This window comes from Abramis brama (assembly GCF_963993115.1).
Source record: "Abramis brama genome assembly, chromosome: 25".
Taxonomy (NCBI): domain Eukaryota; kingdom Metazoa; phylum Chordata; class Actinopteri; order Cypriniformes; family Leuciscidae; genus Abramis; species Abramis brama.
Genome location: NC_139987.1, coordinates 8007864 through 8068811, shown reverse-complemented (window position 1 = coordinate 8068811; position 60948 = coordinate 8007864). Strand labels below are relative to the sequence as shown.

General features: G+C 39.2%; 1 protein-coding gene and 1 pseudogene across 3 annotated transcripts; both read right to left on the bottom strand.

The window, feature by feature from the left end:
• Positions 1-494: 494 nt before the first annotated feature.
• Positions 495-2789, bottom strand: LOC311076612 (zona pellucida sperm-binding protein 4-like; annotated as a pseudogene). The gene is made up of 9 exons: positions 2776-2789; positions 2416-2669; positions 1819-2034; positions 1564-1769; positions 1393-1490; positions 1160-1323; positions 887-1078; positions 670-817; positions 495-584 (listed from the first exon to the last, which is right to left on the bottom strand). The product of its transcript is annotated as a zona pellucida sperm-binding protein 4-like (transcript).
• Positions 2790-4623: 1834 nt separating this feature from the next.
• LOC311076137 (eosinophil peroxidase-like) lies at positions 4624-12046 on the bottom strand. 2 transcript variants are annotated; one of them, XM_084104063.1, is made up of 16 exons: positions 11949-12046; positions 11455-11514; positions 9730-9823; positions 9462-9637; positions 9227-9359; positions 9012-9141; positions 8662-8868; positions 8210-8567; positions 7911-8071; positions 7551-7809; positions 7288-7458; positions 6898-7135; positions 6452-6648; positions 6179-6216; positions 5723-5776; positions 4624-5567 (listed from the first exon to the last, which is right to left on the bottom strand). In XM_084104063.1, exons 2-16 carry the CDS (start codon positions 11510-11512, stop codon positions 5553-5555), a joined length of 2289 nt encoding a protein of 762 aa, XP_083960189.1. In that variant the 5' UTR covers positions 11513-11514; positions 11949-12046; the 3' UTR covers positions 4624-5552. The 2 variants fall into 2 exon arrangements, with proteins under 2 accessions (XP_083960189.1, XP_083960188.1); XM_084104062.1 differs by lacking the exon at positions 6179-6216.
• Between the last annotated feature and the right edge of the window lie 48902 nt (positions 12047-60948).

Sequence of the window (60948 nt, the reverse complement as noted above, 5' to 3'; positions counted from 1 at the left end):
AGTGCGTGATGGGGTGAACCAGGCTTATATGGGGTGTACTAAACAAGATGAGATACAGGTGAATGTGATAATGAGTGCTGATGAGTCCAGGCAGAGAATGATGGGAGATGTAGTCTGTGAGTGAACATGAGAGTCTGGTGTGGAGTGCCCTCTGGTGGCTCTCAAGGGCACTCCAGCTGGTGACCGTTACACTTGGCTTATTTAGTTCCAAGTCAAGCACCCCATTCGGAATAAACACTATAGCAAAAACGCATCTATGGTTTAGTAGTGTGGCCCAATAAATAAAACAGAACAGTCATGAAAGATCCAACTCCAGTTGAAAATCAATACCAAAGAGACACTGTTGGGTTTCATGCAATTTATTAAATCAAAATTCACATGACCAGTTTAACTTCTCCACTAGACACCACAGTTTGCCCACTAGAGATGGTCTTGATGGGAGTTAAAAACCATGGGCATTTAAATGCCAAATTCTCACAGTTCCTGAAGTCGGTTTACAGAAAGCACTCACTTTTCCTAGTGCAGCTTTGCTCACAGGAGCCAGAAGAGGGATGGCACACCGCTGTACTACAGTGGATGAAGATCTAACAGAGGGGGAAAGGGTTAAGCCATAGAATTCACTATAAAGAGCACTAATATTAAGGGTTGAGGTAAGGCTGCAGAGCATACGGTTTCCTGCAGAGGAGCCAGTGATGCTGGATCAACAAATGTGAACATCTTCACAATAAAGCGCTTGTAGTGGGTTGGGAACTGAAGACCAGACGATCTAGCCACTGGAACCAATGTGGTCAAGTAACGATCATCCTGGTAAGGGCATCTGAAAGGCAAAGAGGCAGTCAGAAACACCTTACAGCACACTAGATGGATAAAGAACAGCCTTACTCACCCATCAACCAGAAGGTCCCATTGGGGTAGACTAAGTGGACTGGGGGTTGATGTCACCCAGCAATGTCCCAGCATCAGGACAATGTTGGGTCGGTCCTCTCCAAAATGTGCACCTCAACATAAACAGGCTCCCGCAGGACTTTTGTAACTGGATAATCAGCATCACTGTAGTAGGAAGTATACGCCTCATCCCCTGAGGAAGAATACAGTGTTTAACCAGAAACTGCTGAAACTGGAGCTTTAGAAAGGCTTTAGGAACACTTGAGTCAAACACTTGAGCCTTCTACACAGCCTTTGGTGACACACTGACCATTTGCCAGTCTAAGCTCCACCCTGAGGGGTCCAGAAGCAGCTACTGGTGGAGGTGGAGGAACAGTGTTGACCTCCACAACCAGAGCTTCCACTGAAGTACCAGAGTACCTACACTGGAAGAGAAGCCTGGAAAACAAACAATGAGCTTGTAGCATTTGTCAATGATTAGCATTTGATGAAGCATACATCACTCACTCAAAATGGCTGTCCCTTGTGATGGAACCAAGTGGTCCGATACCCACTTCATACGAGGAGATCATTCTGTTTTCATACACCACATATCCACTGTCCTCCTGCAAATAGTAACACTGCTGGAATCCAGTCCATTCTAAGCCATGTAGAACAAAACCACAAGCAGCTACTCACCATCATGCTGGTGCCACACGCAGTGACAGGGAACTGGTATATAGCAAAGAAAGGTGTGGATCCCACAGGACTGCAAGCTGGATCACTTCCATCCAGGAGACGGACTGAATCCAGGCTCAAACGAGGCAGTGTAACATCTCTAGCCACCACTACCACAAACTGACCATCTCTTATACACTGGTACAAGGTACAAGAGCAGGTTATTGCTGAGATCAGTTTAACATGAACACCTTTACATTGACTCAACACTCTTACCTGCCTTCCCATAGTAACACTGTTGTCCGTTAAAGCAACAGTTGATAGCTGCACATTCAGCACCACTGATACCAGGTGGTCCACATTGGATCTGCTCATAATCAGCTACAGCACATTTGTCAAGCAGCTCTGTCTGTGCCACTGGCTGCTTAGGCTGAAACTGCTGAGGAAACTGTTGACTAGCTTGTTGTTGAAATGTAAGCTTAGCGTTAAGTTCTGCCAGGAAGACTCAATCAGCGCGTCATGAATTAACTCACTTCTAACCAATCATGTGTTAACACTCTCAGTATAAAAGAATGGTACTTACATCTGTCTGAGTTCACAGATACTGACAGCACCAATTACCTCCATCCTCCCCAACCACCTTCAAGATGGTCCTTTTCCTCCATCAGGATGGTCCCTTCCTTTACCTCCAGGGGGTCGGCTGCGCCCCTGCCTTCATCTTCAGGCGGGATTTGCAGATTCCGTTACCCTCGCATTGCTTGCTAAGGACGGGGCCTACGCCAAAGACTTTATAAAATTTATGCTTGCTGAGCTATTAATAAATTTACTCTTGTTACATCATTTTATCTCCCGAGTCTTTCTGGTAGAACTGACTGAGGAAACTGTTGACTAGCTTGCCATTGAACTGACTGAGGAAACGGTTGATTAGCTTGTTGAACTGACTGAGGAAACGGTTTACTAGATTGTTGGACTGACTGAGGAAACAGTTTACTAGATTGTTGGACTGACTGAGGAAACTGTTGAGTAGCTTGCTGTTGAACTGGCTTAGAAAACTGTTGACTAGCTTGTTGTTGAACTGACTGAGGAAACTGTTGACTAGCTTGCTGTTGAAATCGCTGGCCAGCTTGCTGGAACATCAGAGGTTGAGGATTTTGGGGCAGATTACTCCACTTTGGAACAGCATGACTGAAAGCACAGAACCAAACACACAGTGCCAGAGACTGAACAGCACACCAACTTCCAGCCATTGTTCAACAGCTATTCACACTGTTGAGATGCTGCCCTTTGGTGTTTTTGTACTCTACAGATTTTGGTTAATTGACAATAATCCCTGCCTCTTCATTAACAGTCATGATTCTCCAGACTTGCATGAGTGGGATTTTATGCAACTGGGTGTTTCCATTTGTTCTTAAGATTCAATTTTCCTTGTTTTTTCCATGCTTTTTGAACATGCATAGAATGCACATATTGAGCTGATTTCAAAATAGTTTACTAGTACTATTTCTGCCGTTCAGAATTCAGCCTTTGTTTTATGCTTCATCATGTGAATATAATAGTGGATGTTTTGGCTATTCTGGATTGCTTTTTCCAATTCTGGCCTGTGTATTCAGACTGACTCAATAGTTTGACATGCAGGATTATGTTGCAATGATATGGAAGCCTGTATCAGCAATAGCTGCCATATTCTTAACATTATCTTGCATTTCTACTATTATACTCTAATATGTGGTCATGTTTTTGAAAGCTGCATTTATTGATCAAAAATACAGTACAATTGTGAAATATTATTCCAAATTAGAATAGCTAGTTTCTATGTGAATATATTGTAAAGTGTAATTTATTCCTGTGATCAAAGCTGAATTTTTAGCATCATTACTCCAGTCTTCAGTGTCACATGATCCTTCAGAAATTATTCTAATATGCAGATTTGCTGCCCAAGCAACATGTCTGATTATTATCAATGCTTTGACACTGTCTGCTGGCATTGCGTTTGTGACTTACTTCACCAACTATGTTCACTATGGTCTGTAGATGCACACAAACATCTATCATTAGAGCGGCATCAGAGCGAAGCTCTCAGTAACCGACAGCCAGCTCAAGCTCTCCATTCCAGCTCCTCATGGGCCAATTGAGCTCATCAGTGTCACATAAGACATTTGCAACTGGATTATATCAATGCAATAAAGAAATTAAAAAGCCCTTCACACAACAAGTAGGGCTGCACAATGATGGTTAAACTGATAATCATGATTATTATCATTTGAGAAATTTCTTATACATTATCAGAATTATTGCACTCTCATGTGAGCACAAATCAAGAGAACTCATATACAGGGTTTATTTGCCAGAAATACTGCAAGTCATAATTGCGAGATGTAAACTCAGAACTCTAAGAAACTCGCAATTGTGAGAAATAAGTAAGAATTGTGAAATAAGTTGCAATTACTGTTATATTTTATTCCTTGGCAAAACAAACTGCGAGAAAAAAAAAGTTTTATGTAGCACCCTGCTACATAAAAAAAATAAAAAATAAAAAATAAAAAATTGGTTCAGTAGTGTGGCCCAATAAATAAAACCAAGAACAGTCATGAAAGATCCGACTCGTTGAAAATCAATACCAAAGAGGCACTGTTGGGTTTAATGCAATTTATTAAATCTAAATTCACATAACCAGGTTAACTTCTCCACTAGACACCACAGTATGCCCAGTAGAGATGGTCTTGTTGGGAGTCTCCCTTCCTGTGAAAGTGGTAGAAGCATGAGGAGCATTTAAATACCAAATTCTCACGGTTCCTGAAATCAGTTTACAGCAAGCACTCACTTTTCCTAGTACAGCCTTGCTCACAGGAGCCAGAAGAGGGATGGCACACCGCTGTACTACAGTGGATGAAGATCTAACAGAGGGGGAAAGGGTTTAGCCATATAATTCACTATAAAAAGTACTAATATTAAGGGTTGAGGTAAGGCTGCGGAGCATACGGTTTCCTGCAGAGGAGCCAGTGATGCTAGATCAACAAATGTGAACATCTTCACAATAAAGCACTTGTAGTGGGTTGGGAACTGAAGACCAGACGATCCAGCAACTTTTCGAAAAAAAAAAAGTATTTTTCTTTATTTGTTTATTATACTTTGCTAAAAGCATACACATAAATAACTGTCACAGAATGGACTACAGAATATTTTTGCTGCAATCTGACAACAAAACCAAAAACAACTTTTATCAACATACAGTGCATTAGCGGTTACGTCAATGTTTCTAAATTATGAATAGTTTTGCTTTAAACAAAAAGTATAACTAAACCCTTAATTTTGCATAGCTAACATAGTCATATTGTATTAATAAAAAGACAACAACAGAAACAACTACTTCAGAGATCACAGTAAGAAAGAAATCAGTGTTTTAAAAGACAATGGAAAAGTAGCAGATTTACAATCAGCATTTTATAGGCTTTTTACATTTTTGTTGGGGGGGGGGGTATTTTTATTTGCTGGATATGTGCATTTGTTGCACTGCATTTATAATAAATAAAAACAACAGCTACATACAAGGAAAATTGTAATGCATTATAAGTAATAGTCCTAAACAGGGAAGAGAATATGGCCTGAGAAATAGCTGGAACTTCTTATGACATTAGCACCCCGAGAAGCCTCCATCCACACACGGTCTCCTATCTGTAGGTTCAGTATCACCTTCCCTTCAGCTAATGATCGCGTATTAAGCTTGATTGTTTCAGCAGTTAGCTGTACAACATTATTTATCTTTAAGGTCACTGTGCCCAAAGTCTGAGTTCCTATGCATGAGAACTGGAATTCATATACACCAGGAATCTGGCAGATGAACAGCCCTGATTTTTGGTTATAATTGTTCTGTCCATTGTAAAGGACCCGACTGAACACAAGCACTTTAGCAGAGGCAGGAAGGGTGGTGCCAACAAAAGCAAAGAAGGCAGAATGTTGTCCTGTAGTGTTAATGGGGGGTCCTGGGGGTCCTTGAGGTCCAGGTGGGCCTGCTACACCTCGTGGACCTGGGAAAATTAAATATTAGAGAAACGATAAAAAATCTTGGCTATGTTGGTAAGTTCTGTTATCTGGCTTAAAAATGAGAAAAAAAATGAGTGAGGTTGGCAGCTTTGTTGAAGGAATATTTTGATTTAGATAGCTTGAGCTATGGCTTGCTTACCAGGTTCCCCCTGAGGTCCTCTGGGTCCCGGGGGTCCTTGGAAGGACTCTGTATCTGAGGGTTCATGCATAGATGTTATATGTTTGTACTATAAGCCAAACTGTTTGCATTAAAGTAAAATAAATCACAGTTTAAAATGCAAAAGATGCCCCTAAACCAAGCAAAATTCCTTGAAGCATGCAGGAGGTAGAAAGAGGGATTAAACAGCTTACAAAGGTTTGGTGCAGTTTGTGTGCAGTCAAAAACATGAAACATTGTTTGACAGTTGTGACATCCAAATGTATTAAGTTATGTCACTGCACCAGTCCAGTGTACAGCAAAGAAGAGATTACTCAAGCTGTGTCCAGTCTAGAGGTTTTGCAGTGAATGAATTGCCATTAAAGCTAATAAATCATGTGCACAGCATCATAACTCTCTTTTTTCTTGCAATTAGAAGAAAAAGAACACTTTTCTAACCTCATTTCCAATGTCTGATATGCTGATGCCACCGTTACCTGGAAGGCCAAATACCAAATCACAGGTGAACCAAACCATGGTGACCATGCAAACAGATTATAAAATTTCTTCAATACCTGGTTTGTGCCTATACTACCATAAATTAGGTACTCTACAAGCACATAGAAAAGGTAGTAAGAAGCTTAGGCAGAAATTTGCAGTCAGAGGAAGAAGATTTATGTATGACCACATAGCACATAAGCATTTAAGAGCTCTAATACTGTGGTGCCTTACCAGTTTCAATCCAAGGGTTGAGATCGAAAGCAGGGATATCCCCACAGTTAACGAAATTGGCTGAACTGGTGAAGCGGAAAGGATCTCTAGGAACTCTGCCGATTCCAGTGTTGTCACAGATGATGCGGGCCAGCGACACAGAGGCCAGTGATGCTTTTTGTTTGGTGGTAAACACTCCTTTGTTCTCCCACCATAACCTGAACACAACATGACACCTCATAAACACATTCTAGCCTCATTGACCAAATCAGGGATGTCCAATCCCGCTCTCGGAGGGCCAGTGTTCTACAGATTTAAGCTCCAACCTGCCACAGGGCATTTACCTGAAGATTTCCTGAAGACCTTGATTAGCAGGTTCAGGTGTGTTTAATTAGGGTTGGAGGAGGATAGTGACACTTCAAGAGAGGTATTGGACACCCCTGGACTAAATACACATAAATCTTTACCTGTCACCCTCGCGAATGTGCTGGAACTGTGTAGAGATAAGGCAGGCAAAAAGAGAACCAACACGACCACCAGGAACAAAAGGCTCAGCAACACCTCCCAGCCAAATGTCAATATTCTTAGGGGTGCCATAAAGCTCAATCAGCCTGCGAGCCAATTCAGTGTTGTTCATCACCACAGCCAATTCTTGCTCATTCTGAGGTTCAGACAGTCCACAGAACCGTCGCCATGCATTATAGCCTTATGAGGAACAACAGATGGTTACCGGTAAGTCTTCTCTCAAAAACACATGCAGTGGTAATGCACCATGAAGCTGAGTTGGCTTCACATGGTTCAGATTAAAGGGTTTCAAGACTTGGTGTGCATGTTGTATATGAGTCCAGAATATTTACCTGGTATAGCGTGGTCACGGCCTCTTTGCATATTGAGGGATGCCAAGTCCAAAGCAATGTGGGCTGTAAAGGCAAACAGTCTCTCTCTAAGAGCATTCACCATCATGTGGTCCTGTGTATTCAGTTTTGCTGGCCGACCAATCAGTCCACGCAGCAGAGGATCGATGCCCCCTACACAAAAAGCAAAGTAGAAATAAAGTAAGTTTGAAAGAAGACAGATTTAGGACTCTCTGGGTATGCTGTAACAAGCCTCACAAATTCACCTTCAAATATCACCCTCCATGGCGAGAAGAAGGCCTCATAGAGGGGCACACTTGGAAATTGAGGATGGTTCTGGTAATTTTCATCAAGACGAGATATGATGGGTTGGATGGCCAGGTGGGCAAAACGGAAAGCTGCAGTGGCAAAGACGTTTGCAATGGTAGGGTCCACATTTTCATTGTAACCTGGATATAGTCCAAGGTGTCTATTGTAAGCATCAGGACCCACAATTATCGGCAAGTAGTCCTTAATCACCAAGATCTAAAAGAGAAAGGAGAGGTTGAATATATGAATATATATGTTGTACTCCACATGTAACTGTTTGTGCTTGTGTTAATGCACTTTTCATTGAGTGTCTTTACCTGGTTGTAGGCACCCACAATTTTTCTTGCCTCTTGATAGAGGGTTTCACTACTCCAGGTAGGATTTTTCACATGGAGGGCACGAGCTAATCTATTGTGCTCTCTCAAGAAAAGTGCATGTAATGAGGTAAGAGCAATGTTCTCAACAACACGAACATCCCCTGCACACATCAAGAATTCATGAGCATTTGAGTTGTGCAAATACCATACATTTTAGATGATGGATTTACAAATGAAAACTATGCCCGATACTTGCATATGAAGGCATAAGATTTTCTAAGAATGAAAAAGTTACTGACCTGCAATGAAGCAAGGCACCTCTGTTAGGGTGGTGTCATTGAGGGTTTTCCCACGCGTGGCACACATGTTACTTTTTACACTAGTAAAGGGCAGGTGCTCTCGTCCATTATCCTTGAACTGATCGTTGACACGTAGAAGACCACCATCATTGGTCAGGTCTCGTAGTTCCTTTGCTAGCCCATCCTCATTCCCGTAAACCTGTCCAGCATCTAGGAAAGCTGTTAGAGTGTTGATCTGTTCCCGAACTTTGGGGAATCCACCAAACATATATGCGGTGTTCCCAGAACCACAGGCCGGTGATGAACGGAAGAAAGGGAGACAGGAGTCAGGACGCAGGCGTTGATCTCCTGGAGGAGCCTGTGTTTTGACAATAAATATTGCATGAAAGATAGTTTTTTATAAAACAACAATAGTGGGATAATATCTGACAGAAGAACAATCTTTGACTGACCGGAATTGGGAAGCAGGGTTCAGAGCGCTCACAGCTCTCGTCACAGTTGAGGCCACTGCTGAAGGACCTAATGCTTGGTGAGGTGGGCGTAAAAGTCAGATCGTGGTCAACCCATTGCCCAAAGATGGTAAGCATGAAGGTAAAGTCACGATCACTCTCTACGTCAGCATCTGCAGTGCTTAGAATACGATTGGAAACCAGTCTGACCTGTAATCATTGAGGTAGACAGATCATTTACTCACTCTCATGAGCAAGAGAGTGAGTCTCACGAACATTCAGACATTGTTAACTGATTGATGGCCTACTTGATTGTCAAGTAGACTTCAGTCAACTATTCATTATCATCATACCAGGGGCAGTGCTGCACCATTGTGCAATCTGTTGGGATCCCATCCTTTGGCCTGGGAGATGCCATCCTCATAGACAGCAGGCAACCATCGGGCAAAAGGGGTGTTGGACGCACCAAGAAGTGGGTTCCTCCTGGGAATGATACATTTAGTTGTTTAGCATAGCAAACACGGAGTCTTTGATTAAGACTACTCTGAATAAGAAGGGCAAGACAGACCTGTTGTTGCAGACATTGCTGGCAGTTCGATACTTGTTTATGTGGGGTGTGGTCCTACATGAAGGTGGCTGGACTTGAGCAGCACAGCCGGTCAGACGTGTAATCGTGTTAAGCTCATCTTGAGTGAGTAGATCTAGGGGAAAACATATAATGACAGTTTATAGTAAGGAACATCAGTCAGTGATGGATCATTTCTGAGCTTTGCAAGTTTAGCCAAGTTTTTTTGTCCTCATACCTGTAGCATTGATGGACCTCTTGTGTACATGATGGGCTTTTTCACTGATCAGTCTAAGCGTTTGCCCCATGTAGTCTGCGGCTCTCACAGCCTCTCGTGTCTTTCGAGCTGGCTGTTTCAGCAGACGTAGTATGTCGGAAGGCTTGATGACATCTCTGCGCACCCTTGCTAAGCTCCTGGAAGAGGGGAGATTTATAAAAAAATAAAATAGATCAATGACTGATGATGGCAGAGAAATTTTTAACAACATTCTTAAAATTTTACTCACTCATCACGAGAATACTTGTAAGCAGCATCTACGATTTGCTTTGCTTCCTCAATTGAATCCAGAATGAAACGTCTCCCGGGACTCTCTTCTTCTTCTAAAAAAGAAAAGGCTATTACATCAGGATCTGGCCCTAGAAAGGCTAATGTAAGAACTGATTTTCCTGCTAAAACAAAACGCACCCTGCAATAAAGCCATAAAATGCACCCTGGACAGCAGATAGCAAAGACAGAGCACAGAACCTTGTCCTGCCTAAACTTATCTCCTTGTCCCCTTGTTTGACTTCAACTCATCCCCCCTCTCCCTCTTCAAGGCACTGAAAGTTCATTAAGAATGTCTATATAACACATATGGTGTATCTTGTGAATATGTTGTTTTTCATTTCCATGTTTAGTATCATTTTAAGTGTCACAGTGCGATTGGTAAAATGGTCTTAATTTCATTGCAGTCATTGGTTTAATGAGAAAGATTGAGAACTTAGGAGAATCCTGTTTCTCCTCTCTGGCTGATATCTCTTTATGATATCTCCTGAAACCAGGTGCTACCCCCCTGGGGTACATGGATTGGCCCAAACAACTCTAAATAACATTTGTATAACCCCTTTTGTTCTGGTCTGGTACTTAAGGCGAGGTGACAGAGCAGACTTTGGGACTCTTTACCAGGCATCCCCCATACAGTGATGTCAGTGTTTTCCTGTTGGAAAGCACTCACATACCACTGTATGTCTCTGTCAGGAAAACATTGCTTACTTTTAGAATCATCTTTGAGTAAATGATGTCATGTATTTTTCTGAATTGGCTTTTTAATCATTTACTTCTGTAATTGGCATGATACATTTTTACCTGACAAATAAATGTTACATCTTGATTTATTCTGAAGTTTTAGAAATCATTCATTTTAGTAGATTAATGTGTAGTCTGGTATTTCCGCAAATCTTTGTCCAGGATAGATCAAACTGAAGGCACTATGAATGGAGCATGGGGCACATCTTAGGAAGACCTTCTGATTTCTGACTATCTCCTAACTTAGCATGTTGTACGCTGCAAATATTATAAAAAATTACACCTATGGGTCTGCAGTGAGCGGCTGCATAGGGTAAAATACTTGCACTGCACCCTCTGACTATTTCTGGACTGGCTAGTTTGTGATCGTGAGCGCACATTCGCGACGTGACGTCTCAAAGTGACACTAGGTCCGTACTGAACGAATATTTGAAATTATGAGATGCCCAGAATAATCAAATATCTAAATTAATTCATAATCAATATTTATGATTATTTTCTAATCAGAAACACAATCTAAATTTGATTATCATTTGAAATTGGAGTCAGATTACGCATAGAGCTAAAGTAATACTAAAACTAAATTCCAATAAATTAAGTGAACTTCACTGGAGCGCTGAAAAGACCTTCGCCAGGCCGTTGGATTCCGTCGTTGGGCCAATGGGTGGTCCTTACACTAATGATGACTAATTTTAGTGAAGGCTGCAATTTATTTATTTATCTATTTATTTATTAACTTTACTTTACAAAATGCAACAATGTGCAGTAAGTGATAGATGTAGTCATGAAATTGAATCTCCAGAAGACGAATGTCATACCAGGTGTAGCTTAAATGACTAAAGAGAACAAGACTACATTTCTTGCACCAGAATTCTTGATATGTTTCGATTCTATATTGTTAATTATTAGCAGTTTGATTTTTGATGGCATGGTTGGTAAAACTTACCACCCATTGAAAGGGCACAACAGCACCCCACCACAAAAAGAAAAGTGGGAAGATTCATCTCTGAAACACAAATTGAGACATGTAGAGAGTAAACATAAATAGATTTTGTGTTTATGAAAATTGCACTGTTTTCTGTATTTCAACAATTTAAATTTAAATTTGAAGATAAATTCCTCTACATTTAATTGAAAAATTATATGATTAACTTAAAAAAAGTAACTTTTTTAAAACTGCTAAGTGGTGTAAAATGGCACTTTAAACTAACTTAGCTGTTTTTAAACTAAATAAATTGTTTTAAGACTATGCATATTTTACATTTTAATAGAAAGGGCAAAATAATACTAAACATTTATCCTGAAAGATAAAAAAAAATCAACAGTCTAGAATAAGAAGTGTCTATTAAATATAACAATTATTTACTCTCAATTCTTTGCATTTGCAATCAGCATCACAGAGTTTCATGATACTGTTTTTTTAAAAGTTGCATTTCTCACCTGGTGACAGGTCTCAGGCTCTTTGGTTCTGGACTCAAGGCTCAGAGTTTGTTGTACTGACTGGATGGAGCAGCCATGCTTTATACCGTCCCTCATCCTCATGTTAAGCATCATTGAGGGAGTCGTAGGTGGGGCAACTGGTTACTGGTAACTGTCACTTCCTTCTTCCTTTTCACTGAAGGGCATTTACTATTTACATGAATCATAGTTTGATTTATTGATTTATCTGAGGTGACAGTCTGACAATTATTTACTCTTCATTGCTCTACATTACAGGAATGCAAGGACAATAGTTACAGATTTCTCTACTTATCTTCTTAATACTGACACAAAATATTTTATGGTTCACTAAAACAAAAAAATATTATTCTGTCATTATTTGCTCACCCTCATTCCAAACCTGTATGCCTTTCTTCTGTGGAACATAAAACATAATATTTTGACAAATGTCTGAGTGTTTTTGTCCAATGCAGGTCAATAGGCCCCTATGTTTTTTAGTTTCCAATGTTCTTCAAAATATATTATTTTGTGTTCAGCAGAAGAATGAAAGGCATACAGGTAGACATTGTTCATGAAATAGATATAATAACTTTAAGTAACTTTGCAACTATGTCAGCTACCAGTCATTAGAGTATTAGTAGACTGTCTGTATCTGCTAACAGTTGTGATGGTCCACCAACAGACATTCTACTGACTATAAGTAACTTTGCAGCTACATGTTAACTTATTTTACTAACCTGAATCTTATCACCTACAGAAAATCTGATCAAACAGTCTGACCTAACAGTCAACTACAGTCTACTATACTCTAATGAGTGTTAGTTAACATGCAGTTGACAAGTTACTTACTGTATAAGTAGTAAAATGTCTGAAGTGGACTATCAAAATAAACAGAGGTGTCAAAAGTATTCGCTTTCATTACTCCGGTAGAAGTATAGATACTAAGGTTTAAAAAGACTTCTGTAGAAGTTGAAGTATCAACTCAAGCTTTTTACTCAAGTAAAAGTGTAAAAGTACTGGTTTCAAAACTACTTAAAGTATAAAAGTAAAAGTAATGTAAGGATAAAAAAATGGCATTAAGGACCGGACCACAGGGGCCTATAGTGCACTACCCCACCTCCTCAAAAAAACATTTTTCTAAAGGCCATAATGACTATAATGTTATATTAAAATGTTAATGTTGAAAAATTTGGGATGCACTAGGCTACCTGTTTCAGTCGCATATATGCCCATTGAAAATGACCGCATTTTAGTGCAATGCAAATTCATTAAAGAACCATATTATATAGCCTATGTGTACTACTGAACATTATCATGTGTTTCATGGAGCGGAAGATATGATGACTAGTTGCCTATAAGTATTGTAATGGTGTAAAAAGTCAAACTGAGGCATGTTATCAATAACCTTTATTGGAATGTAAATGTACATCCAAGCTTAGCTACAGGAATCTGTGAGGGCAATGTTTTTTTGTTTTTTTTGAATGATGACAGGCCGGAATGAAAACAAGCCGGAATGAAATGGCTGTTTTTAAAAATTTTAAAAGGAGTAGAAAGTACAGATAATTGCGTGAGAATGTAAGGAGTAGAAGTAAAAAGTCAGCTGAAAAATAATTAATCCAGTAAAGTATAGATACCCAAAATTTCTACTTGAGTAAGGTAACAAAATATTTGTACTTTGTTACTTGACACCTTTGGCAATAAAGTGTAACCGAAATATTAATTGGAAGTATGGGAATTATATATAGTGACAAAAATATTAAACAATATAAAACTCTCTTATATTCTATCTGCTTCAAAGTCAATTTCAACTTTGGACATTATCTTAAACAACTTCCTGCTTTTTAAACAATATTGAAAGAGTTTAAATGTGTGATGGACACATACATAATACAACATAAATTCAATCGTTGAAACTTTTGACTGGTTAGTGTTTATTACTGTCATCATGTTTCTTTTAGTTTTCTAATTTAGGAAGTAAATAAATCTCTACTGTGCGACAGCCAAACAATAGATGAAATTGTTTAACAGCCTAGTGACCTATAATCTCTCACTAAGATGTCGGGCGCTCTCTTGCTTGAAAACATTTCCTTCTCTAATTTTTTTTTTTTTTTTTTTTTTTTTACCAGCACTGCACCTGTCATAGTTTATGGCATCAAACCACATGATGTGATGAATCAGAGCCTGTTTATGAAGTTGTTTTAAAGCAAATGTTGGTCTGATTACAGAACATTTCATGAAAAACATGCTGGCTTTATTAGTAACAAGATATTTAATGTTAGCTTTAAACCTACAGACTTCATTTGTCAAATTATTATCCCTACTTTTATTGGGCACAAAGTCTGTCTATGTTTTTCATCTTTTCATTTCTGTTTTTCAAAACTTCTACTTCCATAAGACTCTTTCATTATTGGAGTCATATGAAGTTTCAATTCATGTCATTTTTATTGCATTTTTTACCACTAAAAGTAAACGCCTGCAGACTTGAATACAATTGAATAATTTTATTTTTGGTCTTGCAGAATTTTTCTCATACAGATATGGTGAAAGTATTTAGAGGAACTTGCTTCACTTGGTTGGCTAAGTGAAGGCAAACCTCAAGACCAAATTTTCAACAGAGACATTACTGACAAATAAACTACAAACGGTCACATATTTACTCCAGTCTGAGACTCTCAACTTATTTTTGTGGTTTTTGTACTTCTCTTTTGTACTTTTTTTGTGTTTTTGTACTTCTCATGGCGTATCAATCCATTTAAACAAAACTGTAAAAGATGAGACTTTTCTATTTTTGTTTACCTGAGGTGATGTGATTTTATCTATTTTATGAGATAAAATAAATAGACTTAACCTAGACTTTTTAGTTCATGAAGTGAGATAAGGTACAGTAAAAACATTTTCAATATTTGTTTTTTTTTATTGCTAAAAGAAAGCATATGAAAGATTATTAAAGCTAGAGGATAATATTTTACTGGTGTGAATTTGTTTAATGTTATACTGCTGTATTACATTGTATCACAAATACAGGAGGCAAGTGACTAAACAGACTTTTGGGAATTACTGAAATTGTCCTGTCAGCACTATTTAAACAGGTTATCATCGAAAATTATTCTTATTCTTATTCTTGCAAATAAGGTGATTTTATGTGGGCTGTTAGTCAGTTATTGAGTTAATTCCATAGACTGTAAAAAAATATGGTCGTAGTGTCCGTGACGTCACCCGTAGGTTTCTGAAGACCGTTTTTGAAGCCTAAAGTGGACGTGGCCGACCGTCGCCATCTTGGCAGTGCGTCACTCCCGAATTTATTTATTTTTACAGTCAGACAATTAGCTGAGGTAACGTGACAGCTAACAGACAGCAGACAAATGGCTAATGATGACTAATGACCACAGCAGTGGGAATCCACCTGTCACTCAAAAGTGGACACCCTTAATTATGCAGAAATGTAAGGCTTAATATAATTTAAACGGATGACTTATAAAAAAATTCACCCCCCTCACAGTTGTCATGAAGGGCAAAATTAGCTGTATAGACCAAAGCCACTTTTTGCTCCAGGCTGTAAACATGTTTTTTTTTTTTTTTCTGCTGTAAAGTTGGGCATTTCAACATGGGGAGATGCAGATTTGACTCACTTTTGCAGCCAGCCTCAAGCAGCCAGTTGATGAATTGCCGTTTAAATCACTTCTGTGATGGTTTCAAGAGAGAGACGGGGAGGTTGCCGCTTGGTTAATTCATTAGACATCAGGTGACAACCTGACACAGACAGTACAAAAACATTTATCGAAAATAGAAGCCCTTAAAATAAACTAATTTAATGTATTCATTTATGTTATAAAAAAAGTGGAGTTTGATTGGACACAGAGCCTTTGATGGCAACAACAAAAGATATGGGAAGTGTTTTGTTCCTTTCAGAAAGCAATAAGCCTATTTATTATCCTAGCTATATGATTATATCAGCATAGTTGTATTTTATTATCTTAAGCAATGTTTTTGCTGATGTCTTTGATCCTATCAGAGAATGACCTACCATTTGAGCTTTAACCCTTTTACTGGGTTACAGAACTGGGTTAACAGAACAAACCATCCCCCCCCCCCCCCCCCCCCCCATGCCATTGCATTGCATCAGCCCAGGCTCAGTAATGTATGTGTGGTTATATCGTTTGCTCTCAAGTACTTTCTGTACTTTCTCTTTCTGGCAGGAGGGGAGAGTGGGGTAAGCAGTGGTGAGGAGAAACTAGTTACAGGAGTTACATAATTCAATTACAAAATAAATGTAACTCCAATCAGTAACTGAAAAATTGTTACAGTTGCTTATGTAAATGTTAACGATTACAAAGGGGGTTACATCTGAATATGTTCTGTAAAAGCTAGGTTATGTTGAATATTAATATTTTGTTGCTGTTTTTGATGTGCACGATGCCTCCTGCCATTTAAAGGCCGTTTAGTAAAGTACTGACTGGAAAGTAATCAAATGTAATCAGTTATATTACTTTAATATAGTAATTGGAATAGTTACACCACTTATTACATTCTAAATAGGGTAACTTGAAATCTGTAACCCATTACATTTCCAAAGTAACCTTCCCAACAGCCAGTGGGTGTCAAGGCAAATTTACAGTTTTTCACAATTGCTAAGACACATTTCTTGAAACCTTCACCCATTTTCTCACAACACTAAACACAAATCCAAATTTTCAAACTAAATTCACAAAACAATTGACTCTTCTGGCAAAGTCAAACAATTGCTTCAAAACCATTTTGCCTGTACTCAAAATCAAACAATACTCGATCATACACATCCTTACGAAAAAGAAGTTTATTCAAGTGTGCTATTAGTATACTTCTTATCAACTAAAAATAAGAAAGTATACTTTTAGTCTACTTTTTATGTACTTCTCAGAAATATACTTTATGTACTTCTCAGAAATATACTTCAAATTCCACTTAAGTATACTTGACTTACACTGACAGAAAAGTCTAAGTATATTTGGCCTCTACTTGTTGATCGAGATATACTTAAAGGTATAATTAAGTATACTAAGTATTCTTGGTTTGTACTTGTGTTTACTAGTTTGATTGAGTAACTTATTAAATACTTTTTTAAAAAAACATAATATTAGACACTGTCTTATGAACTAACATGTTCAAGTTTATATAGTAACAAGCTTTCGGGTGGAATAGTTTATAGAGTAACTGAACCTGATCTTGTACACAGCGATAATAATTCCCTTACGAAAAATAAGTTTATTCAAGTGTTCTATTACTATACTTCTTTTCAACTAAAAAGAAAGCATACTATCAGTCTACATTTTATATACTTCTCAAAAATATACTTTATGTACTTCTCAGAAATATACTTAAGTGTACTTGACTTATACTGAGAGAAAAGTCCAAGTATATTTGGCCTCTACTTGTACTCAGTCTTTTGTTTGAGATATACTTAAAAGTTTAGTTATTCAAAATATACTTGGCTTGTAGTTGTGTTAACTCTTTTGATCGAGTAGCCTATTGAATATACTTTTTTTACATAGTTTTTCATATACAGTCTTATGAAACTTACATTGTTTGAAAAATATTGATTAAAATATTGATTAAAATATTGATATAAAACAGATATGTTTCTAATTCTGCGTATCTGAATTTTTGGGTAGGCTAGTCCACTGGTAGTGCACATAGGAATTTACTTTAATTCTACTTTACTCTTTCCCCACCATTGACTGAATTTTCCAGCTATCCATGTTTTCACTGTTATACGGTAGGGGGCGCTATGACACATCTTCTAGTACAGAATCTCCGGATCAAAATACAGGAGAAGAAGAAGCTGAAACAAGAGATAGAAGATTGCTCACTCAAATGTAAAATAATGTGATCATCAAACATTAAACAGCTTGTAAATCAAAACTGCTTAATGTTTCCAAATGAAAGGAAGCGTAACCCATGAAGAGAAAACGACTGTGAAGCTTTGTTGGTGTTGGACTCGATCTACTCTGTGTTTTGATCAAGCGTGCCGCACAAGCCCTGAAAAGTGAAGCCAAAATATCTCGATCGCCCCCCGGTGGCTGGTCCTAGTATAGGTCATAAGCCCCGCCTCCCCATGTTATTCAACGGGACGTGAGACCAACTAAACAATTAAATTACACTTCAAATATATTTTTTCCAAAGGTGGTTTCTTTCATTTGCTGTCGTTTTTATCACGCTGATGTTAGTTCAAGTGTCTGTTTCAAAAATAAGTTGGTTTTTAGTTAGTTACGTGATGCGGGGTGTAACGTCATGATTGGCAGCTGTGATTGACAGGTTCTCTGAGCGAAGTAGTCACTGAAGAACCAACGGACATTTTTTTCGGGATCTTCGGAGGACTGAGGAGATTGTATTTACTTTATTTTAACAAGCCTCTTGTTGTACAGAAATCAATTTTTAAAAAAGTGTGCAGAATCCACTCTCCCTGAGTGCATTCTGCGAGAGTGAGGGCGGAGCGTTGATTTCGCGGCTTTACTTCCTGCTCGCTACTGCGCAGGTCTAGTCCCGAGATCGCTACTGCGCAGACTCAAGTTCCAATATGTCAGCGCCATATCGGGACTCTGGCGGCTTCAGTTCTCATCAATGGAAGAGAGCGAAGGGGCGTCGTCCATCTTTTTTTACAGTCTATGGTTTTGATCATCATTCTGAATCTGATCAAGGCGTAGTCTTTGACAAAAATGAGATTTTTCTCATCTTTTTTGTTTAAAATGTTGCCTTTATTTATGAAACTTACGAACATTCAAGTGTTGATAAAAAAGGATGCATGAAGCTAATAATTTTTTTTCAAATTAAAGTACAGTTAAAGATATTTTTCAAGTATAAAAAATAACATTAGAACATAGTAGTATAATAATGTTAAGTTCACTTAAAGAAAACTTGTAGTATAAAACTACTAAACTAGTAGTTTACTGAGAGTACACTAAAAGAAAACTTGCTAGTATACTTGCAGTATAAAACTACTAAACTAGTAGTTTACTGAGAGTACACTAAAAGAAAACTTGTAGTATAAAACTACTAAACTAGTAGTTTACTGAGAGTATACTTCAAAGTTGCTACAAGTATTAAAATAGTAAACTACTAGTATACCCATAAGTTCACTTGCAGTGCACTTAAAGTTTACTACTGTTACACTTATAGTACACTTAAACATACACTTTTATATACTTCAAGTGGGCCAATTTAGTCCCAAGCGGTATTAAAATAGTACACTTACAAGTTTACTACTAGTACATATTGACATTAGTATACTTACTACATAAAGTATACTTAAAAATATACTTGAACATTACTCAAGTATACTTCATAAAATGAACTTGAAGTATACTTCTTTTTCGTAAGGGCACACCAATCAATAAAATAAGCAGTACAGATCATTTATTGGACACTACATCAATGGAGAAAACAGCATCCAGAATGTTACAGAAAAAAAACAGCAATGTCCACACCTTGCTCTTTCTCGTCCTCATCCTCTTCCTCCTCTCCCTCTCAGACTGTTTCCATATATTGTTCATATCATCAGTGCACCTGTGTCAGCTGTGCACTTTGAACTGGCTCATATTATACAGTTGGTTTGATCACATCATAAGAAATAAGTGTTAAGAATTAGAATAAGAATTTATTCTAAGAAATTAGAATAAGAATTTTGAATTTCGATGACAACTGTGTTGTAGTTGTGTTTAACTTTTGCCCCTTGTGTTTAGTGTTTAGCGACACAAATGTATCACAGTGCGAAATGTGTTTTAATGAGTGAAAATGTGTTCAGAGTTTTGCAAAAATAGTGCAGGAGATTTGCAAACAGTGTCTAACTGCCTGAACTTGTTTAAGGTTTTGCAGAAATGGTGATTTATTCGACAAATTGGTTTAGGCTATTGAAAATTTGGTTCAAAGAATGGAGTTTAGTGTTTTTAGCAATTCAAAAAAACTGTAATGTTTAATGACAAATGATTAGCTGTAAAGTTAAAATGGTATAAACATTCAAATGAACTGTTAGGGACTTGAAACCTAATGCAGGAAATACCATTACATGACGTGATTTAGAAACTATGCTAGAACAAAGTACAGACTGGATTTTAATGAAAAAAAATCAAGGAAAAAACCTTTGCACACCTTAAAGACAAACAATTGGGGATTTTCACCGTGAACTTCTGGGTTCTAGAAGTGAAGAGACCTCAGCCTCAGCACTGGCGAAACACAAGGAAGGAGGAACACTTCAAATTACCCAACGACCTTCATGTTGAAACTTTGAATGTTGACAAGTCTTACAAAGACTGTCAAGGCCACTGATAGTCATAGAGAGATTTTTGAAAAAAGAATTCTGCATATGTGATCACATTTACAGCTTTTCTTGATTGTTAACACACTATAACTGGTTCAGTTGGCCCAATTTCCCAAACCATTCATTCATTTTGAGAAACAAAGATTAGTTTCTCAAAAAGTTAAATTGTTTTCACACATATTCCAATTTTCTCAATGTTTTCTGCAAAACTCTACACAAAAATGCCCGCATTTTACACAGGTTTAACCATGTTCTCATTCAGAAAACACAAACACGTGATATAATTACCATTAAGTAACAAAACTGATGACACACCAATCAGAATCTCAGGATAATATAAATAGGTCCACAAAGAAAACAAGGAAGAGGAAGAGGAGAGAAAAAGAAAAATTAAGGGGACAGGGTCAAAGGACATTTGTGTCACGGAATCAACAGAGCCATCACTTCCACCCACTGCACCGGATCATTGCACTCCGCCCACCAGATCACAATCACCTGAATTCTAATCACTGGCACCTGCACCTCATGATTACACTCCCTATATATGCCACCGTGTCCTTGAGGGCTTCGGGTAAGTAGGCTAACTGGTCGAAAGTTGATGACGTAACATGTAGGTAGGCCCGCCCTCACGTGATACTGATTGGTCGATTGATAAGTTTAAATCTGATTGGCTAAAGAGTATGTCTGCTCTGTGTTACGAGCGTTATGCTGCCAGGAAAGTCTCAAAAACACACACACACATATCTAAGGCGATTCGTACGTGAATGATAATTTGCACATTCAAATGCAAGGATACACTCGTACATTTTAAACATTCAAAGGTTTTTGTGCACAGTTGTATATCTACGAATTGTGGTTTGCATTTGTGAAATGTATTTTATGATTATATAATTTTATTTTGCGCATGTGAATTGCTTTTTGTGAATATATTTTTTTTCACGCACGTGGATTTTTTTTGTGTGTACGTGAATTAGGTTTCATGCATGTGAAATTGTCTACGCATTTGTGAATCATGTTTTTTGCGTGAATTATATTTGAGACTAATCTGCCTCCATATGTCCTTCACTTCAATATCTGGTCTTGTCGATACAAGACTCCTCTACTTACCTGCACCATAGAGCTAGCCTACTTACCCGAAGCCCTCGTCGTGGTCGTGGTCGTCGTCGTGATGGCCAAATGAAGCGTTTCGAAGCATTATTGCTTTCTGATACAATTGTGTCGAAAATGGTTCATTACTCGAAGCTTCATTCATATAGAAATTGCAGCACCATCTGCTGGTGAAGTAAATGTAATGCAACAAAGCTGACAATAAAATGCAAGTAGGCTTATATACTTATATTAACGCCCCGTTTATTACGTGTTTACCGAGGCGATCAAAGCTGAAACAGTGTTAGTGCTGTGAAACTCATTTATGTAGGTGAATTTTACAGATACTGATGAATTTCATGTGTTCACCTTGATAATAAAACATTAAGCATGATGTGTGTAATTATTTATTTAGACAAGGACAGAAGATCAGACCAGCTTATAAAAAGTTGGAAACCATCACAGAAATTCTAATGGTTTCTATTAAAATACCAATATGAACCATTGGCTTTTACCATTTAAACCACTACATAATTCTTTTTTGTAGTGTGATTGGGACATATTCCATTAGGATTTAATGCCCCCACCAATATGACCCAACACATATCAGTAGAGACCCACAGAGACCACTATAATTCCCATTACAACCAATAAAATTCTCATGAAAACTATTAAATCCAATAGAATTTCGGTAATGGTTTCTATAGTTTTTTTTTAGCAGGGCAGTATCATGTGTGAAAGCTTTATCTTGTTTAGCTGTGGGAAGCAGAACTCTATAACTTGTTCTTAACTGGTGGGACTGATATTTGTGTATGTTGAAAAGGATGTACTTGTATAATGTAGCAGAGGGTTTTTGAAGTTTCTGTCTTTGATGCATGTTTTTATGTAACAATGTTCATATGTTCTCTAATTACAGTTTTTTTTATTCGCTTTGGTACTACTTTCACAAGTAAGGTGTACATTTTCAAAACTCGTAGTACAAAAATCCAAACTGTCCAAAAAGTCCAAAATCACACTTTTAACACAGCTATTGACACGATTTACACGATTATTGTAACACGATTATTGTAATATGTAATGAGAACATTTGGTTTAGTCACAGAAACACAACAGTATGATCTTTCAATTTAGTACTTTTAACAATCAGCTCATTCAACAGCATATAATGCAAGATACATGTTTCAAATCACCGTTGTTACTGAATTAATTACAGTAATACAGGCTATGCCACATTAGATAATACATGTGCATAACCTAACTTACTGTATGTAATTGAATCCATAATGTTTGTAATAGTATCTATCCAGTGTGTTATCAAAAGGTGTGATGAAGCACAGCCATGAGGTTTACAGATGAAGGTTGAGTTACAGTAATGCAACTACCATGCCTCTACCATGTTTACAGTATCACATGGCATACATACTGTAATGTAAAATGCTGTATTTGATGTCATCTGTCTCCCTTCTACTGATGCATCTCTGATCAATCTGATGTTTTACAGTCATTGACTGTTTCCTCTCCCTTATACTCTATTCTGCTTTACAGTATTTTCACAAATGGCACATTTCTCTGTATCTTTCTCTCTCTCTCTCACACACACACACACACACACACACACACACACACACACACACACACACACACACACACACACACACACACACACACATGCGTGTGCACACACTTTGAACATCATGGTGGTTACTATCTATAAATCACTTATGTAAAAATAATTCATTATATTTGGTTATCCAAATCGGAAATTGCAAACAAGTTCTATAGAAACTGTATATTGAATCAATATCTATAGAAATCTATCGGTGTACCAAATGATTCATTGACTAAGCATTACAGTTTTTTACAATCGCTATGACAGATTTTTCAATACATTTAACAAATTTCCTAAACTCTTAACGCACCAACACACCTAAAACACACAATTGGCAAAACGGTTAATTTCATGCTCAAAATCACACATTGTAAACTAAACTCCAAAACTAATTTTCAAAATACAATAATACACTAACACAATACACTATGTCTACCAAAACACTGCAAACATGTTTCAAAATCAAATAATTATTCAAAACACTAACTAATGTTCTCTTCCAACAGGAACATTTAGTCAATCATAACACAATGACAAAAAAAAACACTATCATCAGCTGAAATTACAGAACCTGCATTATTTTATGTGACAGGTCTGCCCTTATACAATAGACAGTACAGTATATTGTATTGATCAGAGATTGTGTTTTGCACTGTAGTTTCTTTTGAAGCCTCTCTACATTTTTGTTTTGTTGGGTTTAGTAAATGCATGCATTTTGTCACAAAAAATGAATAACCATCTCAGAGTAGCTTTATAGAATGTACAGTTTATGAAAAAAAAAGACAGAGACAGAATTGCTGCAGTAAATACTTTATTTGCAAAAGGACATTACTGCAAGTTATACAAACAGAAAAAGCACCGTAATAATAATAATAAAAAAACAAAGTAAACTTCTAATCTGCCCGGTCTTCTGCATTTGGCCACATGTTCTCATCCACATCACACCTGATATCTTCTCTGACAAGGCATCGTGGGAAGAATCTTTTTGCATGCTTTATCCAACCCTGGCAGTGTTCAGCTGTGATGTCTTGGCATGCAGCATCCATTGCATCCAGGAGGGACATTTGGTCATGTGGGCGATGGTCAAAAACCTTCCATCTCCAGGATGAGAAAAACTCCTCAATGGGGTTGAGGAAAGGGGAGTAAGGGGCAAGGAAATGGGACATCATCCTTGGATGGGCATCAAACCAGGCTGTGACTGCATGAGAATGGTGGAATGCCACATTGTCCCATGTGATCACATATATTGGCAAGTGGTCTCCCACCTGTCCCCTTTCTACCTCTGGCACCAATCTTTCGTGCAGGTCTTCTAAAAACAGGAGAAGTCAGTTGGTGTTGTAGGGGTCAACTCACATTTGTCCCTCCCTTGTCCTTGCCCCACTCCTCTCCCTTGTCCTGGTACTCGTCTTCCTCTCCCTCGTGCAGGCATTTTTTCTTTCTTTCTTTCTTTCTTTCTTTCTTTCTTTCTTTATTGTTTCTTTTCCACACAAGATCAGCCCAAAGAGTCCTCTTTTAGAACATATGATCATGTGATTGAAAGAACCTCAACACCTGAGTGTGCTTCCTAGATGGGAATCAGCTGTGATTTATATATTTGCATAGCTTCAATAAGCTGTTTCTCATTAGCAATGGAATAAAATACAGGGAATATATTTGTGTTTCAGTTCACAATATGACCAGCTGTTCACTTTGACTTTAGCCTGTAAGGTTAGGTTTAGAACATGGTGTTATCTGTTCTGACATACAGTGTTAAAGCATTGGTAAATTTGGCAGTAAAAATCCATTGTTTTGGTCTTATTTGAGCTTGTGTGTAAAATAAGTTCAAACATTTTAAATTTGTGTTAATTGTATGCATTTTGTGTTAAAGCAACAAGAAATGTGTTAATAGTATAGCTTACACAGGCGGATGTAGTGCTAACTGTGTTAAGAGTTTTGGAAAATTGTTAAAAGTATTGAAAAATCTGTCATAGCAATCGTAAAAAACTGTAAGATCAGTTGGATTAAATAATAGACAAACGTATTAAACTGAACAAGAAGAGATGCAAATCAAAAGTTTGATAGTAAGAGCATTATGAAAGGCAGTTACTGTGAATGAAACATTTATGTAGACGAAACACTTATTTTGTGTTGTGAAAAGGATACTTTGTGATTTTGTGTATTGTGCTAACACAATTGAAAACATAATGAAATGTTTGAAAAAACATCATCAACTTTTGATGATCTGTTGTGATATTAGCACTAAGAGTTTTGAAAATGTACACCTAACTTGTGAAAATAGTACCAAAGCGAATAAAAAAAAACTGTAATAATAAAAAATAAAAAAATGTGGCAGAGGGTGTGCTTTGGGTACATGCAGAAGGCTTAGACAAAGTTAAAGCATCTCATAGCATCTCTGACCCGTACTACTGTATATCTGGTAACTTCTCGTTCATCCGTTCCAGCACAAGCTCTCATTTATTCCGGCTCAGAGAGCAACTTCATCTCCCATAAACTCCTACAAAGGCTCAATGTCAAGAGAAAACACTGCCCCAAGAACCTAGAGATTCACACCATCTTGGGTAAGCTGCTGGGTAGTGGTCGCATCTGCCGCTTCTTCCCCACCATGATGCTCCGCATCGGCTGCCTGCATGTCAAAAATCTTGTTCTTGGTGTTGGAAGGATCCACCGCGGACATCATCCTGGGACAGCCGTGGATGCTCCAACATGAACTTCAGATCGACTGGAATACCGGTGAGATTCTCCTGTGGGGCAAATCCTATCACAGAGTATGCCTGACTCCCGTGATCAAAGTTCCTCGTCCTCCTCAGTTCTGTTCAGATACTTCATCTGTCGCCTTGAATTCCAGTACTATTGAGAGTCCTGATTCTGACAAGATGGAAATTCCTCCAGAATACCGGGAGTTCCAGGATGTGTTCAGCAAGCGGTTGGCAACGCAACTTCCACCACATCGCCATGGGACTGTGCCATCGACCTGCTACCTAGGGCGACTCTACCTAAGGGTCGAGTCTATCCCCTGTTCATCCCGGAACAGAAGGCCATGGAGGAGTACATCCAGGAGGCACTCCGACAGGAATTCATTTATCCTTCAATGTCCCCTGACACTTTCAGGTTATTTTTTGTGGCCAAGAAGGACGGAGGCTTGCGGCCATGCATTGATTACCGGACTCAACTCACAGACCATAAAGTTCAGTTATCCCCTTCCTCTGGTCCCATCTGCCCTGGAAAAGCTACGTGGTGCCTGTGTATTTTCCAAGTTGGACCGAGAAGCGGCTACAACTTGATATGTATCCGCAAGGGTGACGAGTTGAAGACACTTTCTCGGCTACATCATAAACCAACGAGGCATCCAGATGGACCAGGGGAAGGTGGGAAACATCCGGAGCTGGACTCAACCCACCACAATCAAAGAACTCCAGAGATTCCTCGGATTCACAAACTCCCCGTCGACTGCCAGCAGGCAAACTGGTTCCTCTACCCATCCCTCATTGCCCATGGTCCCATCTGGGAATTGATTACATGACAGACCTTACACCCTCTGAATCCAACACCTGCATCTTCGTCATTGTTGATTGATTTTCCAAAGCCTGCAAATTGATCCCTCTAATCTAAAGGGTCTACCTTGTGGTAGATTTTTAATAGATAAAATAGTAAACTGTATATTAAACTAACCATGTCTCTAACATCTAACATTACTTCTCTTTTCAGGCCTAACATGATAACACTTTGAAACACAATGTACTAAAACGTTTTGTCCTGTGTTTTTGGATGTTGTATTTTTTACCATACCCCTTTGACTTTTGTTGTGTGAGTGTATAAATAACACATTTGGGAATTGAAACTAGACAGATGACTAAATTTGAACCTTGTGATTAACAATGAAGTAATCATTAAAACAAAGTTTGCTTTACCTAGTAACAGAAGGGTTTGCATATGAAGAACCAATCAAATTGTGGGGAAATTATGTAATGCAGTATGACATTTTTGCCATAACTCCTTATTCTATAAAAACTGTTGTATTCTTGTATACTGGGGGATTTTCAATGGAATTTGTCTGAGATCCTCCGGCCTTGCTTCTTGGGAGAGATTCCCTGAGAACTGCTCGGGAAGATCTCCTGGCCGTGATTAAAGCATTTAGAGGATATTTGCTAAGGTCTGTTTGTCAATTATTCCTGCGCAGGAAGAAAGCTAGTTATGGAAACAAGTTAGTTAGTTAGACTATTTATTAAGCGTCGATTGGAGACGTTAGGGATCGTCGATTGGAGACGGCCCAGGGAGATCGTCGATTGGAGACGGCCCCGGTATTAGGCGTCGATTGGAGATGTTAGGGATCGTCGATTGGAGACGGCCCAGGGAGATCGTCGATTGGAGACAGCCCCGGTAGACTTAGGTACTTAGTTAGGTTTAGGGAAAAATCCACGACAACCTACAGCCTTATAAGCAGCCGAAGCACTGTTCCACAATGTCTTCCATCACTTCAGCCTTCCAGAAGATATCGTATCTGACCGAGGTCCTCAGTTTATCTCCCGTGTCTGGCAAGCATTCTTCAAGCTCCTCGGAGTCTCCATCAGTTTATCCTCCGGTTATCATCCTCAAACCAACAGCCAGACTGAGCGTAAGATCCAAGAGATCGGGAGGTACTTGTGGTCATACTGCCACCAGAACCAGCTTGAGCCGGTTCCTACCCTGGGTGGAGTACGCCCAGAACTCCCTTCACCAGTCTACCACCGGGCTTACTCCATTTCAGTGCATACTCGGTTATCAACCACCCCTGTTTCCCTGGTCCGGCGTGCCATCAGATGTTCCAGCTGTTAACCACTGGTTCGAGCAGAACGAAAGGGTGTGGGACTCGGCTCATGTCCATCTACAGCAGGCAGTGCGAAGACACATCTCAAGCCAACGTCCAAAGATCAGAGACCCTCCACAGTACCAACCTGGACAAAAGGTATGGTTATCCACCTGAGATATCCATCTTCGCCTGCCCTGCCGTAAGCTGAGTCCCCGCTATATAGGTCCTTTCATCATCCACAGGCAGCTCAACAACGTCACCTACCAGCTTAACCATCCTGCACAGTATCGTATATCACCATCCTTTCATGTTTCCCTCTTGAAACCCTTCACTGAACCTTTGTCTCCCCCTCATACAGAACCTGGTGAAGCTGACGTACCTCCTCCTGAAGTCGCTGAAGAAGAACTCATCTATAGAGTTCAGTCCATCAACTCGCGACGACGGGGCAACCGGCTGGAGTATCTGGTTAATTGGGAGGGGTACGGTCCAAAGGAACGTTCCTGGGTAGCTCGAGATGATATACTTGATCCCTCCCTCCTAACCCAGTTTCACCATGATCATCTGACTCTTCCTGCACCCAGAGGTCAAGGTCATCCCTGTCGTCGCAGTTTTAGTTGCCGACCGTGGAGGAGGGGGTACTGTCACGGAGTCAACAGAACCATCACTTCCGCCCACTGCACAGGATCATTGCACTCCGCCCACCAGATCACAGTCACCTCAATTCTAATCACTGGCACCTGCACCTGATGATTACACTCCCTATATCTGCCACCGTGTCCTTCACTTCAGTGTCTGGTCTCGTCAATAAAAGACTCCTCTACTTACCTGCACCATAGATCTACTTACCCGAAGCCCTGTTGTTCCTCATCGTTGCTGTCTGTCGTCGTTTTGATTGTCATCATCTGTTCTGTAAAGACATTACTCAAGTTCAGCTAAGTGTTCACCATTATCAGCATTCCATCATTGATCATCTCTATCAGCACTGTTCACTCTGCACTTTAATTTTAAGTTTACTTGTTTGTTACACCTTAACCTTGTCTGTCTTCTCATAGATGTGACAATTTGTAGCAGTAGCAGTATTTTAGATGGGAGAACCTTGTAACAAAAAATTATGTGGATGTCGAAGATCTCAAAAATGAAGTTTATTACAGCATAGCAGTGGCAAGGTACAAAAAGCAACTTGGGTTCACCGGCGTCAGAATGAACCCAGAACATCCAAATCTTAACCCTTTTATCCGGTTCTTAATGTAAATTAAGTTGCTCTTGTTACAACAGCTGTGGTCTGTATGTTAATGAAGTTGTGACACCCCATTGTCTGAGAAAGTTATCTGTGTCCCACATCCAGTCCCATTCTACAATTGACTTCCATTTGTTCAGGATGTGATCAACCCAAATGAAGAAACAATGTAACTTGACTTTCTTTCATCTCTATGATAATTAAGCCATTTTGGAGATGAGCTCATTCTAAAATATATTTTGGAGTGGAATTTGGGTCGAGGCAGACTACAATTTCTTACAACCTTCACTATTCTATGTACAGTAAATATAGTAGCACATGTTGTAAACCCTTAAACTCATAATTGTCAAACTTATTCGTAGCCAGTTACTTAAGTTCTTACATTTAGCATTTTTGCAGAACTGAGAGATGACTAAGGGAGGGAGAGAAAGACTTTTGTCAGAAGACTAAACTGCTCTAGTATGGCAAATATGGTCATTACCAGGGGCTCGTTCTTTGTACGTTGCTTATTACATCCGAGATCAAATGACATATCCAAGATGATATCATCGTGCTAATCATGATCCGGCTAATTGGGTTCTTCGAACACACCTGTTGTTTATGATTAGTATCGCTGGATTGAGTTATCTGAGATAACTGCGCGTTCATGCGCTGGTTTAAAAGGGGATATGTATCGATAGAAGAAACATTGATCAGCAACGCTGCTATTGGCTGTTCAGCGTGGCCAAAGAGCGCACACAGTTTTTCTCCTCAGCAGAGCAAGAACTAATAGTCGAAGTTTATTCGGAATTTTAATGTTTAATCAAAACGCCAGGGAACACCTCAAAGTCTGCAAAAGCAAGAAGAGAGGGCTGGCAAAAAGTAGCAGACAATTTAAATCCGTTAGAAGTGGCCATGTTAGATGTTTTTATCACTTATTAGCCTTATTTTTATTTTAATAATTGCATAATTACTTTGTTCATTGTAATGTCAGAGTCACCACACTAGAACATGGGAACAAATAAAAGTGAGTACAAAAATATTTTACATAATGGTAATTTTTAGTTATATTATAGTCTCTTCTCTTCTATAAAAGGCACTGTTAAATAAATGGTTGTCTGTTTATAAAACCAACCATGAAAAAGGCTGAAAAAAAAGAAAAGATCTTAGTAGCCTACACTGTAAAATAATTTTTGCTGCATTAAATTAAGGCTGTATAGTCAAAAAAAATGTTTTGCCATGAGTTATTGATCACGTTTCCCGAGTGCAGTTCATTGTAATGTCATTGTGTTTCCTCTTTTGTGCACTTTTACATAATACACCAACACTTGTATCTGTTCCCAAGAAAGTGGTGGCTGAAATATGTCCAGTAAGTGGACATTTTCTAACTTTCCAAAAGAAAGAAAGTATAAGACCTTGTAATGTCTATTTGTGTCCATTGCACTGGACAGTGAATAAACCCTCTCAGATAACTGTCATATGGAGGAACTAGCCTACCTGCAAGTGCATAAATAACTTTACTTAATTTATACTTGTATGCTTTATGGCTGCAATATAAGTTGCAGGATTCCACATCTACAGAAAGGCCTACAGAAGAGTCTGCACAGACAGAGGAGACATAGGCCTACAGGTGGGCAGTGTATAGACTGTATTTTCCTTTTTATTTGTTGCATGAGGCATGTATCTAATATCTCTTGTTGCAGGCACTTGACTAGACCACTGGCTTTTCTTTACAAATAACAATTGAAAATGAAAAACAATTGTTTTGTTTTTTTGGCAATGTTGTGTAATATGGCACATGCAACAATGTCACAGGCAGTGTTGTGTGTAACGCGTTACAAAGTAACGCGTTACAGTAACGTAACTACTTTTTCGGGCAAAAATTAGTGTAACGCGTTACTACTGAAAATTTGGTAAGGAAACGTAGTTCATTTTTCAATTCGACGCAACGTTACTTTTCCCATGGTTAGATTTGACAGCGACGTGCGTGCTTGCGCAATAGTCACAAGCTCCACACGGTACGTGACAGAGGCTGGTAGCAGTCTGCAAAGCAATCATGGCAAGCGAGAAGCAGCCGACGCTAACTTTTGAGGGATGGAGGTATTCCCACTACTTCAAACTCGTTGAAACTAAGGGGAGGAATGTGAGTGTAAGGTGTACACTGTGTCCTGGCGAGAAACTTTTATCCACTGCCGTTAACTCAACTGCCAACCTCACCAAGCATTTGAAAGGAAAACATGCTAACATGAAGCTTGTCGCTCAAGATCCCCGGCGGGGAAATTATGATATGTCGAGTCCAACCCCAAATAAGCAGCTAAAACTTCATTTTCAGCACCAGGAGGTAACTAAACAAGAGTTGGACAAACTTGTCGCTTCGTTTATCGTCGATGAAATGTTGCCCATCAATACTGTCGAATCTCCCACTTTCAGAAAGATACTTAGCAAAATACCTATAACAGGAGACAGGCGCCCATGGTCAGATCGTAGAACTTGCACGGGCTATCTGGACGAATGTTATCTAAAAATGGAGACCGAATTAAAGAAAACGTTCGAGAGTTTGCAGTATGTGTCAACCACTGTGGATATATGGAGTAGCCATAACCGAAGCTTTCTGGGAATCACAGTGCACTGGATCAATCCACGCAACTTGAATCGTGAGAAAGCTGCCATCGCATGCAAAAGAATAAAGGGCAGGCATACATATGATGTTATAGGCTTTGAAATGGAACAGATTAACTCAGCGTTTGGCCTTTCACATAGGATCACCGCCACCGTTACAGACAACGGGTCGAATTTTGTTAAAGCTTTTAAGATGTATGCACCCCCTGAGCCTGACGACGAGGAGGATGAAGAGCAAGTTGAGCAAGGTGTAGTTTTCACAGATGTGGAAGAGTTGCTTGGGACCACAGAAGGACAGTTTTCTCTTCCCCCGCATTTTAGATGTGCTTCGCATACACTCAATTTGATCTCGTGCAATGACATAGACAAATGGCTGTCATCCAGCAAAACTGACTCAAAATCTGTGTACAGGAGTGCAACGGCGAAGTGTGCTGCTCTTTGGACAAAGGCAAGCCGTTCTACCGTGGCCTCTGAGATTGTCGATGAAATCTGTGGGAAAAAAATGATCGTGCCTACATCCACTAGGTGGAATTCCTTCCACGACGCCTTGTCCCGTATCAGTGACATCCCGGCCCAAGATTTGAATACGCTTTGTACTAGACTGGACATCAGAGGCCCGACAGAGCGCGAACATCTATTCCTAAAGGAATACTGCAGTGTTTTGAAACCGATGACAGTAGCACTGGATATCTTGCAAGGCGAAGAGAACTGTTATTATGGTAGTCTTCTCCCAACCCTGGAGACCCTGATGTCAAGGACGCTCGCACTCCAAAATGGACTGTCAAGGATAACAGCAGACCTACCGGGTGTAATTGTACAGGTAAGCCAATTCTTAATAACCTATCTGAAAGTTAGTAGCTACAGGCCTACATGTTGTATCCTAGTCATTAAAGAAAATGATTTAGTTTCATATTTATGTTTAAATAAAATAAATAAATTTATTTCATCTATGTTGATTATATGAAAAGTGAAAAGCATGAGTAAGATCATAATTTTGTGCAATATATCGGGAGACAAATTGAGTGGGCAGACATGATTTTGACCACTTTATTAAGTTTGTTTTTGTAGAAAACATTTCTTTAAAGCGAATTTCATTTTGTATTAATTGTATCTTAATTTTAATCAATGGTTTATCAACCAATTGCCTGAATTTAATAAATAAGAAATAAATTAAAGAAAACGATTTTGTTTCATATTTATGTTTAAATAAAATAAATACATTTATTTCATCTGTTGATTATATGAAAAGTGAAAAGCATGAGTAAGAACATAATTTTGCGCAATATATCAGGAGACAAATGGAGTGGGCAGACATGATTTTGACCACTTTATTAAGTTTGTTTTTGTAGAAAACCTTTCTTTAAAGTGAATTTCGTTTTGTATTAATTGTATCTTAATTTTAATCAATGTTTTATCAACCAATTGCCTGAATTTAAATATAGCATGTAATAATCATGACATGGAGGCGAGGCACCGGCGCGTGAACTGGAGCTCTCGTCTCATACTGTAAATGAACCAAAACTCAGATAAGCTACTTGCCTCACAGACCTGAGAAATATATAGAAAGCTTGAAATGTGTAGGCTACTTTTAAACTAAATATATATATTTTTTTCTCTCAAAATATAGGCCTATATTTTTTCTCCTACTCCCTTGATAGAGTCGTATGTCTGAAAACTAAGCTTATGTCTTCTATATTATTTTGTCTTAGGCTATCAAGACGCGTTTCGCACCGGTGTTGGAGAGCAGGGAAGCTTTATTGGCTGCCTTGACGTTGCCGAAATTTAAAGTTCGGTGGATAGGGGGAGCGGAGCGGAGAGAAGCGGCGCGTGCGCTGCTCATCGCGGAGTGTCGCACTATACCCCATGATGCAGAGCCGGCTGAGAATAAAAACAGAGAAGTTGCCGCACACAGCAGCGCCAATGAGAAGGACTTTTTTCTTTTGATGAGGAGGAGGAAGACGCAATGGCCTTTAGTGCAGACTCAGAGGTACTTGAGTACATGAGATCAGGCTCAGAGTTAGAAGTTCTCAACCGTTTCCCCCGAGTGAAAGCTGTGTTCATGAAATATAACACTGCCACACCATCCAGTGCACCGGTGGAAAGGCTGTTCAGCCTGGGAGGTCTTGTGCTTACCCCCAGAAGAAACAGACTTTCAGATAAACGTTTTGAAAGACTGCTCCTGATGAGGTATAATCACCCATTTTGTGCTGATGTGGAATAGGTTGCCTGCCACCCATGCTATAGACAACTCAAGCCTAAATGCTTAATATCCTCTTTTCTATCTGCCATCATACTGTGAAGTAGGGCCAGCATATTCAGTTAACATAGCCTTTATAATTCTGGGGCTAGTAATGCTTTAAGTTGTGCTTGATTTTATTTTGGCTATAATGTCTTTGCCTCTAAGCTGTATTATGCCATTTTATTTTATTTACACAAGCCATCGACATCAAGCCATTTTTAAGTTATTCTTTTTTCTGTTGGATTTAGATGAGGCATGCATGTTTTATTTTGAGACATATGACCCATTTTGAGGTTACCAAGTTGTTCCTAAGGAGCCTATTGATACTATTTTTTATAATAAAGAGCACAAAAGAAATACCTGTTATGTCCTCCATAGTATAACTTTATGTAGGCCTACACATTTAGGAACAGATATTGGGTTCTGCCCAAAGTCAAGCAACATAAAAGTAATGTAAAAGTAACGAGTAACGTAAAAAGTTACTTTCCAAAGGAGGTAACTAAGTAAAGTAACGGATTACTTTAAAAAAAAAGTAACGAGTAACGAGCAAACACTACTTTTTAAAAGTAACTTCCCCAACACTGGTCACAGGCCCTGTCAGGTGTGCAACCCTCAGACTTTTCAGACACTGAAATCTTCCCTTTAGTTAGCCAAAGTTCATTTCATTGTGTGTCCTTGTCCTGGCTAGAGCTGCATTGTAACTGGTTTGGGTCAGGGAATGGGGGCATAAAACACCTGTCTGCAGGCAGGAACATGTCATAATCACCTATGAAAAAATGCAGTTCTGTTAGGATCAGCATAAGTCTATGTAATACAGTGAGCTTGATATTTAATTGTGGAACTTTCCTTACCACTTTCAAATAAATTACAAATAATGTGCATAAATGTGAATCTCTGAAAATTCTTAAGTCATGCACAGATCCTGACCATTTTGCTTTCACATTTGTGATATGGAAGAATTGTCAACTGCCTTTTTTTATTTGATATAATATTACTAATCTGGAATATTAAGAATCACAATAGTAACTGGGCTGCACATTTACATCGTGAACCCCCTTTCTGTTCACATAATCCCCTTCATTGAGGCCTTGATGGCAGTCTATGGTCTAGCCTATAAGCCTGAGTGACATATACTGTAATCAGCATGGTCATGATTGCATGATCTTCATAAAAAATTATGATAGCCTAATAAATAAAAAAATAAAAAAAACTGCTTTAAAAAACTGCTTTACAACATTGGGTTTTAAGTGGCTTGGAAATGCCACAAAAAAACCTAAAACTGTTTTTTTAAACCTAAAAGCGCCAGGTAAACTCCGAATGACATGACAGACAGCACTTTCCATCAAGTTCTCCGCATCTCCAATAGTGTAAAGGAAAGAGCCACTCGCATATAATCTTAGGGCAATGCAAACAGTTTGTGCTGTAGTTAAAGCCAGACTCCAAGTTTCGAAAATAAATGTGCGTTTCCAACAAATTAATAATGTAAACGTCAATCTCACGAGTCACGAGAAAAAATAAATCTCTCAGAAAGTGCACTATCGCGCTGCGCTGGACTTCCCGTATCAGCTCCGCTTATGAAGCCGGGATCTAATCCTGTTAACATGAAATAAACCTGCTCCCGAGCAGGTTTAAGCTTGCGCACCTGTTGCCATGACAGCAAGTCCAGGATGAGCTTCGAAGAACCAAACCATCCAAGATCATGCCAAATCGTCAACAATCAAATCCAGCTAACTGAGTTAGCGACGTACGAAGAACGGGCCCCAGGTCTGTAATGCAACTTGGCAGAGGATGCTGAATTTATCCATTTACTGTACTGTAATTAACAGTATACTGTATTGTATTGCAATTCAAAGTTCATGTTCAATTCTTTGTTATTTAAATTTTTCTTTTCTGCTGCAAGGTCTCTTTACAGTAGTGTAATAAATTGCTAAAAAAAAAGTGTAATAAAACTGCTTAAACACATTTTTAAACTTTGCCTCTTTTTTCCCCCCAAAACTTTACACACTGTTGGATTACAAATTTATTAAATGTTTAATTTAGTTTGCAACAGTAAAAGTTGAGTACATTGAAGTTAGCATTTTAAGGTTAGGTTAGGATAATAGTAACAACAGTTTCTGCCAGTCCTGTTTTTCTCTATTGTGTTTTAAATGAGTCGGATCACTGAGATTCTCACCTTTCGGAGCCCAGACGTTGAATCATTAGGTTGATTGACTTTCACCTTTTGTCTTTAATGGCTCTCGGATGGCTCTTGGAATTGGAGTTCCTGGCCAGTATCAGCATGTGAATAGTTATGCTGATTCAATTGGACTCAGAGTAGGGTGTGTTCCCACTTCATTTGCATGCTTTATTCAGAGTTCCCGCCTCTATGTAATCCCTCCCCCTTGGAATGTATATAACTACAATGCATACTGTATTAGAGTTAGATCATGTTGGAAGTACTACAGCAACGTACAGCGGAGTTCTCAATAAAGAATAACTTCCGTTGAACGCGATCCCAACTGTCTCCTGGTCTCTGCTTCGATGAAAGAAAACTTTACAACAGACAAATCCATGAATTGTACACACAAAATGCCCCACATCTCTTGCAAAATGAAGCACTGCATTCAAAATATCACAAACACATCTCAAAAGCAAACATTTGACTTATGTTGCAAACAACTTATTAATATTATATATTTGGATGTGTCTTATATACACAGTTATTCAAAACCTAAAGCTCTTCTTTCATGAGCTCCTATGTACATTTCTGTACAAGATTGAAAGTAATTGGCCAAAAGATGTTGAAAAATTCATGGTAAACACTAGCCTGGAAATCCAGACCTAAATCTAAAAGATTAATGGTCTGGCGTCGACTAATGAAAATCGCCCAGCTCGAGGGGTGGCACCAAGCATGCATTTGAAAATCTCAGTGCATGCAATTGGATAACTCTACGACCAATCACAACAATAAACCCCATACGCTACCAGGAGCTAACTGGTAGATTAGACTCTTACCGTATCCAGTTGGCAAAACAGCAAAAACGTCCTTCTTGCAAAGGAACGATTCGAGCGGCATCTTCTGTTCCTGTTTTAGATAAAAAGCCAAGTCTAACTCATTCATTATAGCAGCCAAAGCCGTTTCAAATAACTGGTATCATCCATAGCCATCTTGCAATGTTTACTAATTACTTCGATGTCACAGCGCTGTCGTCATCTGTTTACCTCGCCTCTGGCCCGCCTATATCAGATAATCCGATGTGATTGGTGCAGCTCAGATCGAGGGGCATATTTAATAAGCATCATTACTCGACACCAGAGTAACTCGCTGAGCAAATTCAACTTGTGCTCTCGTGAGAACTCTGGATTACCAGGGTAGGTAAACACGGAAGCAAGATTGAAACCAAACTATTTATGTCTTTACTGTAAGCATTTGTGGTTGTGAATACAGTATTACACAGTCCGAAAAACCTATAACTTGACCTTTGGCCTATCTATAGGCCTATTCTAAAGCCATGATTGCCTGGTGTTAAGTTAAGCGAGTTAGTGTGAGGCACTAATGAATTAGTGTGGCATTTTGATAGGTTGTGTTTGAAAAAGGAAATAAAGATACTTCCCGTTAGATTTGTGCGTGTTACATAGAGAATTGTGTGTTGTGGTTTGCAAAAAGTGTTTTATAAAATTCGAAATAAAAGTCGAAGGCTGAGAATTTGTGTATGGTTTTGCAGATTTTGGGTGTGGTTCTGGTGAATTTGTGTATGGTTTTGCAGATTTTGGGTGTGGTTCTGGTGTTTGAGTGTCAGGTTTCAGAAATTGTGTGACCAGTAAGGATTTTGTGTGTAAGCAGTTGAAAAAAACTGTAAAGCTTATTGTTGAATTTCACTGCATCTGTCATATTTAACATATATGCTCTATTTATGTTGTATATTGTAATAGACAATGAGCTGTAAAATGATTCCTAATGCCAAAACTACGTTTTTGTAACAGAGTTTTGAATTGATCTCACTTGTGTGTAAGACTTGTAGTGTGTGTGTTTTTGAGGGCTTGTGTGTCATGTCAGAGGGCAAAGTTTTTTTGTGTTTTTTTAAGCAATATTCAATGGTTTTGAGTGGAGAGCGTCATTTTGACCTGAAAATAGGAAGTATGTAGAGTTGGGTGAGAATTTATGGATTTGAGTTTAGTTTCGAGTCATTATTTAAAAAAAAATGTGTTTAAAGTAAGTTAAATTTGAAGGACTAGATTTCCTGATCACCTGTGTGAACCTGCCATAGTCCTGCTGCAGTAGGCTTGAGGACTGCAGATGTGAACAGAGTAATAAACTGAGTTACACTTTACAATAAGGTCTAATTTATTAACATTAGTTAATGCATTAATTAACATGAACTAACAATGAGCAATACATTCATTACAGTATTAATTAATCTTTGCTAATGGTTCATTGTTTGTTCATGTTAGTTCACAGTGCATTGTTAACAAATACAACTTTTGATTTTAATCTTTCTATCATATAGCATGCTTGTGAATATGGAATATATTTGGGCATTTACTAAAAAATAAAAATAAAATGTCATCGCCAAACTGGAGCAATTAAATCGGAGGACACTAACAACCTGGCACTTCATACGCATAACGCTAGCTTAGCTACGGTTATTTCCAGCATTTCATTGTGTTATATACGGACTGAAAATGGATCGATTTCTTATTAAATAAAGTCGAGCACCAAGTGGACAGCAACAAAGCAATGTGACAGTAACAAACGAGGGAACTAAAGATTCGGAGCATGCAACAACGGCAAATCGACAGGAAGACGACGGAGATGGGGTTTGTGGAGAGTCAACTCCTACTAAAAAAAAAAGGTACGAGTCACACAATATGAGCATAGAAAATGCTCTTTTGCATCTTTTGAGATTTTGGCTCAGGGAAAAAAAAACCTTCTCAGACTCAGAAATTGTGAAAGATTGCTTTTTGGCTTCAGCAAAAATATTGTTTGCAGAGTTTCACAACAAGGACGCAATTGTAAAGCAAGTTAAAGGATTACAATTATCCAATACCACCATAATGAGGCGTATTGAAAACATTGGCAAAGATGTGAGTGACCAGCTCTGTGCAGATGTGTCAGCAGCACCGTGTTTCAGCATTGCGGTGGATGAAAGCAACGATGTGACAGATGTTGCTCAGTTGTGTGTTTGGGTAAGGTTACCCAAAGAAAAGTCTTTCCGAGAAGAAATGCTGTGCTTACTTCCACTTGTTGGCCAAATGAGAGGTGAGGACATTCTGAATGCACTTCAAACATTTTTTGATGAAAAAACATCTCAGTTGGTCAGGTCTAGCAAGTGTGTGCACAGATGGTGCCCCTAGCGTGTGAGGAAAGGAGAAGGGGCTTGTTGGGCTTCTGAGAAATAATACATTCCAAAACATGACGCAAACAGTTGCTGTTGTGGCAAACTTCATCATCTGCAAAGCGCTGAACCACAGACAGTTCCAACAGTTGATTGAGGACTATGACACATGACTGACTGATGCACAGTGAAGTGAGATGGTTGTCCCGTGGAAAAGTGCTTGAACGGTTTCCAAGCCTCCTCCCTGAGATTTGCACTTTCCTGGAAAGCAAAGGAAAACGGGAGCCAGAGCTGGAAGACCCAGGTTGGATCACACATCTTGCCTTTCTGACTGACATCACCTGTCACCTGAACACTCTCAACTTGCAGCTTCAAGAAAGAGATAAGCTTCCAAGCAACAATCAGAGCATTTCAGAAGAAAATAGCTGCCCTGTACATACTTGAGAATTCCTTCACTTCCCCAAACTTAGAGCTGTCACCACAAATGACACATCTCTGCAGCAGCTCTTCAGCCACAGAGGATTTGTTAATGTTTTGGAAGAGCTGAGGGGGGAATTTGAATCCAGATTCAAAGATGTGAACAAGCACAAGGAGATTTTCAAGTTTATTGAAAACCCCTTCCATGTGGATGTGTCATCTCTCACTCCGACTATCACCTGCTTTGAGTTCAACTTTGAGAATGTCTTTTGTCTGCAATTCTACCATTTCACTTTCTACAGCAGCACACTGAGTAGGGCAGAGCAGAGTGAGAGATGACACATCCACATGGAAGGGGTTTTCAAAAAGTTGAAAATCTCCTTGTGCTCATTCACATCTTTGAATCTGGATTCAAATTCCCCCCTCAGCTCTTCCACAAATCCTCTGTGACTTCTGGAGTTTGGTGTCTGGAGAAGATTTTCCCACTTTGAAGCCACTTGTGATGAAAATCACAAAAGTGATGTCATTCTTTGTGGTAACACTTTATTTCGATAGTACACTGTATGCTTAATATCTGCTAACACTTTATTTTGATGGTCCCCCAACAGAAATTCTTCTGACTATAAGTAACTTGGCAACTACAAGTCAATTTATTCTACTAACCCAAACCCTAACACCTAACCATAACCTGACAGTCTACTGACAGTCTACTACAGTATACTAATACTCTAATGAGAGTTAGTTGACATGTAGTTGCAAAGTTACTTATAGTTAGTAGAATGTCTAAAGTGGACTATTAAAATAAAGTGGAACCTTCTTTGTGAGCACATTTACTTGTGAGTCAACGTTTTCAACAATGAACATTATAAAGAGGAAACAGAGAACCCACCTCATCAATGCACATCTTGCATGTCTCACAAGGATTGCAACAACAAGCTACAAATACAAAATGAAGAAAGTCAAGGAAATGTCCGTTCATCCCAGCATTAAGGTAATCCTGCGGGGGTTTTTTTGTTTTTGTTTTTTGTCATTAAGGGAAATCATCTTGTCATTTACCAATTTGACTGGTTAATGATAAAGAATGATTTCCCCCCCTTTTGTATTTATTGCATTGCATATTGTATGTTCAGGGATGACAGATCGATAGATATTTTGTGGTAAAAGTGTCTCCCCTATTGACTTTGTCTGTATACTGTATCTTACTTACTGCATAACTTACCAGGAATTATTGAAGTACTAATAGGTAATTCTTCATTAACTACTTCTTCACTATTGTTAACTACTAAGGAAGTTGTGTTATCTAATCAGTATGTAATATAATTTTATTGTTGTGATAAGTAACAGTTAGTTAATCAATAACTAATGAATTCTGTCATACCTCCCTATGAGCTATTATTAATTATCTACTAATTAAGGTTCAAGAAAAATAACTAAGAAGTAACTAACATACAATGCCGATATGGTGCATTTCTTCAGCGAAATAAAGGTTTGTGTACGTTTTAATGAATCTATAAAATCATTACTGTGCTGTAAATCATGTTATTTTATGCAAGGCAACATACAAGGACACAATGTCAGTTAGCTAGCTAACGAGTCTGTCTTTTTTGCGTGATGGAAACGCCTGATTCCTTGCATAAAACAAATGTTTTTATTTCTAAAGATCCTAAAACATCAGATGTTAAAATATGTTCTTAGAGCTGTGCACTGTTTGTTTATGGGCAGGTTATGGAGTCAGTAACAGCATATTTTGGCTATGAGTGAAACGTAGGGCGGCGGTCTGGTAATTCTTTATTAATTACTAATGAGTTCCCTATATTTTCACTTTAGAATACTGTATCAGGTTCTAAGTAATTCCTGAAGAATGATCTAATAATTCTATATTAATTACTAATGAGTTCCCTATATTTTCACTTTAGAATACGGTTTCAGGTTAAAAGTAGCCTAATTCCTGGATAATTATTTGATAGTTCTTTATTAATTACTAATGGGTTCCCTATATTTTCACTTTAGAATACTGTATCAGGTTCTAAGTAATTCATGAAGAATTATCTAATAATTCTATATTAATTACTAATGAGTTCCCTATATTTTCACTTTAGAATACGGTTTCAGGTTAAAAGTAGCCTAATTCCTGGATAATTATTTGATAGTTATTTATTAATTACTAATCAGGTTATAAGTAATTCCTGCAGAATTATTTGACAATTATTTATGAATTACTAATAAGCTCCCTTTCAGTTTCCCTCAGTCGTCGCCTCAAATACATGAATTTACTCAATGGCATATGCTGAGGAAAACGGACACACACAGTACTTTACAGGTATATTAAATATAAAAAACTAATCTGAGGTAAGTTGAGTGGGGTTCCTTTCTGAAGTTGATTTCTTACAGAACACACTCAAAAAACCACACAGGTAAAACCCTCTTTAACATTGTATGCATTTGTTAAAATTGTATTTTCATAATAGGCTACTGCTTCTATTAATAACATTAGTAAATAAGGAAGGTCACAACTCAATGTAGTTTGTATGACTGTTCATTAGTTACTTCTTAATTATTCTTCTTGAACCTTAATTAGTAGATAATTAATAGTAGTTCTTCAGGCGGTATGACAGAGTTAATTAGTTATTGATTAACTAACTGTTACTTAACACAATCATAAAATTATTTTACATACTGATTAGTTAACACATCTTCCTTAGTAGTTAACGGTAGTGAATAACTAGTTAATGAAGAATTACCTATTAGTTCTTCAATAATTCCTTATAAGTTATGCAGTAAGTAAGATACAGTGTTCTAAAGTGTTACCACTTTGTCCTATCAGTGTGGCTCTCATGAAAAAAATTGTGAAGACCACTTCACCAGAACAAACCACAGTTAAGAAGACTTGAGTGACATTGATTTTCACTCAACTGTAAGACATAAATGTACATGTATCTTTCTGTTCAGCAGTTTCTCTTGGTTGTTATGACCAGAGAGCTCCCGGCCAAAACTTCATTCTTGCAAATTGGAAGTCGTGTCTGGTACATGCTGCACAGCTACAGAATAGAAGAACTAAAGATTATCTGCTCAGAGGACCACAGCAGAGACAGTGATACTGTAGGAAGACTATAGACCCGCACTCGGGTCAAGCTGTAATAGTGAGAGTTAATAATTAATGTTCCTATGTCGGACCAGCGCACACCTGTGAATGATCCTGTGTTGGACCAGCGCACACCTGTGTTATAGTGGCTTCTTGATGGGATGCCGTCACCATACTTTAAGGAAATATTTTATAGTAAGTATTCGGGAAGAGAAAGTATTACCTTGAGATACTGTAGTATTTTATTATATTAACAACTGGAAGTTGGATGAATTGTCCATGGTGAAGAAGTCAGATTAGTAGGCTGAATTCGTATTGAGAATTTCCATGACAAACCTTTTTGTAAAGTGTAACTATAAACTGTAAATGTTCGTAAGACGCCTCAGACAGTGTTACAGGGACACAGGAAGGACAGCTGATCGTCCATGCAGTGCTTTGCATCTCTGCAAAATTGAGACAACCCTGACAGTGTCCCCCAGACGTGTTCGAGAACTTGAAAGTGCCTTGGTGGAAGAGTAGAGTAACATCTCACAAATCTGCTGCAGTCCATGAAGATGAGATGCACTATAGGACTTAAAGCAAGTGGTCCCCCTTGGATATCCTTCCTAAGCTCAGTAACAGCCCTGCTTCAACACCTAGGTCTGGTTTTAGATTAAGCCAGGATAATAAGGACATTTAAGTAGCCTTTATAAACATGCCTTAAAAAAACATTACTGGTGTGCATCTTGAGACAAAACAATGGCACTGACATATCTTATATATCTTATATGTCAGTGCAAGTTGCTTTAAGTTAAAACAGCTCAAAATGCATTTTAGTCTGGGACTAGGCTAAAGCCTTGTCTGTGAAACTGGGGCCTTATTATCCAGTGTTCTTGAAGATCTTCAGTAACTGGTTCAGGTGTGTTTGATTAGAGTTGGAGCTGAACTTTGCAGGAAGGTAGATTTCCAGGAACAGGACTGGGAACTCCTACATTAGGTGATAACAACTCATAAATACGATAATACAACTTGTGAACATTTTATTTTTTATGATAATAAACCACTGATTCATACAAACATAAGTAGGTGACTGGAGATGTTTACTGCAGGTCACTAAATGATAATAGAGAATTGAGTAATGAGATATATGCACCATGTTTGTTTGTCAATTTTCAATTTGTTGATTTGCCCCTGTCTTTACCCATAAACCCTCTGTTGTGCAAAAGAGAGAAAGCTTCTAATATAGGCTAGTATTGCCTTGGCCAAGGTGTTATTAAATGGCCCTAACATTTAATGAACATAAACACAAATAATATTTATTACACATCAAAGGGTAAAATAAAGCCTGTAAATGAGCAACTTACTGTGTACTGTGTCATGTGCTTCTGTCAATAAATGTTGGCGAGAACAATTAGAGTTACGAAATCTCAGGAGTTTCTTTCAAAAACTTGGATTTATTTCTTTGGAAAATGTAGGTGCACCAGAGTTCAGTAAGGAAATGCTCAAGGAAGTTTTGATAAAATATATCAGACACTTTATTGTGCTTAATGACGTAGGTGCTTTGATTTTATATTTGTATTGTCCCAGTTGTGCAAAAATGTGTTTAATAAGAAATGCAATTTAACCTCAGTTGCACAAAGTAGTAGTTCATATTTGGTGCAGTGGAAACAACCGTTTGTGTTTTTTTTTTTGTTTTTTTTTTCTGTTATATATTATAATTACAGTGTAATTCAGCAATATCATATGTGGGCAACAAATCTAGATGTGTACCCCTCAAAATGCTCAGCAAGATCTTTCTCTGTAGCACTAATTAGTTGGTGAATGTCTTACTTTCCTATACAAGAGTGAGGTTGCTTTATGTGGATGTGAGTATTGAGATAAAGGGCAAATGAGGAAGTTTTCATTTGAATCTTTCGCATGGCAAGCCATTTTAGCTTAAAGGTGCCATAGAATGCATTGATACAATATTTAAAGTTTTCTCTGATATCTACATCGAAGGAATGTGACTTGGGTAAGGGCAAAAAATCTCCAGATATGTTTTTTTGTTGTTGTTGTTTTTGTCCATTTACCCTAGGATTTGTCCCTAGAATGAAATGGGCTGTTATTACCTTATTTAGAAGGGTCATGAATAGTAATGTTGAGCTCTGCTCTGATTGGCTGTTTCACAGATTTGTACGCAGGAGCTGTGATGTACTGTGATGTACAAAATGCAATTTTCTGAAAAAATTAAAATAAAAGTTACGGAAAAACAATGTGCAGAAGTGAATAATTATTTACAAACTTAGGCCTACAAATGGCTGCACCAAAGAAACAGAAGAGTTTGAATGTCACATCTTCATCTTCAAGTGGACGATCACTTCTTTGAGTACGACTCATTTTCTGCAACTGAGGGCTTGTGGTTCAGACACTGTAGTATTTGAAGACTGCTTTATCACAGGATCTGTGAAAGGGAAGAAGAATTTATATAAAATTAACCAATGATTAACATTTTTGTATCCATGTTTGAATGTATAATAATTTGCATAGAAATGCATTAGAATTCCATTGACTTCTCAGTTTACCTTTAAAAGCTTTGGCCATATTCTAGTCAAGCTGGACATGAGTGTCCATTTTTATCCTTTTGTCTGTCGTCACTATACAGCTCTCTATGAATTACACTGAACACAAGATTAGAAGAAGCCTAACACAACTTACAGTGAGCAAAGTTCAATCAAAAAGTCACTGATATAGTTATTTGCAGCAATAAAGCAACCTATGAGTATTAGAGGGTATGTTGTATATTGATAATTGTGGTTTATTTAAACCTAGGGTATTTCCCATGAACGTGTCTATTGTGGCCATGCTAACATGCACTCTCTTCACCTCTGTTCCAAAGATTTAAGGAAATTAGAAGTTGTGCAAAATATTGTATGCCAGGACAAGTGACTTGCAGCTTTACTTAAAAACAAAAAAAACAATTAAATAAACAGATTTTTACATGAATGACTCAAAGCCAGCACAAATTAGACACCTGAAATGGACACGTTGCTAACATTTTCCTAGCTGTCAATCACCTTTCAATAGGCCTGATTCAAAAATCTATATAACAGAGGTGGCATGAGATTAAACCATACTTATCTCTGCACTCAGATTTCAGTTTTTCTTCTATAGCAGCTGGTCTGAAAAACAAAAGATATTAATATAAAATAAGAGAGATTGTGTATATATATGTATATATATATATATATATATATATATATATACACACACACACACAAGGCAAATTATGATGAATGATTTGTTTTCTTTTTAAGAATGACAGTACGCTGAGTACAATGTACTTGGTGGGTAATATGATCAAAACCCTTCAGAGACTCAGCAGTTTCAAATGTATGCTCTTTTATAAGCATCGCCTTTAACAATGTAATCTTTGTACGTATTTGTAATTAGAAATTTATATTAGAAAGTAATAAAAAAGGCAATAAGTTTGTCAAGCTTGAACAAATATAAACACCCATCAACACACACTACCATAATTGGCTGGTCAGCTCAAGACAAAGTAACTTTATGTTCATAACATGTTTTTTCAAACTTTTCAAAGATCATTTACATCATAACAATGAAGTCAAATTGTTCAGGAAATCAGAAATAAATACACAGCTTCATTTTGCAAATAAAAATAATGTTAATGTAATGTTGTACATGTTATAATGACAGATGCAAGTGTTTTTTGCAGATGCATTGGACAATGTTTTATAGTTGTTTTAAGACAGACAAATGTCTCCACATAGATTTTAAACAGATTTATCAAAGATTTTTACTACATACCCAGTGCTGAAGTGTGCTAGAAATCAGTGTCAGAATCATGTTACAGCGGTTAAAGTCAGTATTACACGTGTTAGTCATATTAGCAAATGCATAGCAGACCTATCCACCAAGGAAAAAAACTAAACAGTGAGCGATTTATTTGTGCAAAGAGCAACTAAAACCAGTAACTTCTGAGGGCAGAATCTTCATCTCTTTGAGTCTGCTTCGACTTCGACTTGAAAAGCTTGGCTCTGATTGGTCAAATTGAAAGTAGCTGAACTGAAAAAGACGTTACACTTTGTCAAAAATACGACTGGCACGGACAAGTGACGTTAATGTTATACAAATCTTACCTAGAATCACAGTATAATGAGGTTCCAAATGTCACATGCCATGCAAACTTGAAGAAGCTGGTAAAAAACAACACTACGTTTTCTATTAAATAGAATAGAAAATAGAATCTAGATATCTAAAAAGAATCTAAATTCTGTCATGATCACTCACCCTTAAGTAGTTCCAAAACATTTAAGACTTTCGTTCATCTTCAAAATAAAAACTGACATATTTTACATCCCTCCAATAAACAATTCACCAGATTTGTTCATGTTTCAAAAAGTTAATAACAAAAACCCCCATCACCTAATCCATATGAATCACGTGGTTTCCTAAAGAAACACGATCGCTCTATATATTTTTAACAGTTTAAATTAACTTAACATAATTCTTATAAAACTCGTCCTTCAGATGAGACGTAAAACCGAGGTCCTGACTCTCTGTGGTCATTAAAAATCCCATGGCACTTCTCGTAAAGAGTAGGGGTGTAAGAGTAGGCCCTTACCAATCATGGCCTCCTAATAATTCCCATCCACTGAACTGGCTCTATCACTCTCTCTCCTCAACCAAAGCGCTTTACAATCATATCAGGGGATCTCTCCTCAACCACCACCAGTGTGCAGCATCCACTTGGATGATGGGACGGCAGCCACAGTACAAAAGCGCCAGTGCGCTCACCACACACCAGCTACAGGTGGCTCTCTCGTACCCACTCTCTTCATTCTGCTCAGTGCTGTTAATAAAGCTCACTATTATCTGCATTTATCTATGTCTGAGTCCACATTCCATAACACAAGAACATTGAGTGAACTTCTGTTGGTTGCAATTCGCAACCTCACCACTAGATGCCGCTACAAATTACACAGTGCACCTTTAAGTCAAGACATAACCGACTGTATTCATGTGAATACTCGCCGAAAAGGACATTTTGACACAATTTTGTGTGTATTTTTCAGGTCAAGTACGGAAATACGTGCACTGACGAGCGGGAGGCGGTTTTCTGTGTACATTGAAAATCGGACTGAATTGAGCAAAAGACTATAGATTTAGCTCTCTTTCATGTCATCACACTTGTTCAGATGTATCCAAGTGTCTGCTCTTCTTTCTCCCAGATGTTTACATTGAACATTTTATGAGACATGCACAAGTGTATACCAACTTATGTCCAGCTGAGTAGATCAGCACATTGCAGTGCTGTTTTTGTTTGTTTTTACATGTCTGGGACTACTGATGGAAATTAGCATTGTTCTAAATCCGGCATATTTACGGCAATTCATATTGTATGTTCATCAATATGCATTGTCCCATCCAAATAAATGAATAATAAAAAAAATTACAATTAAATTTTTGCATCTATTCAAGGAGTTTTTGTGGTTGCAATAAAAACAAAATAAATATATAATAATAATAATAATATAAATATATATATATATTTTTTTTTTATTGATTTGAATCTAAATATCTATCTGAATGCATAAAGAGTGAATTTACGTTTCAAATTGGAGTTTTGTTCCAGTTCATTTTGATCTATAGAATTTCCATTAAGAAACTACACTCACCTAAAGGATTATTAGGAACACCATACTAATACTGTGTTTGACCCCCTTTCGCCTTCAGAACTGCCTTAATTCTACGTGGCATTGATTCAACAAGGTGCTGAAAGCATTCTTTAGAAATGTTGACCCATATTGATAGGATAGCATCTTGCAGTTGATAGAGATTTGTGGGATGCACATCCAGGGCACGAAGCTCCCGTTCCACCACATCCCAAAGATGGTCTATTGGGTTGAGATCTGGTGACTGTGGGGGCCATTTTAGTACAGTGAACTCATTGTCATGTTCAAGAAACCAATTTGAAATGATTCGAGCTTTGTGACATGGTGCATTATCCTGCTGAAAGTAGCCATCAGAGGATGGGTACATGGTGGTTATAAAGGGATAGACATGGTCAGAAACAATGTTCAGGCCGTGGCATTTAAACGATGCCCAATTGGCACTAAGGGGCCTAAAGTGTGCCAAGAAAACATCCCCCACACCATTACACCACCACCAGCAGCCTGCACAGTGGTAACAAGGCATGATGGATCCATGTTCTCATTCTGTTTACGCCAAATTCTGACTCTACCATCTGAATGTCTCAACAGAAATCGAGACTCATCAGACCAGGCAACATTTTTCCAGTCTTCAACTGTCCAATTTTGGTGAGCTCGTGCAAATTGTAGCCTCTTTTTCCTATTTGTAGTGGAGATGAGTGGTACCCGGTGGGGTCTTCTGCTGTTGTAGCCCATCCGCCTCAAGGTTGTGCGTGTTGTGGCTTCACAAATGCTATTGCTGCATACCTCGGTTGTAACGAGTGGTTATTTCAGTCAAAGTTGCTCTTCTATCAGCTTGAATCAATCGGCCCATTCTCCTCTGACCTTTAGCATCAACAAGGCATTTTCGCCCACAGGACTGCCGCATACTGGATGTTTTTCCCTTTTCACAGGATTCTTTGTAAACCCTAGAAATGGTTGTGCGTGAAAATCCCAGTAACTGAGCAGATTGTGAAATACTCAGACCGGCCCGTCTGGTACCAACAACCATGCCACGCTCAAAATTGCTTAAATCACCTTTCTTTCCCATTCTGACATTCAGTTTGTAGTTCAGGAGATTGTCTTGACCAGGACCACACCCCTAAATGCATTGAAGCAACTGCCATGTGATTGGTTGATTAGATAATTGCATTAATGAGATTTGAACAGGTGTTCCTAATAATCCTTTAGGTGAGTGTATAAGCCCCTAGTGGCAATAATCATTAAATGCAGATTAATGTAGTTTTTTCCACTAGAGGGCAGCAGACACCTTCAATGACTGAGTGCATTATTGATGTCTTTTTTGAGGTCTTTTTTGTGAAATAATGTAAAACAAAAAATGCTTAAAATAACTATTTAAGATTTTAGAGTAAAATAAAATAAAAAACCTGCATTAATTTTTTTTGAACATTTTTATTTAAGTAAATGCACATCTTAATTGACTTTTGTTTTTTACAAACATAGAAGTACAATGGCAAACTCGGCAGTGTCCTACACAAAAAAATAAAAAAAAATAAAAAAATAAATAAAGTCATAGTAAAATGTCAATCAGTATCCAAAATAACAATTACATTACCATACAATTATAGTGCAATATTCTTTATCGACATTTTACTGCATTTAAAAAAAGTAAAAAATAAAAATGCAAGAAAAATAAGCAAGAAAATCCCCCTTCACTCACATTTTATTGTGTCCAGCCAAAATAATGAATAACCGGATCCCAAAGATCCTTAAACTGATCAACTTTCAAGTGAAGTTGGGCCGTGATTTTCTCCATACAGTATATTTCCTTCAACCCTTTCTGCCATTGTTCAAGTATATGGGGTTGGAGCTTGAGCCAGGACTTAGTAATAATTTTTCTTGCCACTAAGAGTAATATCTGAATCAATTTAGTGTACTATTTGTTAAGACCCTCTCTTGGGGCTACTCCTATTACACAGTGAACAAATTCTAATGACAGGTTACATTTTAACATGACTTGAATTTCCCTCGTAACTCCCCACCAAAAGGGTTACAGGATGGGGCAATCCCAAAAAATGTGAGTATGATCTCCAATTTGGTTACAATTTCGCCAACACAAATTTGATTTACTTTTGTCAAAGCTGAATATAATAGAGGGAGTCCTAAAGAATCTCATCACGACTTTCCAACCGAATTCTTTCCACACGGGACTATTTGTGGTTTTGTGACTAATTTCACATGCCTTAATCCATTCTTCATCTTCAATAATAATATTTGCTTCTAATTCCCATTTACCTTTTATGTCAAAAGAATTATCTAACAATTGTGACTGTAGGAAATTATACAAATTTGAAACCGTTTTTTTCCCCTTATTTTTTCCAGTGATATTTTTGATCAAATAGGATTCCATTGAGGTAGGCAATCTTTTTAAGGCTTCCCATTCCCCACTCGTAATTGTTTGAAGGATTTTAGGATTTCCCCATCAAACATCTGGTGTACAATTATCAGTCCCTTCCCTGCCCAATTAAAAAAAACAGGATCCATTTTACTTGGAGGAAAGTCACTCAATTTGGCTATTTGGAGTGCACGTGGATTGTTAAAGGAATACCCAGTCTCTTCCTCAACATTGACCATATACGATGAGTACAGGCGATCCATTCATTTTGTATTTTAAGTTCTCTCCATTTCTTTTGTTCCAAAAATAATGCTGTCTCCAAGGGAACCGGTGGGCTTGAGAGATTCTCCAACCATAACCAATTTGTATCCACATCCTGAATCACCCATTCCACTATTGCTCGTAACTGTGCTGCCCAGTAATACAGCTTGAAATTGGGTAGACTCAAGCCACCAGTTCCCTTAGAGCTGCACAGCAATCTCTTCCGGATCCTAGGTTTTTTCCCCTGCCACACAAATGTAGAAATCATCTTATCCAGATTTTTAAACAAGGATGGAGGTATCCATATAGGCAAGGCCTGGAAAAGATACAAAAGATGAGGAAGAATGTTCATCTTTACAACTTCTATTCTGCCTATTAAAGACAGGGGGAGAATATCCCAATGCCCCACATCTGCTTTGATTTTGGACATTAGTTTACCATAATTCTCATTATACAATTGGGAAGCATGAGGCGTAACAACCACACCCAAATATCTGAAGCCCTGAGTGGGCCAATTAAATGAAGCTATTTTGTCCAATTCATTTGGTTTGTCCCCTACCAACCACAAAGCTTGTGACCTTATAGCCTGAAACTAGTCCAAATTCTCTCAGGCACTCTAACAATGCAGGAACAGAAGTCAGTGGGTTAGAAATATATAGAATAACGTCATCGGCATACAATGACAGTTTGAACTTTGTGCCTCCGACAGTTACTCCTTGTACTCTATGATCTTCCCTAATCAACTCTGCCAATGGTTCTATACTAATTGCAAACAACAGGGGGCGAGGGGACAACCCTGCTGGTTCCTCTTTTAAGCACACATTCGTCAGAGATATAGCCATTTACCCTAACTTTGGAGGTAGGATTCAAATACATCACCCCAATCCAATTGATACATTTAGAATGAAATCCTAATTTCTTTAAAGTATACTCTAAAAACAACCAGTTCACCCTATCGAATGCTTTCTCAGCATCAAGGCTGAGAAGCATTGATGGGTCTGTTTTTTTCTTAGCTACAACCTGCATGAATTTAAAGATAATATTTTATCATAAAGCAAGGAGTGCAAAAGGAGCAAGGAGAGCTCCACGGGATGTAGAATCCCTATCCTGGTGCTCTTTGGGTGTAGGGATATTTCAACTCATGTTCAAAACACATCAAGCCAAGACACTCGAAAATTTCTGGAGGAAAAACCAGAAGTGTAAAGAATCTTGTGTCTAAACAAATTTTTTTTTCATCAAAAACTTTATGTAAATGTTTTTCAGGGGTATGTGGGATTTTCTTTTCTTAACTTCAAAGTCACTCAAATCTACAACACCGAGGTGGAAAAGATGCTTCCTCTGGCCATCAACTTCATTACCAACATTATGGTGATTATCTCACAGCTTTTTAAATTAGATATTAAATATAAAATTAGATTATTAAATAATATCTGGATGTAGTCATATGGTAAAAGTTCTGCAGCATGCATGTAGCGCTGTGATTTTAATTGAATCATGTTGAAAAATGGACCAACTGTATAAAGAGAACCACAAACTGCTCATCTGTCACGAACGCTGGTTTAAAGGCTTTCTTATGCAATGCTCTAAGTTCCTGTCTCAACAGCCCTCGATATACCCAACTGATGATAGTAAGATCACTCTTGTGTGTTCATTGCTCATGGGAAAGTTGTTAGAATGAGCCAATCAAGGATTGAACCGCACCACATGACTTTATTCAATGACTAAGTGAGGTATTCGAACATTCTGCAAGTAGTGCAGGCCTTGTTAGATTTGAGGGTCGCAGGCAACTTTATTGATTTACCACTAATTCCTTGCGACTCTACTTTGGCAGTGGCAGCGCTAGATGGCCGCCCCCTGGGGACCGGCCATGTACTGTACATCACTACTGATCTCATTCTGCAAGTTGGACCTCTACACACCGAAACAACACGCCTTTGGGCAGTTGTGGCCTAATTGTTAGAGAGTCGGACTTGGGTTTGAGTCTCAGTACCAGCAGGAAATGTAGGTGGGGGGAATGAATGAACAGCGCTCTCTTCCACTCTCATTACCCAAAACTGAGGTGCCCTTGAACAAGGCACCTAACCCCCAGGAGAAAGGTAGATAACAGTGAAAGAGAGACTACATTAAATATATTTTTTTGTGTTCCCATTTGCTCAAATAGCAAAAGAAAAACTCAACAGTAGTGTTTTCACAACTTTCAAAAAGAGGGAAAAAATAGAGAGAGATTGATAACGGCAGTCAGAAGAGAGCTGATTTTACTTTCACTCCCACAGCCAGTATTAGAAACACCCTCACAGCAGCGTTAACTAGTATTTTGTAATTTGATGCAAAGGTAATATAATACAAAGTATAGTGTTAAAAATGTATATACTATACATACAGTGTATATATTTTAAATAAAAAAATAAAAAATGTAGTATCTTAAAGGGCCCCTATTATGGATTTTTGAAAATGACCTTTCATGTATGTGTAACATAGCTCTAAGTGAATGAAAACATCCTGCAAAGTTTTAAATCTGAAAGTGCAACGTATATAAATTTATTGTTTTTCAAAAGTATTGTCACCGAGTGACGAAAAGGAACTACGACAAACGGAACGAGTTCCCTTGGGGAAACAGTTCCGGTGTAACACCAGGCCGGTTCCGGTGACCTGTCATGGCCGCCCGTATTGATGAGCGACAGCTGCAGTGGATAATCAAGGGGCTATTTGAGCGTGTGTTGGGAACGAGTAAGGGTGTAGTGTGCGTGGTGGTCTGGAAAGAGAGAAGTGGCAGTTTGAAGAGACGAGTGCGCAGATAAGCAGGGCGGTTTTGATCAAAGTCGAGGTTACGAGAAGACGAGAGGCAGAGGCGGCAGTTTGAAGACACGAGTGTGCTCTGAATTACGGATTGTTGATCGAACTTGGTGTCTCCCTTCGAAAGTATCATCATAGTGGATCCGCCGGCCCGACGAGCTGAAGTGAAGGTACTCTTTTCACTGTTAAGTGGTGTGTCATTGCAGTGTCTGACGATTGAAGTGAGCAGGTGTGAAGATTTAAAGTGGTTTTGATACATGCACGAGTATTTGAAAGTTTGATGTTACCAGCACTCTGAAAGCTTAGTCGGAGATCGTCCAGCCCGGTGGGGAACCAAGAATTATAGTGAACACAGAGAACCTGTTATCTGCCACTGCATTCTGCCATCGCTGCCCTGTGGTAAGAAGACTCAGTTGTTAACTGCTGGATTCTGTACTCACCACTGTTGTTCTGTGAACATAGAGAAACTGCTATCCGCCACTGCATTCTGCCATCGCTGCCCTGTGGTAAGAAGACTCAGTTGTTAACTGCTGGATTCTGTACTCACCACTGTTGTTCTGTGAACATAGAGAAACTGCTATCCGCCACTGCATTTTGCCATCGCTGCCCTGTGGTAAGAAAACTCAGTTGTTAACTGCTGGATTCTGTACTCACCATTGTGCTTCTGTGAACATAGAAGAACCTGTTATCCGCCACTGCATCCTGTCATCGCTGCCCTGTGGGAAGAAAACGCAGTTGTTAACTGCCGGATTCTGTACTCACCACTGTTGTTCTGTGAACATAGAGAAACTGCTATCCGCCACTACATTCTGCCATCGCTGCCCTGTGGGAAGAAAATGCAGTTGTTAACTGCTGGATTCTGTACTTACCACTGTTGTTCTGTGAACATAGAGAAACTGCTATCCGCCACTGCATTCTGCCATCACTGCCCTGTGGTAAGAAAACTCAGTTGTTAACTGCTGGATTCTGTACTCACCATTGTGCTTCTGTGAACATAGAAGAACCTGTTATCTGCCACTGCATTCGGCCATCGTTGCTCTGTGAGGGATCCCCTTATCCGTCGCTGCATCCCAACTGCCGCCGGCCTGTGAAAGAAAGGTGACCCTCTGTCTGCTGCCGCCCACCTATAGTTCCTTGTGCCCTGCCCGCCACCTACTGCTGACTACTGCATTTCCTCGGACGGTTATTGCCTTCCGCCTACTATATACTGCTCATTGCTCCCCACCAAAAGGTCCTGGTCCTCTGTCCAATCCCCGTTGTCCTGTGAAAGAGAGGTGACACTCAGTTATCTGATGCTGTCCTGTGAGAAGAGAAAACCCACCGTCCGCCGATCCTTACCTGTAGCCTCCTGTGTCCCGCCCACTACTTACGCTGGTCTGCTGTCTGCCATATGAAGGTCCCGGCCCCTGGACTAATCCGTCCCTTGTCCCTTCCCCTCTCCCCTGTATCGCTCTGTGCAAGGAGGTGACCAACTGGCGGCTGACTTGAGCCTTCCTCCACTGAAGCCACGTTCCGACGAGTGGCCCTTACGAAGAGTCCTGTGGCAGTGGCATTCCTTTAAAGTGTTTTTTTTATATTAAAATAAAATAATCGGTTTGTTGATGGACATGCACTTGTTATTGCTGATGCTGAGGAATTACAGTTGCAACATCTCATATAATGTACCTCAAACTGGGTAGTGTATCACTGAGAAACACTGAGTCCTGCTCGAGCCGTCCTTGCGATGTAGATTCGGGTTGAATAACTAGTTCTTCCAGTGTTTCATCATCGGACTCGTGCACAGATTGATATGGTACAATCAACATCATTGTTCGTTACTGTGTTTAGTTTAGTGTAGGAAGCCTCAGGACAAGCAGACTTTAGGCTTGTTCGACTTGAACCGGTGCTGCACAGACCGATCGGTGAATGACATCAAAATACTTACAGTACTTTTATGTAATAAACCGATCGGTCTGAGCAGCACCGGTTCAAGTCGAACAACCCTGTTGTTATGGCAATGGGCGGTTTGTTTTCGACGCGCTGTACACGGTAGGCCAATCACAACAGACTGAGCTGTCTGGCCAATCAGAGCAGAGTATATCGCGGAAAGGAGGGGTTTAGAGAGACTGATTAATTTGACGAGTCGTTTGAGAGTCATTGAAAATGTGATGATGTGCAAATGTATATTATGAGGAAATTTTCTTCTACTTTTCCTTTGATGCATGTAAACATTGTAGGAGACTCCACAACAACATTAGGAAACTTTTAAATAGCTTGATAGGGGCCCTTTAAATATAAATCACTCTACTATATATTGATATTGGAATATCTATCTGAATGCATAAAGAGTGAATTTATGTTTCAAATTGGAGTTTTGTTCTTATATTCCAGTTAATTTTGCTCTATGGAATTTCCATAGAGAAACTATAGGCCCCTCTAGTGGCAATAATTATAAAATGCAGATTAATGTATTTTTTTTTTCCACTAGAGGTCAGCAGACACATTCAGTGACTGAGTGCATTATTGATGTCTTTTTTGATGTCTTTTTTTTTTTTTTTTTTTGAAATTATGTAAAACATTAACAAAAAATGCTTAAAATAACTATTCAAGATTTTAGAGTAAAAAAAAAAAAAAAAACTCTCACAGCATCAACTAGTATTTTGTAATTTGATGCAAAGGTAATATATTACAAAGTATAGTGTTAAAATGTACATATACTATATATATATATTTTTTAAATGAAAATATAAAAAATGTAGTATATTAAATATAAATCACTCTACTACATGTATTGAGCTGAAGTTGACACTTAACTTTCTGTTTTCAGCACAGCAACAGACATTAAGACTACATGGCTGTGTTTAAGTCCAATTTATTTTATGCAACACCGCATTCCTGTTACCCAGTGTTCATTCTTGGTACTTAATTTTATTCCTGTAACTAATTTTTTAGACAGATTTTTGGACAGTTTGGACAGCACTAATTTGTGATGCCCTGCTCCTGGGATTATATTTCCTAAAAGATTTCACCATACATGCTTCTGGTAAAGTTTTCATGGGTTCTGAACTCATCCCAGCCTATAGTATATCTGAAGGCAAGGGGACTATGCAATTTCGACAGTGATGTTAGAGAGTGATGTCACTGTGCCGCCAAAGTGTGAATGTCTAGTTTGGGTTGTGGTAGATGACCCAAAACCAGAACTCCCTGCTGTTCTACAGCCTATTAGCCTGGTTGATGGAGTGTCTTCCGGCAGCATCATGATTAACATGGAACAGAGGATTCCTGTCAGTAGGGATGCACCGATACCGTATCAGGCCTGATACTGAGCTCATGTACTCGTACTCGTACTCGTAAAAATGCTCCGATACCAGTCAGCATGTAAACAGTGTTTGTGTCCAGACAAAGAAACATTAAAATTAAGTGCATGCTGTTTTACACTTAAACTATTACAACAGAAGCACATCTGACTATTGCACCGAGAGATGCATATTCATTAAAGCTTGAGGCTATTAGTTATTAGTATTAGGTATTAGTTAATCACAAACAAAAACTTTAAATCAACATGAAACCGTAATATTAATAAATAAAATATCATCTCACATTCCCTTTAAAAGCAGGCACGCTTGTTCCATGGCGGATTGCTATTATAACAGCGGATTTGCCAGGCGCACGCCAGAAGCGGTTTACAGCCGAGGAGACTGACGTTCTCGTCAGGGCCGTAAAAGACAGAGAAGTGACATTGTATGGGGATGGGAGAAACCCACCCAAATTAGCTTCGGTTAAACAGGCGTATAATAATTTGGGTAATTGTGTAAGCTAGACTTATGCCTGTTTTTTCACATCTTCGTGGACACCACAATGATTTCCCTCGTGTGGAATATTTTTCCTTGTAATTATGTATGGTTTGCAAAAATGGCAACTGCTGCGTCTGTGTAGATGAGAGAAGCAAAGTGTTTGCTGCACATGCTACATTATGGCCAAGCATGCGCCCTTAAAATAGCATCTGAATAACGCGCCACTGACTTTAGACTCCTTCTCCAAGGCCTCACCGAACTCCTCCCAGGCCCGATTTTTTGCCTCCACAACTACCCGGGCTGCAGTCCGCTTGGCCTGCCGGTACCTGTCAGCTGCCTCAGGAGTCCCACAGGCCAGCCAGGCCCGATAGGACTCCTTCTTCAGCTTGACGGCATCCCTTACTTCCGGTGTCCACCACCGGATTCGGGGATTGCTGCCTCGACAGGCACCGGAGACCTTACGGCCACAGCTCCGAGCGGGCGCGTCAACAATAGAGGTGGAGAACATGGTCCACTCGGACTCAATATCTCCAGACTCCCTCGGGATTCGGTCGAAGCTCCGCCGGAGATGGGAGTTGAAGTTCTCTCTGACAGGAGACTCGGCCAAACGTTCCCAACAGACCCTCACAGTACGTTTGGGTCTGCCGAGTCTGTCCAGCTTCCTCCCCCGCAATCGGATCCAACTCACCACCAGGTGGTGATCAGTTGACAGCTCCGCCCCTCTCTTTACCCAGTAGAACGATGGAGTCCCTAGTCGGAGCACTTTCCAGCACCCCTCCCAGCGACTCCAAGAGGGCCAGGTGCTCTGTACTGCCGTTCGGCCCATAGGCACACACGACAGTGAGAGACCTATCCCCGACCCGAAGGCACAAGGAAGTGACCCTCTCGTTCACTAGGGTGAACTGACCACGTGGCGGTCGGGGACAGTACCTCTGGACTGGCAGACGGGGGTGGTGGTTCCTCTTTTCAAGAAGGGGGACTGGAGGGTGTGTTCCAACTACAGGGGGATCACACTCCTCAGCCTTCCCGGGAAAGTCTATGCCAGGGTACTGGAGAGGAGAATTTGGCCGATAGCGGAACCTCGGATTCAGGAGGAACAGTGTGGTTTTCGTCCTGGCCATGGTACACTGGACCAGCTCTACACCCTCTCCAGGGTGTTAGAGGGTTCATGGGAATTTGCCCAACCAATCCACATGTGTTTTGTGAATTTGGAGAAGGCATTCGACCGTGTCCCTCGTGGCATCCTGTGGAGGGTGCTCTGGGAGTATGGGTTCCGGGGCCCTCTGCTAAGGGCTGTCCGGTCACTGTGCGACCAAAGCAGGAGCTTGGTTCGCATTGCCGGCAGTAAGTCAGACTTGTTCCCAGTGCATGTTGGACTCTGGCAGGGCTGCCATTTGTCACGAGTTCTGTTCATAATTTTTATGGACAGAATTTCTAGATGCAGCCAGGGGCAGGAGAGTGTCCTGTTTGGGGACCACATAATTTCCTCTCTGCTTTTTGCAGATGATGTTGTCATGTTGGCCTCATCGCATCAGGACTTCCAGCATGCACTGGTACGGTTTGCAGCCGAGTGTGAAGTGAATCAGCACCTCCAAGTTCGAGGCCATGGTTCTCAGTCGGAAAAGGGTGGCTTGCCCGCTTCAGGTTGGTGGAGGGTTCCTGTCTCAAGTGGAGGAGTTCAAGTATCTTGGGGTCTTGTTCACGAGTGAGGGAAGGATGGAACGGGAGATTGACCGACAGATCGGTGCAGCTTCTGCAGTAATGCGGTCGATGTACCGGTCTGTTGTGGTGAAGAAAGAGGCGAGGCGAAGCTCTCAATATACCGGTCAATATACGTTCCTACTCTCACCTATGGTGATGAGCTGTGGGTCATGACCGAAAATATAAGATCCCGGATACAGGCGGCCGAAATGAGCTTTCTCCGCAGGGTGGCTGGGCTCTCCCTTAGAGATAGGATGAGGAGCTCAGTCACTCGAGAGGAGCTTAGAGTAGAGCCACTGCTCCTCCACATCAAGAGGGGCCAGCTGAGGTGGCTCGGGCATCTGTTCCAGATGCCTCCTGGACGCCTTCCCGGGGAGGTGTTCCGGGCACGTCCCACCGGGAGGAGACCGCGAGGAAGAACTAGGACACGCTGGAGGGACTATGTCTCCCGGATGGCCTGGGAACGCCTCGGTATTCCACCAGAAGAGCTGGAGGAAGTGTCTAGGGATAGGGAAGTCTGGGCATCTCTGCTTCGACTGCTGCCCCCGCGACCCGGCCCCGGATAAGCAGAAGAAGATGCATGGATGGATGGATGGGTGGATAACTTCAGACTAGGTTTTTCCTAGTCTGTGGCCGAATTGTTTTCTGGAACTGCAAAATAGTACCAGGGAACGTTTGCGCCGGAACACTCCTCCTCTTTTCGCTGAACCGCCCCCGGGAGCACAAGTTCATTCCCTAATTTACCGACGTGCGTCTGTGGAGGGAAAAGTATGCTGTGCGTCGGGTGCAAAATAGGAATGATACTTGCGTCAGTGTATAAAGTTAATTGCGCTGGGTGCAAAATAGGGACTGCAGTGTTTTCACCAATTGAGATGAGCCGTTGACCATCCTTAATGCTGTCATTGTGTGAGGAACTGTTTGGAGTTTTGCAACACCTATTTCTTAAAAACATTGCATCAGACATATCATATATCATATTTTTTACTTTATACTTGCTAGGAAATGAATTGAAATTGAACCTTTGTAGAAATAAGAAAAGTACATTTTATAAAAGAAAAAGTACCAATTAATTGAGCGTCAGCGTCAGTTCTGGCAGGCCAGGTAGTCAAGACGCTGCTAATGCTGTTTGCTAACAACACTGTCCCGTCAGCTGATCTGCTCCAGCTGAGCTGCATTAGCTCGTTAACTCCCCTCGCTGCTCAATGGCCAAAGCTCAAACAAGGCGCCCTATTTAAAGCACATTCAGTTTGCTCATACATGCTTGCTGCTCGCTTCTGCTGATCTGTACGCTGGTAAAAAGCTGTTTAATTCCTTCATCTAGCTTGTTTCTCAGAAGGTGGCTTAGTCATCTCTTCAAAGCGCTTACACTGTAGACCGTCAAAACAGTTCAAAGTCAGATAATTCTTGGTAACAGCATGTTTTAGCTATTGCAGTCTTGAATAGTCATTTCAGTAATTAATTAATAATTTTTACCATAATATAAATTGCTAAATTAGGGTGGCTCAGACGACACCGTTCGAGACACTCAATTTCTGTTTTGGGGGGGAAAAGCTCATCTAGTCAAAATAATGTGAGAGCCCTTATGCTGCTGCTGCATCCCCTCATGCTGATAATGCTGTCCCTATATGCGGATGCTATCTCCTCATACTGCTGCTGTCCCCTGACTTCTGCTAATTCATGAATGGTCAGGGGACTCATCTGATCAGAACATACTGCTGCTGCTGTCCCCTGATTCTGCTAACTCATGGGTGGTCAGGACTCATCTGATTATAACATATTGCAAATTAT

Coding starts and splice junctions, on each gene's coding strand:
- LOC311076137 (XM_084104062.1), bottom strand. CDS start 11,512: ATGAATCTTCCCACTTTTCTTTTTGTGGTGGGGTGCTGTTGTGCCCTT. Junction 9,360..9,461: donor GAGGTCCATCAATGCTACAG/GTATGAGGACAA, acceptor GTTTTCCCCTAG/ATCTACTCACTCAAGATGAG. Junction 7,459..7,550: donor ATGGAGGGTGATATTTGAAG/GTGAATTTGTGA, acceptor CTTTTTGTGTAG/GGGGCATCGATCCTCTGCTG.